Source organism: Phoxinus phoxinus, assembly GCF_949152265.1.
Source record: "Phoxinus phoxinus genome assembly, chromosome: 12".
NCBI classification, from domain to species: Eukaryota; Metazoa; Chordata; class Actinopteri; order Cypriniformes; family Leuciscidae; genus Phoxinus; species Phoxinus phoxinus.
In genome coordinates this window covers 26,836,309-26,899,386 of record NC_136887.1, presented here as the reverse complement: position 1 = coordinate 26,899,386, position 63,078 = coordinate 26,836,309, and the positions used below count along the sequence as shown (strand labels likewise).

General features: G+C 36.7%; 7 protein-coding genes and 1 long non-coding RNA gene across 14 annotated transcripts; 5 read left to right on the top strand and 3 right to left on the bottom strand.

Annotated features, from left to right (window-relative positions):
* Positions 1-3,871: 3,871 nt before the first annotated feature.
* Positions 3,872-13,699, top strand: bbs7 (Bardet-Biedl syndrome 7). Its single transcript, XM_079631862.1, has 19 exons — positions 3,872-4,396; positions 5,144-5,209; positions 5,549-5,611; positions 6,915-7,090; positions 7,206-7,392; positions 7,548-7,620; positions 7,714-7,830; positions 8,024-8,154; positions 8,294-8,378; positions 9,177-9,279; positions 9,393-9,585; positions 10,920-10,994; positions 11,101-11,166; positions 11,277-11,416; positions 11,511-11,675; positions 12,582-12,691; positions 12,813-12,916; positions 13,010-13,133; positions 13,331-13,699. The coding sequence occupies exons 1-19, from the start codon at positions 4,361-4,363 to the stop codon at positions 13,462-13,464; spliced, it is 2,148 nt and encodes a 715-aa protein (XP_079487988.1). The 5' UTR covers positions 3,872-4,360; the 3' UTR covers positions 13,465-13,699.
* A 536-nt stretch (positions 13,700-14,235) lies between these two features.
* ccna2 (cyclin A2) lies at positions 14,236-19,538 on the top strand. The gene is made up of 9 exons (XM_079629766.1): positions 14,236-14,535; positions 14,653-14,901; positions 17,324-17,564; positions 17,654-17,760; positions 17,879-18,102; positions 18,185-18,389; positions 18,466-18,579; positions 18,758-18,891; positions 18,980-19,538. The coding sequence occupies exons 2-9, from the start codon at positions 14,689-14,691 to the stop codon at positions 19,029-19,031; spliced, it is 1,290 nt and encodes a 429-aa protein (XP_079485892.1). The 5' UTR covers positions 14,236-14,535; positions 14,653-14,688; the 3' UTR covers positions 19,032-19,538.
* A 490-nt stretch (positions 19,539-20,028) lies between these two features.
* tmem33 (transmembrane protein 33) lies at positions 20,029-25,516 on the bottom strand. Its single transcript, XM_079630715.1, has 8 exons — positions 25,326-25,516; positions 24,564-24,643; positions 24,365-24,459; positions 23,127-23,314; positions 22,951-23,018; positions 22,724-22,857; positions 21,685-21,768; positions 20,029-21,531 (listed from the first exon to the last, which is right to left on the bottom strand). Exons 2-8 carry the CDS (start codon positions 24,615-24,617, stop codon positions 21,402-21,404), a joined length of 753 nt encoding a protein of 250 aa, XP_079486841.1. The 5' UTR covers positions 24,618-24,643; positions 25,326-25,516; the 3' UTR covers positions 20,029-21,401.
* A 451-nt stretch (positions 25,517-25,967) lies between these two features.
* Positions 25,968-32,589, top strand: LOC307008113 (uncharacterized protein). Of its 3 annotated transcripts, none has more exons than XM_079630712.1 (5): positions 25,968-26,148; positions 26,469-26,556; positions 26,650-27,182; positions 29,379-30,858; positions 31,699-32,589. In XM_079630712.1, exons 2-5 carry the CDS (start codon positions 26,469-26,471, stop codon positions 32,079-32,081), a joined length of 2,484 nt encoding a protein of 827 aa, XP_079486838.1. In that variant the 5' UTR covers positions 25,968-26,148; the 3' UTR covers positions 32,082-32,589. The 3 variants fall into 3 exon arrangements, with proteins under 3 accessions (XP_079486838.1, XP_079486839.1, XP_079486837.1); XM_079630713.1 differs by having other exon boundaries at positions 26,650-27,020; positions 31,699-32,534; XM_079630711.1 differs by having other exon boundaries at positions 26,650-27,809; positions 31,699-32,429.
* A 512-nt stretch (positions 32,590-33,101) lies between these two features.
* On the bottom strand, positions 33,102-35,415 carry cryba1l1 (crystallin, beta A1, like 1). Its single transcript, XM_079630714.1, has 6 exons — positions 35,344-35,415; positions 34,932-35,014; positions 34,658-34,776; positions 34,427-34,568; positions 33,471-33,613; positions 33,102-33,384 (listed from the first exon to the last, which is right to left on the bottom strand). Exons 2-6 carry the CDS (start codon positions 35,004-35,006, stop codon positions 33,237-33,239), a joined length of 627 nt encoding a protein of 208 aa, XP_079486840.1. The 5' UTR covers positions 35,007-35,014; positions 35,344-35,415; the 3' UTR covers positions 33,102-33,236.
* Positions 35,416-36,633: 1,218 nt separating this feature from the next.
* Positions 36,634-39,145, top strand: crybb1l1 (crystallin, beta B1, like 1). Its single transcript, XM_079631271.1, has 6 exons — positions 36,634-36,694; positions 37,063-37,160; positions 37,256-37,374; positions 37,466-37,598; positions 37,691-37,833; positions 38,456-39,145. Exons 2-6 carry the CDS (start codon positions 37,068-37,070, stop codon positions 38,625-38,627), a joined length of 660 nt encoding a protein of 219 aa, XP_079487397.1. The 5' UTR covers positions 36,634-36,694; positions 37,063-37,067; the 3' UTR covers positions 38,628-39,145.
* A 948-nt stretch (positions 39,146-40,093) lies between these two features.
* Positions 40,094-60,809, bottom strand: cabp2b (calcium binding protein 2b). 5 transcript variants are annotated; one of them, XM_079631224.1, is made up of 9 exons: positions 60,688-60,809; positions 59,778-59,941; positions 59,333-59,534; positions 47,349-47,591; positions 41,494-41,524; positions 41,270-41,401; positions 40,794-40,903; positions 40,519-40,666; positions 40,094-40,396 (listed from the first exon to the last, which is right to left on the bottom strand). In XM_079631224.1, exons 4-9 carry the CDS (start codon positions 47,538-47,540, stop codon positions 40,371-40,373), a joined length of 639 nt encoding a protein of 212 aa, XP_079487350.1. In that variant the 5' UTR covers positions 47,541-47,591; positions 59,333-59,534; positions 59,778-59,941; positions 60,688-60,809; the 3' UTR covers positions 40,094-40,370. The 5 variants fall into 5 exon arrangements, with proteins under 5 accessions (XP_079487350.1, XP_079487352.1, XP_079487351.1 ...); XM_079631226.1 differs by lacking the exons at positions 59,333-59,534; positions 59,778-59,941; positions 60,688-60,809 and adding an exon at positions 54,800-54,828; XM_079631225.1 differs by lacking the exons at positions 59,333-59,534; positions 59,778-59,941; positions 60,688-60,809 and adding an exon at positions 48,452-49,925.
* On the top strand, positions 55,154-58,134 carry LOC307008437. The gene is made up of 3 exons (XR_013799818.1): positions 55,154-55,376; positions 57,214-57,369; positions 57,490-58,134. It is a non-coding gene; the product is annotated as an uncharacterized lncRNA (long non-coding RNA).
* Positions 60,810-63,078: the final 2,269 nt, after the last annotated feature.

Sequence of the window (63,078 nt, the reverse complement as noted above, 5' to 3'; positions counted from 1 at the left end):
TTATGGCCATTTTCACAACAATGTAATTTCCATCACATCTTGAATTGTTTATTACATTTAATTGGAAATTACACTTTAAATTATTTTTTTTATAAAATAACTCTTGTCTCGGATAAGAGCTCTCAAAATGGTTATGTAATAAAATAATTATCAAAATAGTTATGCAATAATATGTAATAGCTATAAATAAATACTATTTTCAGGTTTTTGTGTTGCTACTTTGACAAAATTGTATAGCAACTTTTGACAACTTTATAAGCTGAAATTGTTGTTTGTGTGTGGATTAAAAATATTATCATTGTTTTCTTTAGATGAGGTTCAGATGATGTTTGTCTTTTCTTCGATATTTCTGTCTTTTCTTTGAATATTATTTATAGCATTTTCAGGCTGTGACAGATGTAATAACCAGAGCACTGAACAGCCCTCTCCGAACAGTGAATGATGGGCAATATAGTAGAATTATTGCCTGTGCCTTCCTTAAAGAATTATGCTTTTGCCAGTGACTTTTAATGAGATGCTTATTTTATTTATAGTACATCACTTCAACGCAGCAAAGTATTTTTGCTGTGTTGAGGTAATGTAATAAATCATGCTCATTGCTGCAAAATGGATTGTTGGTAGACTTGCCAAACAAGCACAATCATATTTATATAATTATTAGACAATTACAAATGCGTCAGTGGCAGAAGTGCACTTAAGTTCACCCATACCGTATGTAAATATCACTCATCAAATAGAAGAACCCTGCTGTTTGTGTTTGTTTAAACTGCTCAAGTACATATGCAGTGTGGTGTGAATTTAATTTTCTCACTTGCCTCACACACATAAACACGTGTCTTGCCCTGTGAACGGTGGAATAAAAGCAACAGAGTTGACTTCATGGATGAAGATGTTTTATAAACCACTGATTAGAACATTACAATTTCACTCTGAGTGGAGACTTATGATTGATCATGCATTGCACACATATGCAAATCAGTACTTAAATATTTCATCCGTGTGAAAGAACATTGTCAGATAGTTAAACTTGCTTAGCTTTTATTTTGTTTTACTGTAACAACATTTAACATTTTGAGAGATATTATTTTATCCGTCTCCATGTTTACAGTAATAACTTTATCCTCCTCACTCAGTCTGCCAAAGAAACAACAATAAAGGACCATTGAAAGATATGCAAGGACACAAGGGGGAAAGGATGTAAAAATGTGCCACTTTCTTTTACAAAGCTATCAGAATATTTTGTAACACAAACATTATGTTTGAAAGGTATTGAGTGCGACAGGTCCCTATTTGTAATTAGCAATTCCTAAAGGAATTTAGGGTTGCGTCATGGAAAGTCGTTTTTCATTCATGACATTTTCTTAATATGCAACATAATTGATTTCACTCTTTCGTTCATAAATTACCCTCTTCATGCCAAGGACAAACAGTAGGGGGAAAAAAAATCTATTCTTACCCTGAAAATATTAGCAGAAATATTGACTGACTTTTCAATTAATCTTTTTTTAAATGTGTGTGTGTGATTTTGTGAGTGAATAGTATTGGTGTTCTAATAAAAATGTAATTCATGTTATTAAAACTCAAAAAGTAAATACATTTTTGTGTATCTGTGTTACAAAGAATTGATGTCAGAATAACAATTTTATATTTTTGGATATGAATCCTTAGAGAAAATGTGCACAATTGTGTATGCTGGAACATATAAAGAATCTGCATATATGCAATAGATGAAAGTCAGTAAATACATCTCACATTTCCTTTGCAAAGCTTTAAAAGTCCTCAATACTGTTTTGCATTCTTTCATCACTCCCATGCCCTGTATTTTCAGTCACATCTTTAATTGTCCAGCTGTTTCAGAAATCAGAGCTGAATCTTTATCCGACGTTTCGACCCTCAGAACACTTGACGTCTGCAGGAACCCAGATGTGGCTGAAGGGTGCTTTTGCCTACAGAGTTCCCGAGCTGTTTCATCAGCATCCACAGAAGAAGTCCCATCAGAACCAGCAGGACTGTGAAGAGCCCCACATACACACTTAGGTTCCAGCCCCATCCCGCTATAAGAGGCAAGGATGTGGACGCCACCAGGAACCTCCTTGGGGAAGGCATCAGTTGCAATAAAACTGCATAAAACTACAGCAGCACTTCAGGGAATCCTCTGATGAAGCCAGGTGATATGTAACTTGGTTTGCAAGATTTATCCATGACAGGTTCTTGATGTCCCGCTGTCAAATCTTAATTTATAATCCACAAGGAAGCGTGCTTTGTCTCTTTGGTGTTGTGCAAAATGAGAATGATGCTTGAAGTCCTCTCGGCAGCTGCACCCCCTCCTGCTGTTGTTGAGTCACATCCACTCCCTTCAGAGTGTGTGTGTGTGTGTGTGTGTGTGTGTGTGTGTGTGTGTGTGTGTGTGTGTGTGTGTGTGTGTGTGTGTGTGTGTGTGTGTGTGTGTGTGTGTGTGTGTGTGTGTGTGTGTCTATATTGTGATGATCAAATGTTCCAAAAATCACCTGCACTATATGGTGTAACAATGGATGAAAATGTAAAAATGCAGAAAGATTTTGTTTGAGTTTAGAGGTCATAAATAAAACAAATATAATAACCAGCAGAAGTCAAAATCCCCATCATAGGAAAACAAATGTATGTGTTTTGCTTTGGAAAAAGCAAATGATGGATCAATATGATTAAACCAGCCTAAAATGGTTTGCTGGTCTTCACTGGTCTCCCAACCCACAGTCAGACTGGTTCTTCCTCCTAGTTTATTAGGCTGTATCCACAAAACATGCATAAGCTTCAATAACATACATCAAATTAAAACTAAAAACATTAATGAATTAGTTAATGAATATTCCTCAGGAATAAAATATCCTCCTGGAATTTAGGAAAAGACTTTTGTCCTCTGTAGTGGACATTATATTTTAGTGAATTTCTCTGACATACCGTTACAGAGATACCAAATGTTTGGAGGTTCCACAGTGACAACAACTTCTCATTGGTCCTTAAAATGACTGACATTAATATAATGATGCACTCTTATGGAAATATGATAATATTTTGTAATTATCATTTAAATCTGACTAGTTGTCAAATTGTTTGTCATACAACAACATCTCAGGGTTATGTGTTTTTTTAATCAAAATATGACTTTCTGTTACAAAACAACAGGGCATTGATTTCATTAGATGTCCACTTTAGAGGACACCATGTGTATCAGGCATTTTAGGAGAGACTGCAAGTGAATAGGGAAATACATTATATATCAATATTCCAATTAAATAGTAGATATTATTATGAAAATGTTGTCATTTATTAGCCTACTCCCTTTATAACACTTATTTTTTTTTTTCATTTCATGTTGCCCCAAGAACACATTAATATGCAAATTGGATAGAGTGTAGAAACAGTGTATTTAATGGCACTACCATTAAATCTGAATTAATGGTATTCATTTATGGCCATTTTACCCACATATTGCATAAAGTAAAATGGTAGCCTAAATCAATTCATTCCGTTATATCTTTCATAACACATGCAGTTTATAATAATCTTTAAACAAAAACCTAATAATGTATTGGTAAATGAAAAAAAAAAAATCCTATTATTTTTGCCTTTACATGTAATTTATTGTATTTTTGGTTTTTAAACAACTGCATCCTGGTGTCCACTACAGTGGACATTACATTATGTAAAAAAAACTCTTCACAAAAAAAATAACTTATTTCTTATGTTCAGTCTAAACAATGTACCAGTTTCCTTTATTCACATTTCAAGACTGTATTATCAGGTTTTTAGGGTATCAGGAAAATATAATGTTCAGATAAAAAAAATATTTCCAGTGTTTTGAACAAATCTCGTTGCTGTTACCATGGTAACCGGAGATAGTTTGGGTGGCTGACAAACATGGCGGCGGTACAGAAGAAACGTGTTAGCTGCAAACAAAAACACTTTTGCTGTTGTACTTAGTCGGATTATTATTTTTATCTGCGGATCAAAGCATATTGTTTGGATAAATGTCTACGAATAGGCGGAATGGGGGTTGCTATATATTAACGCGACATGAATCATCTTGTAAAGCGGACAAACTGGCACAGCTAACGTTAGCCAGTTCATCTGCAGCAGAATCAGCCACTAACTAACTAATCCGCAAGATAATCCAGTCGGTTGTGACTACTTCGGGACCACTGTGTTATATGTCTGTCGGAAAAGCTCGAAATATATATATTCCTGTTTCAAAGTAGCATCTTAGAGAATGAATTACAGGGAACTGCACTAGAACATCTTAAATTATCAACGCTAAGCATAAAAAACAGTTAAGGTGTCATAATTGAATAGGATCTGTGGAGTGATTATTCTATCAAACGAAATGGAATTAAACTTAAACCACGTTGATTATCTCCAGGTAAGGCCTCAACATTCATATATGCAAACATTTAACGTTAGTGGTAAAAAAAAAAAAGAAGTGATGTACGGATTGTACGTTTGTTTAAACCATCAAAACATGAGGGGATAACGTATATATATATATATATATATATATGGTAAGAATAAAACACTAAACTTGGTTAAGATCTGACTAAATTATTTGGCACAAAAAGGGCAAACTGCAGCCCAACTGTAAAGTTACAGGTTTTATTTTACTAAGCAAAAAAATGCATAGAAATTCAAAAAGCTTACAGGAGGAAAAAGCCTACACTGACTATATATAATATAATCAGTTATTAATATTTCGTTGGTCTTTCTTGTTTTTGCATGTTAGTTTCAGCCTGACCAAACATTATGTCTGCACGTTTCATTGCGTTATCATCACAAATAAAACAATTGACCCCAATCACAACTACGAAATATGCTTACAAAATATTTTTTAACACATTTTTAGTAATATTTAAATAAAGGTTTCAGATGTATTTTTTCCTAGGCCTGACAGCACTTTTGGGCACTACTGTACACTGGCCAGTGGCCACTGCTGTTATTTACAGTGATGGCAAATATGCATTTGGTCTTTGATTGGTTTACATAGAAAGCACACTTGTGAGCCTTGTGGCTGAGTGGATTATTGACATTTATAAAGTTGATATATGGGTGCAATTGTTAGTTTAATTATCAGAAGGAAAATGTATTAATGGTTATGCCGTCTTTGTTTTCTCAGGTTGGAGTGACATCTCAAAAAAACATGAAACTCCTCCCTTCTGTGGGGCGAAAAGCAACTCAGAAGGTATATCTACATCCCTTTTGAAATAGTTTTCCAGGTTTAGTGTAAATCAAACTCATGCATCATACTTCACTTTACCTACAGTACATTAAATTACATTGTCAGTAATTGAATTGAACAGGGAATATTCTTGTAATAGAAACTTCCATCTTAAAACTGACTGAAAGTATAGAACAAGGTAAGCTGGAGATTAGACCCCACTTGTGAAAGAGCATGCAACATGTCCTATTTATTTGAGCATGTACGTGACATTTCCCCCCTCATTTGTCTATGGGCATCCTGATGGCTTTATGAAGCTGTTGGTGTATCTTGTCATTCTAGTTTGACATTTTCTCATTTCAGGTGGCTGTTGCAGATCATGATGGTGTCGTGAGCTGTTTTGGAATGAAAAAAGGGGAGGCTGTGGTATGTATCAGAAGTGTTTCCTGTTTCAATGTACACTAGCGATCGAATGTTTGGGGTCAGTACGATTTTTTTTAAAGAAATTAATACTTCAATTCAACAAGGATGCATCAAAGTTATCAAAATTGACAGTAAAAGTTTTTTATTTCAAATTTGGTGTTCTTTAAAACTTTCTATTTAAAAGAATCCTGAAAAAAAATGTATGGTTTCCACAACAATATTAAAGGGGTGGTAAAGTATGATTTCACTTTTCTAACTTTAGGTAGTGTGAAATGTTGCGGTTTGAGCATAAACAACATCTGCAAAGTACAACGCTCAAAGTTCAAAGCAAAGGGAGATATTTGCTTTTAAAGAAATTGTTTTTAAGGACTACAACAAACGGCTGGTAGGGACTACACAACATTCCTCCAGGTTTAGTGACATCAGCAAGTCTAAAATGTACATAAACCCAGTCCCCAGGAACACGCAGTCCATGTTGAGAAGAGGAAAAGTTATAAGAGTACATTTGTGAGTCAGCTCAAACTTTAGCATCCATCTTTTCACATGCAATCGAAAGTCACTCTGTGCATCTCACAAAAGTTCCTATACGAGCGATTTATAGATTATCATGACAGAATATCCTAACTGAAGATACTCCACATCAGCAACATATATTCATCAACTAACCTTTCAGAGACGTCCTGTTGCTTCTACATGTTGTCACTTCTTCTTGAGTCTCTCCATCTTTGTCTGACTCCGTTGTAACATTAAAGGCAGAACAGTTTCTGTCATTTTAGTGTGTCTGCGTGAGGTAATCGCAGCTGCTAACACACATGAGCTCTTGAAACCCCGCCCTCTGCAGCAGCTCATTTGCATTTAAAGGGCCAGGCACAAAACGGTGCATTTTTGCAAATCCTCAAAAAGTGACAACTTTAACATGCTTTATAAAAATATCTGTGGGGTATTTTGTGCTAAAACTTTACACACACACTCTGGGGACATCAGAGATGTATTTTACATCTTGTGAAAATGGCATTTTTCCACGCAGCACAACTGTTTTCAAAATTGATAATAAATGTTTCTTGAGCACCAAATTTAGTATATTAGAATTATTTCTGAAGGCGCATGTGACACTGAATACTGGAGTAATGGCTGCTGACAATTCAGAATTGCATCACAGGAATAAATTACATTTACAAATATATTGAAATAGAACCTTAATGGAATTTAATCTTATTGTAAAGTGTTACCAATAAATATATATATTGATGTAAACGCACAAAATAACTTCTTCAAAGGAAGAATAAATGTCTGTCTCTTTTGTCAGCCTGTGTTCAAATCGCTCCCAGGACAGAAGATCTCCAGACTTGAGCTTGGAGGGGCGTTGGGCACCCCACAGGAAAAGATCTTTGTGAGCTCTGGCTCTGAAGTGAGGGGATACACTAAAAAGGGCAAACAGTTCCTTACATTTGAGGCCAACCTAACAGAGAGCATCAATGCCATGTGAGATCTTGCTTCTTGTTGTTCAGACTGTGTCTATCTCTATATAAATGATTAGCAGATTTGACAGTGTCTTTTTCGACGCATCTCTTCTTGTTTTACCTTTTTTTTTTCTCAGGCATGTCTCAGGGGCAGATCTGTTTGTGTGTGCCAGTTACATTTATAACCATTACTGTGACTGCAAGGATCAGGACTACTACCTCTCAGGAGACAAAATCAATGACGTCCTGTGTTTACCTGTTGAGACCGTGGGCCGCATTGTTCCCATCCTGGCCTGCCAGGACAGAGTACTTAGAGTATTGCAGGTAGTCAGATACAACCTCCAGTCCTCCTGTCCATATTTGCCACCCTTTGTCTGTACTTTGTTACCCAGTTATAATTTAGCAATCGCTTTCAGTCATAATATACATAATAGAACAGACTCAGGTCCACAGTCCTTCTACACTTTGTGCTCCATCAGGGATCTGACCTTCAGTACGATGTAGAAGTGCCCGGACCTCCAACTGTTCTAGAACTTCTTAACAGAGATGGAGGTATGTGCTAAAAATACGATCATTAATTTTATTGGGAAAGCGTGTATTGGTTGAGTGTGCGAATTTGATCATGCATAAAATCTTGGTCCACAGGAAAAGGTGGTGAAGAGGTTCTTTATGGAACAGCTGATGGGAAACTGGGCCTTGTGCGAATAACCAAATCTGGACCCATTACTAGTTGGGAACTGGATAATGAGAAGAAAAAAGGAGGTAGGAAATTAAAAAGTGTAGAAAACTGTTTGCTTATTGAAATACTTACTTTACCTGCACTGTTATTTGAGACATATTTATCTATTTGCACTGCATTCTCAAACCTTTATGCTGTTATTTTTTGGGTGAGCTATAATTCCTGTTTTATTGCCATATAATTGTACTCATCCTAGTTTGTGTTGGTCTTTTCAAGGTGTGCTTTGCATCGATTCATTTGACATTGCTGGTGATGGTGTAAAGGACATCCTGGTGGGAAGGGATGATGGGACTGTGGAGGTCTACAGTTTGGATGGTTCAAATGAACCAGCACTGCGATTTGAGAATGTGAGTGTCAAATAAATCATACGAGATATGAGATTAATGGAAAACCCTCGTTTTGCTTCTGAAAAAGCAGGTAAGACGTTGTCTCAAATTAAATTCTGCCACACTACAATTGTGATATTTGTCTTTTTGTGTTTTCAAGGTTTTGTCTGAGAGTGTCACATCAATCCAGGGTGGCTGCGTCGGAAAGGAAATGTACGATGAAGTTCTTACAACAACTTACACAGGTTAGCTGTGGCTCTTAGATAAAAGCATTTTACCATGTCTTTTATGACAACAATACTGTGTGGATGACCCTATTATGCTATTTTTAAGGTTCCTAAATTTGTTTTGAAAGTCTTCTTCTACAATAGTGTCACATGCATCCAAGATGAAAACAACATTTCTTATCATTTACATGCAATATCACCTCTTTTCTCAAGCCATCTAAAATGGTAAAGAATAAAATATAGTCTCTCTAAATCCCTCCTTTCCAAGAGCCTACTCTGCTCTGATTGGTCAGATGGCTCAGTCTGTTGTGAATGGTCTACACAGTGCGTGTCGTAAACAAAGCGCCTATATTAGCATATTTGTATTTTAGCTCCGGAGGCTTCATCAACACTTATATACACACTCATACGAACTGTAATGATGTCATTGGTTTAACCATATCAATTCATACTCTTCTAGGCCTCAGCTACAACTACAGTGTTTGAGGACAGGTCAGAGTAGACAGTAATATTGTTCACAGGCAGTTAATGAAGACCATAGGCTGGCATTATGCAAATTTGTTACAAACCTACGTAGTTCGTGCAGGAAATAAGACTGGTATTACTGACAACTCGTTTCTGAATAGGTTCTTTCTTGTGGGAGACAATAACTCCATTTATCATGCACTTTGCATTCACAAACAGCTATATTACTCACTACGTGAAAGGAAATATCTGAAAATCATTAGAGGGGCACTTTAAAACTCTACAGTTTATCATTCACCTGTGCTGTCTGAGAACTCATAAGCAATATGTGGTCATGTGGCTGGTTTCCAGGATGGGTGTCAGGTCTCACCACAGAGCCTCAGCAGATGGTAGCAGGCCCGGGGGATGAGATCAAGATGAGCCGGGAGACCCAGGGCAAGGTGTCCGCACTCCGGTACTACACATCCAGCTGTTTCTCGCTATGAAAACAGCAAATTTCTGCTAACTAAACTGGTATATATTTGAAAATGCCTTCTGACATGCCTAGTTTGCTTCTGCATGTTTTAGGGCTGAGTTGGAGCAGTTGCAGGTGAAAGTATTGCAGGGGAGAGAAAAATACCAGCAGAGCTCTCAGTCCAGCACGGCTGTGTCCGCTGTGCCAGTCTTTAGCATCAATGACAAGTTCACATTGTGCCAGGATGATGCCAGCTACAGCCTCACACTAGAGGTGCAGACCGCCATTGACAACCTGCTGCTACAGGTTAGAGAAATACACTGATTCATCCTGCTTATAGTTATGTACACTAGTGTTTTAAAGCTTGGGGTTGGTAAGAATTATTAATGTTTTTTTTTAAAGAAGTCTCTTATGTTCACCAAGGCTGCATTTATTTGATCAAAAACATAAAGCAGTAATATTGTGAAATAATATTATAATTCTAAAACACCTGATTTTAATATATTTTAACATTTAAAATTAATTTATTCCTGGGATGGCAAAGTTGGATTTTCAATAGCCATTACTCCGTTCTTTAGTGTTACATGATCCTTCAGAAATCATTCTAATATGCTGATTTGGTGTTTAAGAAATATTTCTTATTGTTATCGATGTTAAGAACGGTTGCACATTACAAGTGCCCAGCCATGTTGAGTGATTCCTTCAGAGTGAACACGAGTGAATCTGACTGCACTAGATGTGAAAGATATGAATAAAAATGATGTTATATCAGCCAGCGCACATACCTGTATTTAGTTCCTGTTTTCGGTCGAAGTCCAAAGTAGTCGATTGTCGAGTTCACGCGCATAGGTTTAGTTACTATGATCACGCGCGTGAACTCGACAATCGACTACTTTGGACTTCCACCGAAAACAGGAACTAAATACAGGTATTTGCGCTGGCTGAATTAACATCATTTTTATTCATATCTTTCACATCTACTGCAGTCAGATTCACTCGTGTTCACTCTGAAGGAATCACTCAACATGGCTGGGCACTTGTAATGACACATCAAGGATGATAAGACTAAGAACTGGTTAAGTTTAAAACTTGCCCCATTCAAGTCAATAGGGTGTAAATTTTAAAAATAGGATAACACAGTGTAGGCAACACCGATTTTTGTCGTTGTTCTCTGTATTGACAGCACTCCAAATTTACTAAAAATTGAGCTCAATGTTAAAATTGACCGGAGTTCTCCTTTAAAGAACAGCATTTTTATTAATAGTTTTTTGTCATTTTGATCAATTTACCTTTGATCAAATGCATCCTTGCTGAATAAAAGTATTAATTTCTTTCAAGATTTTTTTTTATTATTTGCCTAAAGGTGCACTTGATTGATTTACTAGTAGATAGTCTATGGCATGTAAATATGAACAGAATGTTATTCTATGGGTCCTGCTATATAGTATATTTTAGCATGCCTGGTATTACTGTATCAGCAGTCAGAACCAGCACTATCCATTTTTAATTAAAAATCTTCTCATCTTCATTAATTCAGCATTATTTTTACATATGTTGTGATTTCAGCATTGTGAGACTGAAGTTTCCTTACATTCATCCTTACATTCATTCACTTACATGTGTTTTTGTACTCTTGACAGAGTGATGTTCCAATTGACCTGCTGGATGTTGATAAGAATTCAGCAGTGGTCAGTTTCAGCGAGTGTGATTCAGAGGTAATGCACCTGTGTTCCATCCTATGTGCCACATCATTAAGCTAACCTAATGATCACATCACATGTGTTTGCCAAACTGTCTTTGTTTGTAAATCTAACCCCACAGTCAAATGGGAACTTCCTCCTCGCCACCTACAGGTGCCAAGCAAATACCACTAGGCTGGAACTGAAGGTTTCTATTTCATTGTAATTTTGTGTTTGGATTGTTTACCATTATAATAACATATATTGTATTTAGTTTAAATTGCTGCGTTTGAGCATTTGTCCTGATTTTTCACTAAGGTGAGGTCTATTGAGGGTCAGTATGGCACCCTTCAGGCTTACGTGACGCCAAGGCTTCAGCCCAAAACCTGCCAAGTGCGACAGTACCAGATCAAACCGCTTTCCCTCCACCAGAGGACACACTCAATCGACCAGGAGCGGTGAGCTTAGAAACACGGTCCTGTTTCTTCCTTGCATATCATGCATTTATCCTTCCAAATGAACATTAACATGATTCTCCCTCTTCATCGCTAGGCCTGCGAACACCTTGAGACTGACAGGACAGTTCAGTTTTGCAGAGATCCATTCCTGGGTTGTGTTCTGTCTGCCCGAGGTCCCAGAGAAAACCCCGGCAGGAGACAGCATCACCTTCTACTTTCAGAACACTTTCTTGGGAACACAGTTAGAAGCCACCTATTGGTGAGGCCAACCAGTTAAATATACAAATGCATCTTAATTAAATGTGTCCATTAATAAATACTATCTATCTTTGTTTGCACATGTTAAAGGGCTGATTATATTTTGTCATTAGCTATGTTTCCATCCAAAATTGTGAATTTAACTTTGGAATAAAATTGGAATATTGCTTAAAACACAGTTTTCATCCCATGCGTTCAAGAGAACAAGATTGTCGCTTTTTGTTAACTGGCGCAAATTTCTGTAATAAAAATAAAAGAAGCCACTGTGGTTCTTTTTAATACATCATAAATTACCAGTGTGCAGACAAAGCAACAACTGCCATGTTATCTTGCATTCAGAGGTGAATGCCTGGTGTTTGTGTACGCAATCGTGTGAGACAGTTCTGGGAGGTGGTTATACCCAATCATTTTGATGACAGACTTTGGCTCAGGCATTTCAGAACGACCAAACCAACATTTGAGATAGTGTGCAATGAAATTGTTCCGCTGGTTAGACCAGTTATCCAATCACATCCTCTGTTGAGGCAGTCGTGAGGTTTTTTTTTGTTTGTTTTTTGTGCGTCACAGAATTTATTTGGTAAATGTGTTTCCATCTTAGTTTATGCACTTTTTTTAATCAGCTTTACCCAAATATTATCCACCTTAATTGAGCTTAACATACATTATTTATGTGCATTTTTATTTATGCGTATGTTGGCATTTGCATTCCAGCATTTTTTGTTATGCGATATCCCAAAATTCGCATCAAAATAGGTGGAAGGAAACATAGCTGTTGTTGATTTCAAATTTATCTATTTTTTGCCAATAACAGCTGGACAAAGATTCTACTAGATGATTGCATTATTAGAGGAAGTGTTGTGATTAACCATTATAATAGTTTTTGGTTCCTTCTTTTAATGGATTCCAGTAAAGGTGAAGCAAACTTCAAATCAGACAACATTTCTACCATATCCATACTGAAGGATGTTTTGTCCAAAGAGGCCACTAAGCGAAAAATCAATCTGAATATATCCTACGGTGAGTTCACAAACTGTTCTTTTAACTGATGTAGTCAGACTACAGTGATCTTACAGTAATTATTCATGCAACAAATATGAGTGTTAAGTGCTTGCTGTGTTTGTTGTTATGTTGGTTTCAGAGGTGAATGAAGACTCTGTGAGCCATACTCTTCGAATGATTCATCCCAAGCTAGAGTATCAGCTCATTTTGGCCAAAAAAGTTCAGCTTATTGATGCTTTAAAGGTAAAACATTAAAAAGACAAACAAAAAAAAGTATGTTAAAAAAACAAGCCTACTAAGTGTGTGTGTGTGTGTGTGTGTATTTCTTGTATGTAGGAGCTGCAGGTGCATGAGGGGAATGCAGATTTTCTGATTCCGGAGTATCGCAGTATACTGGATGAATCTGCCCAGCTCTTAGAAGAATATAAGAAACAACCGGCTCACTTAGAACGATTGTATGGTAAGTGAACTCAGATGAGCACGGGAGACTATATTTTACAATATATATTATTTTAAATTTGTATTTTAAATTATTTACATGAACTGTTGAATTCCATAAGAAGTTTTTTACACACAACCCCTGTATATTCCAATGAGGTCTTTGCAAATTAAATAATAACACATCTATGAGTAAACAAACAATTTTTTTTTTTACAGGTATGATCACTGATCTTTTCATCGACAAGTTCAAATTTAAAGGACAGAATGTCAAAACAAAGGTTTCACAGCTGCTTGCAATTTTGAACAACTATGAACTTGATTCATTGATGGATTTTTTCAGTGAAGCTTAATGGAATGTAAAATTCAATCACTGTTAAGTAATGTGTTTGTGAATTTAGTTTTTACAATAAACATAATGGTGTACTGTATAGGGATAGAGATTGTACCTATACACATTTAAATTAAAATGTTCAATGTAATAATTATATATAAAAAACAATGTGTGACTACAGTTATTTACTATATTTTTAGAATACTCACCCATTGTCTAGATGCATTTCTACAGAAATAAAAAATAAATTCATGAAAAATTAATGTCTGTTTTTTCCTATTCAGTACTGTAGTTTCCTATTCAGTAGTTTGTCTTGTGTGTCTGTTTTAAGATTTGAGCTTTTAGTGAATTCTGATATAATGTATGATGTTGAGATTTTTGTTGTGTTTGATGGCAATGAATTAATTTGGGGGAAAAAACTTTGGAATAAGTCTTACACACGCAAGCAGACAATTAACTTTGCACAGAAATTACTGAATTAATTATAATTCTCAAATACTAGCCGATTGGGAAATGAGTAATGGTGGCCCATAATAACGTTACTTTAAGTACATGTACCTTTAAATATATATATAGATAGATAGACAAATTAAAGAATTGTCCCAATACTCTTATTGTAATTCCTGAGCTTGTATATTACGTATAAACGTGATATCATATTCATCTTTAGTTACATTGTCCTCAAACAGTTTCAAAATTCCTTTGAGCCAATGAAAGCAACTCTCAACGGCTCGCTTAGTAAAGGCGGAATCGCAATTTGAGCTTTACGGGCTCCCGTATAATCAATGACGTTTGGGTTTGCTGCATTGTGATTGGCCCGTTTCAATAGTCGCGGGCTACTTGAACTGGGACAGCCACAATATCAAACCAGGCAGCTGCTAAAAGCAACAAGGCGCCGTTTGAGTTCATAAAGCATCTTTTGTGAACTGTCCGAGGCGTGTTGCGGGGATTTACACACCGGCATGGCGCGGTTTCTGTAGGATAGTTGCATGATTTATTTTTGAATCTTGTTTTTGTAAGACGCCGCTGGTAACTGTTTATATTCTGTTTTTGTCCGGATTTCAACAGCTCACTTCTGCTTGTTCCCCTGGTTAGTGTGATTTATCCGTGTTTATTCGATGTCCACGTGCGTGTGTTTGGTTAAAACATGTTAAAACAACATCAGAATCTGCTTTTAAGTGCTTTCAACCATCGATCCTTTTTGCAGGGCGTCTTGAGCTGATCTAACGTTACCGCTGGAAGGATGTCATCTGTCGGCCAAACACAAGGAAGCGCGGTTCATGATTCAGGAGCAGATATTCACAATCAGGAAAACATGCTTACAAGACTACGCGGTGCAGCAAAGAATCGGATTGAAAACCGGGAAAATGTTAACCCGAAGCCAGGCAACAGGACTGTATTGGGCGCCCTGGAGAACAATCAGCGCAGACAGCCCGTGCTGCGCGCCGCTAAACAGGTTCGAGCATGCATGGCACACGAGTGTAAAGTGTGCTCTCTTAATACAGGCTGATTTCATGATATATAGTTTATGCATGATAGTTTATAATCCGTGTTATGCTTTAAGAATTGCCAACTGCATAATATTGATTAGATTAACTGAAAGTTGTTTTAGTTTAACCAGTTAAGTTATACTGATCGCAAGTTGTGTCCCTTTTGAATCGCGAATATATATCCAATCCCTTTTGTGTCAAACGGCATTCATGGCGCCACAGGTTAAAATGAAATTCAGTGTTAAATACCCGCAGCTTATTCCCTCCCAATGCGCTGTCCGCCATTTTACAAACCCGCTCACTGCAGCTATAGCAGGGTCCCCGCGGATCCTTAAAAAGTATTAAAAGGTCTTAAATTCGATATTTAAAATTTAAGGCCTTAAAAAGTCTTAAATTCTTATTTTTACTTATGAAAAGTCTTATTTTTACCTATGAAAGGTCTTAAATTTTAGATGACACTTTGACGACGTATCTAAATGCTTTCCAAATGAAAACTATCTAATTAGCGTACGTATTATTTTTATTCTATCTTTGTGGATTTGCTTGTTCACGTGACAATTCGCGTCATTTACGGCAGCGTGCGTATTAGCCTGCGTCTGTCTCCTGCACGCGAGAGAGGAGAGGATAAGAGAACGAGTAAATGTCAGTTCAATAGTAAGTTCATTCTTTGTGTTTAGGATTGTCTATGAACTATGATGATATTGTAATCATTGTTTAAACTACGTACGAGGCACCGCGAGTGCGAGCTGACATCGCGTTTGTCTCTCATGCTTGCTTTTACTGCGTGATGTGTCAGTGCAGTTATAGATATGTCCCCAAATAAGTTTTTGTCTTATATTTCTATCATATTAGGTTGTTATATTAGAATATCACGAGCAAGAGTGCCGTTTTCCTGTGCACAATTGCAAATGTGCTATTTATTTTATACAACAGTTAAATTAACAATAAAGTTAACATTGTGTGTTACTTTTTATATTGTCAATATTGTTTGTTTCCCCCTTTATTTCGCCGACGAGAATTTCATAATGAAACTAGTCCAACAGACAGCGATTCTTTTTTTAAAACTGAAATCCGCGTTTTGAACGAATCATTTGATTCAATGAATGAATCGGCCGTTTGAACAAATCGGTTGAATAAAACTCCAACAACTCGCTTATTAAGACTTACTGCCACCTACTGGCGGGTTTAGTTGCATATTTAAAGTACTCTTTAATTAAAATGTTAAAATTATGAATAATTTCATATTTAAATATTGAATAGCTTTATTTATGCAATTGCAAATTAAGTGTAAATATAGTAATGCCAGTCCGGATGCCGTTTCTGTGTCACCTCTGCACTGCAAGGATGGATTTTAATTTAATTATTTAATTTGACAGTGGTACGGTCTTATTCTAATAGAATTTAATTTGAATGTTAGAATTTGACATAAAAGGTGATGCATACCTCTAAATACGTTTAGAAATAATTTCCATATTTAGAAAATATCGAGATATATTTTTGTTAATATTGCACACCCCTAATGTACGGTATTAATTTTGATTTCTTCAGGTCTTAAAAAGGTCTTAAAAAGCCTTAAATTTTACTTTAAAAAATGTGCAGATACCCTGTATAGTAAACTGGGTCGTTTGAAGGCATCGTTCACCAAAATGACCTTTTTACGACTCCTGATCATATACAGCTTTATAACTATGCATGGTCGCTGAACCACAAAATATGTTTGTGACTGCCTGTCATTCTGCCTAACATCTCTCAAGAATTGATAGTTTGGGTGCACTTCAGCTTTTTGCGAGCTAACTCCTTAATATTGCAACAGGTGCATGTCCAACCCATTTATTAGGTTCTAAATATGTACAATATCTATGGAGTAGGGTTTAAACGACCCTATTTGTATTCCATACAAATCACACAAGGCAAAAATAACTAATCTTGAACTACTGGGTATTCTTGCATTTATTTGCAACACTAAGATCATGGGTGCAAATTCCCAGTGAAATTAATATGTATGAAGCAATTAATGTCTTCAGTGCTGTAAGTTTCTTCAGATAAAGCTTGTGCCAAATGCATAAATGTAAGTGCCCTCAAAAGATGGTAGAAACTAACAATAGTTTTTTGTTTGCTGTACTGCTGCCTTTTAATGATTAAATTATAATCGTAATTGAAATGTTGTACACGCTCTTGATCGTTCACAAAACCCTACATGACCCTGAAAGAGTTCAGAAAAACAACATGGGTTAACCAGCATTTTCATCAACTTGAATTGAAATGGGTCACATTGACCCCTCTACATATGAAAGGTTACTGCAAACAGTGCCTATAATTGCCTACTTGTGTATAACAACCCCCTTTTTTACCTGCCATCTAATCCAATTTTCTTTTCTTTTTTTTAAGGTCTCTGGGCCCCAAGTAGTTGCATGCAAATCTGAAGAACATGGCAGGAGCTTTGGAGAGAAGGCCTCCACCAGGCCTCCAGCTTTTCAGGTTCATGTAGATGAGCCTGATGGTGCTTGCGCTAAGAAACTGTCAACACAAAGAGCAGCCATGGATTGCTCCCCACTCACACTAAATCCCACCGTAACCCGCCTTAGGCAGCCCCTCGCCACTATAGATCTGCCAATGGAAGCTAGTTTTGGTAAGATTTGTATTTTTCTATTTCAGTGCCCATCTTGTATTTCTCTATATAAACCCTGTAAATAACTTACTTTTTTCTTCTTTTTAAAGATTCTCCTATGGATATGTCAGTTATTGAAGGTGAGGAGAGGCCCACAAATGTCAACGAAGTCTCGGATTATGCCGCAGAAATACACACGCACTTGCGGGAAATGGAGGTGAGGAAATGGATGCATTGAATATGATATGATATTACTTTCTGAATACTGAACTTCTGGACAATGCTTTAGAGAATATGCATCATTAAAGTGTTTGCTTGTGCTTCCTGTCATGCAGGTCAAGTCAAAACCAAAAGCAGGTTACATGAAGAAACAGCCCGACATCACAAACAGCATGCGTGCCATCCTAGTGGACTGGTTGGTGGAGGTGGGAGAGGAGTACAAGCTGCAGAACGAGACCCTCTACCTGGCTGTGAACTACATTGATCGCTTTCTGTCTTCCATGTCTGTACTGAGAGGGAAACTACAGCTGGTGGGCACAGCTGCTATGCTTTTGGCTTCGTAAGTATCTTTGCCGTAAAGCCTCGACTCCACACTCCTCGAACCCCCTTCTCCACGCTCACCTCTCCCTGTTTGACTGTAGGAAGTTTGAGGAGATCTACCCCCCAGAGGTGTCAGAATTTGTTTACATCACTGACGACACCTACACAAAGAAACAAGTGTTGAGAATGGAGCATCTGGTGTTGACCGTTCTCTCGTTTGATCTTGCTGCTCCAACAATCAATCAGTTCCTCACCCAGTATTTCTTACACCAGCCTGTGAGCAGCAAAGTGGAGAGCTTGTCAATGGTGAGACCATTTCCTTGTATGGAGTTTCCCCATTATAACCTAAAATTGTTTTAACACCTTTCTATTTCCCCTCCAGTTTCTAGGTGAGCTGAGTTTGATAGATTGTGAACCTTCGCTGAAGTACCTCCCATCTCAAACGGCTGCTGCGGCTTTTACTTTAGCTAACCACACGCTTGCAGGTGGATCATGGGTAAGGTTGCACAATTCTGAATGTTCATAAAGTATGAATATTCTTAAACTAGACAGTTGTATGAACAGCCATCATGTTAAGAACTAGTATGACCAACTAGCAGTTAGCCACTGGGTAGTCAAACTAGACCAATCTGCATTATAATGTTTTTTTTTTAACCGTCAACTTTCTATTTCAGTCAAAGGAACTTGTTGAGATGACCAGCTACACTCTGGAGGATCTTATGCCGTGCATTCAGGATCTACATCAGACCTACCTCAGTGCTGCTCAGCACGCACAGCAGGCTGTTAGGGAGAAATACAAGGGCTCGAAGTAAGTTCACTTAACCTACAACGGCCAATTGCTGTGTTAGCATAAGTCTTGAAAGATTGCAAAGAGTAATTTTTTTATTTATTTTTAGGTACCATGAAGTGTCTCTCATTGAGCCTCCAGAGAGGCTGATGCTGAACTAACCACCCCATCAACATTGTGTTCATTGGTTCCATGAGAATTGTGCACACTTTTGATGCTTTATTTCCATATCTCCAATAACTGAAGCCATAGCCTCAATTTTGGGGGAATGGTGAGATTTTAGTGATATGTACATTTTTATAGCAGTCCTTCAGGATTGTGCATTTTTTATGCTTGAAACAACCAGATACTTGTACATTAGGTAATCAAGCATTGTTCTTATATTTCAGTGTTTGTATTCTATTTTTATGAAAGACTCCAGCAGTGCACTTTATCCTCTTTTTTTACACTGTTAAAGTGACCTTCCCCTTTTACATCTTAATAAATGTGCTGCTGGCCTTTATTATGCTTTGTCTTGTTTGTGTTAATCACACTTGCACACATTGAGTAGGTCGCATGGGCTGTGTTTTGATAGACAACACTTAAAAGGATAGTTCACTTTAAAATGAAAATTCTGTCATATACTCACCCTCAAGTTGTTGCAAACCTGTATGAATTTCTTTCTTCTGAACACAAAGGAAGATATTTTAAAAAATGTCAGTACCAAGTTAACTGGTCCCATTGTCTTCCATAGTCAATGGGACCAGTTAACTGTTTTGTTAGACATTTTTCAAAATATCTTCCTTTGTGTTCAGCAGAAAGAAATTCATACAGGTTTGCAACAACTTGAGGGTGAGTATGACAGAATTTATTTTAAAGTGAACTATCCCTTCACCAACATTAAGTGTTTTATTGCTGCTTTAGGCCTTAATGTTAACAATCAGCAATGAATGTTGCTGTTTTTATTAACATTAGGTAAAAAAACAATTCTTCATTGTTGGTTGATGTTCAGTTCTATTAAATATGAAGATACAAACTTAGTATTAGTAAATGTTGAAATTAACATTAAGCTTAAAGAGTGCAATGCTATTATAGCAATTAAGCTTATAATAAGACCTTGTTATAAAGTGTTATATAAAAAAAGGTTTTGGTGGAAATGAATATGATAGTCTCTAGCATGACCACAAGACATTTTTTTTTATACATTAACAGCAAAATTCCACAAATTTAGTCCTTGAAAGCATGTTACAATAATTGAACATAGCTCAACTGTTACATCATGGACTGTATATATATTTATCATGGAATATAACAGCTCAGCATCCCAAACCAAAACTCATTTAAAAAAAATTCTGCATGTGCAAATTCTATAGACCTGCTTAATGGGCACTTAATCCTTTATCTCAGAGGAAATATCTTCCCCTAAAAACCTTTCAAGCATTGTAATCCCACTAATGAACTACATTAAATCTTAACATTAAAATAGAGCTCAATATAATATAGTGGCCAGTACTATCATAACCATAACATGTTTTATATACAACAGAAACTGTCACTGACAGATATCCTTGGCACCATCCAATAATTTTTATACTAGTCTTAGTATTTTAAATGATAATTGATATTTAAATAATTCAGGCATGCCATTACTTACGTTATCATGTTCAATAACTGTTTAACGGTTTTAAACTCTGAAATTAAACCATCACCAAATGTTAGTTACAATTTATTATTAGATCATAGATTTTATTCATCTACACAGACCATAGTTATAAACAGTGGCAATAAATACAGAGACAACATGCCTTGAACAAGCAAATAATTGACAAATTCTAAAATGCAAAAAAAAAAACTTGCCCTGACAATAAATAGCATTGAAGGCAAAGAACAGTTATGTATAGGGCTCTCTATGTGATAGATGAGAATCACAGGATATTTACACCTTAGTCATCTGTTCATATGAAGAAGGCATCCTGAAGTATCATTTAAAACTTCATGAACTCAAATGGCATTTAGATCATGGTCAAATATTGGGAAATGCTTGGGGGCAAGGTACATTAAGATTTTCAAGGTAATCCAGTACAATAATAAAATAAAAAAATTCTTAGCAAGAACATATAAAAATGGAATCAAACTGAAGAATAGACAAGTATAACGACAGCTGAAATTTGAGTTCCAAGAGTCGCAGGATCTCATTAGAAAGACAAGTTATTAAGGGCTATATCTATTTAACCTAGCATTTAAGACTTGATATCTCAAGGGATACTCTCTACCCCCCACAAATCAATTTCAATATAAAAGCTCTAATGAAAAAAAAAAAAAACTTGTACCCCCTTAACAGACAACTGTGCACAGAGACACATCTTCTGGCTGATTTGTGTTTTTTTTGGAAGCAGTCAGATTGATAGAGTCTCTCCAAACAGCAAATGCCTCAGTGCAGAGGAGGACATCCATCTCTGAGTGATCAGACTTGGCCATCTTGCTTGTAAGTCAATCTTGAAACTGTCCCAATCTGTGAACTGTAGTAATGTGTGAATGTTCAGAGCGAGCAGTTAGACGCCAGTGGGAGCAAGGCGGCTAATGAAGGCAATGCTGTTGAGGCACATCCTCCTGAAGAAGGCAGGGCAAATGGGCTTCATCACAAAATGCTCCAGTAAGATCCTCAGCTCGGTGAACAGAGTCCTGACAGGACACAAACAAAAATCAAACACTGATAGAGGGCTCATGTTTTTTTTTTTTCATTTTCTACAGAAATGAGAACAATATACATTTCCCCTTATTTTGGGTAAAGTGTGTATGTGTACAAATAACACTAGTCAGTGTTTACATTCTTACCGGCAGTATGGGTTGCGTCTTGATGTATAGCGCAGCGTGAGAAACCGATAGTAAATGAAGGGCTGAAGCAAACTGCCCTGGCCACTGTGAACCACAAACCAAAATTCATTCCATCTTATTACAAGAAACACAGTTTGGCTTTAATCAAGCTTTTTACCGGTACCAAACAACTTTTTTTTTTACCCTATAAAGCCCACTGTATTATATTTGATACATACCTTTCTTAGGCCTCTACATTTTCAACATGTTCAAAATTTTGCTTAAAAACTTGTACACAATCTACTACATGCCTTCTGTCATCTGATTGATAGTTTTTACTACTTTTTTTAGCAGGAAAAGTCTTTTTAGTATAATTCAAAAAATGTGTTGAGGTTTTCTTTTTGCTGTGAAATCTACTGGTTTTTAGAAAGTAAACATAAGAATATCTCATATATTGTTGGTAATACTTCAAGATGAACACTTGCAGGACTGAAGCAACTTAGGTTTATTTGATTATCCATACATAATGTTTTTTAGAAAAAACATTAAAAAGTGAGCATCAAATATGATCCTTAGGCTTTTGAGGAACATTTAATTGTACATCAACATCATTGTTTTGCATTACATGTCTTGCCCCCACTATAGTAACTACAGAGCTTTGATCATAAAATGTATATATCTTACTAAGACACATGCATTTCATGCAAGTAGTCTGAAAAACACTTTTATATCTTATTAATTTACAGTACAAGCTATCAGAATTTCATCTTATTTTTAGGGCCATTTAAATGCACCAGATTACATATTTTTTGCTCAGTTTGGGCATTAGAATAAAACTTCTTATTGTGTTTTTTCCCCCCACCTCTAGTATGAGCTTCATATTTTCAGTATATAATACTATCCGAGTCATAAAGGCCTGATGTATCAACTGTGATACTCAACAAAAAACTAAGTAAAAAAAATTGTTTAAAGGTTCAAGAAATGGCTTAATTTCTTCACATCTTTTTTTTTCTTCTGACTATTATTTCATGTCAGGCTTTACAGGGTTAATAATCCTTACCTGAAGAGCATGAAGACTGTGGCTGGCATCAAGAAGATCTCATTGCACGCAATAAACTTTAGGATGTTCTGCTGATTGGCTGTGAGCTTGTTCAGAAAGTTCCTCACAAACATAAGGCTGTTTGGGCCCATGGTCTGAGGACAGATGACAGACACACACAAAAAATCAGGCTGGAATTCCAACAAAAACACATCTCAGCTACGCAAATGAGAAGGGCAGAGACTTACATCAAGGACTTTTTTAGTATAGGTGGTGGCGTGGAGAAGTGAGAAGAGGAACACAGGAAATATGCTCACTGACAACAAGTCAAGGCTGCATAGAGACAAAATGATGCCATAACAAAGAACACCAGATATTTTCCTTTAAAATATATATTCTTCAACATATCTTCAAGAAAGGATACTTGTGATGGGGTAGGAGTTGACTAGGATGAGGGAGTAGAGGAGATAGTGGCAGCTGTCCTCCTGTAAGGCCTGAGCCAGGAAGGCTCTGCTTAGCTGAAAGTGAGGAAGTCTCTGGTGCAGACGCAGAGCGCTGGTCAAGGCATTTGCCAGCAATGCCCTCTGATAGAAGTTAGCAGCTGCTTGGGGCCTGGACAGAGCAAAAGCAATTATTCTTCTTCCAATCTTTCACTTCTTTTTAAATGTATGAGCGTGGATGTGTCCTTACCACCCTAAATAGTCCTCATCATAATAATGTGATCCACTATGTATAATTTGTGTAATCCCTTACCTGTTTTTTTTTCCCTTTCACATATTTTATTAATCATCATAAACTAGGTATTCAAAGCTTACACTCTCTGTATTTATCCTGTGAAAACCATTTTGAAATCGAACATTGTGTTTCCATGTACTTAAAGGGTTAGTTCACCCCAAAATGAAAATTCTGTCATTAATTACTCGCCCTCATGTCGTTCCAAAGCCGTAAAACCTTTGTTCATTTTCGGAAAACAAATGAAGATATTTTTGATGAAATCCGAGAGCTTTCTGACCCCTCCATAGACAGCAATGGAACGACCAATTTCCGTTTACCATGTAAACTAACTAACCGTTTAAATTAAAATTAGCAGGCTCCTCCCCTTAGTGGGCAGTGTCATGTTTCATATTACAAAATTTACTGCACTTTTTATAATCAAATCTTTTCTAATCTTGACAAAACACATATCGTCAGAAAGGTCTGAGACTCAAGGTCCATATTTGGTGATTGTTTTGTGATAGAAGTGATATTGTGACAAAATGTAGGCTATTCATTTGTGACAGGAGAACGCCGCATCAGAAAAAATTCAATAGAATGTGTGGGTGTCACCCAGTGGCTACAGTGCATAAAAATCTCATAGGGACTTCAATTTTTGAGATATCAACTTTAAATTTGGAACACAATTTGGTTAGACGTACGGCTTTGATATTAGAGCATTTTTAGATTAAAAATTATCTGTAAAATATATATTTTGTACAAAATAAAAAATGTTTAGAACAGTACATTGGCTTTACAGCAAATGTAACCAACTTTAGGTCTGTATTCCAAACCATTCATGAATTTAAACCATTTAAGTTTGGATAGTGCATATTCACATCTATGCTCAAACAGGGGGGTGACAGTTAAGAAGCTTGTGAAAATGCCTTGCAAAAGAACATGACTCACCCAAGCAGAGGCAGAATGAACATGATGGAACAGTAGACAGTGAACAGCCGTGACAGCCACATAGCCGTTTCCAGCTTATTACTCAAGAGGAATTGCTGTAACACATTGATATGATAATAAATCATAACATTCTCAAATGAAGCAATTAAAAAGACACGGAAATATTAATAAAATATATACATAAAAAAGTAGTACTTACCACAGGTCCAGCCTGAGGGGGAGGAGGTGGACTCCTTTGCTCGGTGTCTGCCATCTTTCAAATATTAGAAGGCTCGATTTCTTGAGAGAAATAACATTATAAGCTTGCATTGCATGCAATAGTTTACACAATCATGCACCCAGGTTTCTTATTAACTCTTGAATGAATGTGTGATGAATGAAGAGACTAAATGACTTTAGTTAATCTTTCTAAACACTGAAACAGTTTTTAAGCAGTTACTCTTTGTGTGGTTGTCAGGTGTGTGGGGGTGGGCAAAGACACAAGCACATTAGCTCTAACAAGCTCGATGTTTATTAATTAAGCTTTCTTACAACAAATGATTGGGGAGAAAATAATGTTTGTCTTGTTTATCACCGAGGGCTACCACAAAGCAATAAGAAATACTAACATATCGACCCAAACCAGAACTACACTTGTCAATGTAACTGCTGACTAGTCATCATGACAACAAACAAATTACAGATTTGTGAATAATACTGTGCACTTGTCAGTTTTATGAATACTTAAATTAAAAGTGTGGTCCATTAGGTAATTATAAAGCAGCCTATTCATTTCAGTTGAAATATGTTGGAAAAATCTAGAACACTCTTCATTACCCTGAGGAGCTAACAATGTAGCCGACAAGCTAACACTTCACACCGCCCGACTACAACCAATGACAGCCCTGAAATACCACCAACTTGTGCACGTATTAATACTGCCGAAAATAGATAGAAGATAGATAAAGATAAATATTTATACCTGTGATATATCGGTAATTATCAGTTTTTGTGATGAAAATCGGCTTTATTTCACCGCTCGGGGCGCACGCGCTTCACTCTGGAATAATGCACGAGAGGTTGGTCAGCTGAGGCGACCTCGCGACCTCTGCAGATTGCCGAAATCTCGCGATATTTCGGACCATAAAATTTGCTCAATTTTATTGGCGCACCACCGTTGTCAATCAACAGCTGTCAGTTTTGTGTTGTTTGCTTTTTAATTTCAAATATCTGCCTAAAATATTTCACATATACTCCATAATAATATAATATATAAATAACAAATATTTTACATAATAATAATGGTAATAAAAATGTATGTTTGTGACCACAAATAACATAAACAACTATAAATAACTACCTCTAAACCACCCCCAGAAACACGCTAAAACCCCTCAGAAGACATTAGCATCATGTCCAGTTTTGCACGATCTCCATTAACATTTTATTCGGAAAATGTAAAAAAAAAAAAAAAAAATCAATCTCACGCGGACGCATAAAATGTGCTTAATTTCTGCGGCCATCACTTGTACATCTATAATAATAATACAAAAATAATAAAATTGTTTGAAGAAAAAAAAATTCGTTGGAAAGCTACATCCTCAGAAAATCAGAGCCAGTGGAAATGCTTGAGTCAGTTCAGCGCGGCGGTGTGCGCAAGCCTGTAGAGCTCCACGAGTTTGTAGTGATGCACGCGCGACGTTTCTTAAAGTCCAGTGACCTCGACACACACAGGAGAGACAATTTTGGATAAAAGACAGGTTCTGATATTGCAGGTTCTGTTTCTCATGTCATAACGGCAGAAGGTCAGTAAATAGTTTTTATTCGCTGAGACTGTTTTGACTGTTGACGACTGGGTTAGTGTCTATATGTAGCATGGAACGATGCAAACATCGATTAAACACAATTCAATTAGTATCTATTTATAATTTCCATTGGAGTGCTTGAAAAGTAAATCATGTTAACAACTTTTTGCATGCCTCGCGACATCCCATGTGATCAGCGTGCACGGTTCCCACCATATATACATGTGTCTGTACTCCAGCAAAGATGTACGGAAAACGCCATTGCATATTTATAATGATCTGCATGTGTGTCTGTCTGTGTATGCCTGCGTTTGTCACAGATGTTGACGTTCGAGGCGCTTCTCGTGAAAGAGCTGCAAAAACAGCAGAGCAGGGCAGAGTTCTGTGATACTGTGCTGCAGACTCAAGGTTAGGTATCTCACAGAAGTCCATCCTCTGCTCATTAGTCGATCCTTTTCCATCTTCCATTATGTTTACTGTACTCTCTCCACCCCTGTCCAGGTGTTTCAGTGCCAGTGCACAGCTGTGTGTTGTCTGCCTTCAGCCCAAAGCTCTGTGGGACTCTGTCAGCCATGCCATCGCCCCAAAATGGACAGAGACGACTGATTGAAGTCCAAGCTGTGGAGGCCTGCACGTTGCTCAGTCTGGTCAGTCTGCTGTACTCCGGTCAGTTCAAGGAGGACAAAGAGGAAGTCCTTTTAGCAGCCTGCAAACTAGGCATCGACATACCTCAACGAGAAGCAAAGAGGTTGGCAACTGAGCAAAACACACAGACGGAGTCGCTGAAAGAGGTGGCGGAGAGAGAGTGCCAGACCGAGTCTGTTCCGACACTCCCCTCTGAATATCAAAACCCTAAAGAAACAATTGAAACGGTAATTGGTCCGTCGTCATGGAGGAGTGATCAGGGCCTCTGCACGTATACCGATGGCTCTGATATCACCCTAGCAACGCTTAAAAATGGCCAGAGTAATCAAGAGAACATCCCATCCTTTCATGTCATGGATGTGGTCCCTGAAACTCCTATGTATCCCACAGTGAGTGGACCTGCCGGTTTGCCCCAGGTCTACGTATGTCCCCCTGCAGCTTCATACCAGCAGCCTCCAACCCCACTGCCAACTCACCCTCACCCTTCTCATAGTACATATGCTGAGCAATTGGCTAATCAGGACAGAGTAACATTGGGGAGCATGTTAGAGGGCGAGGAGTGTGTTTTAGAAGCATTTGCACAGTTTGAGAACAATATCCCAGGTTTTATCAACTACTTCATTGACACTAACATCCCGCAGGGTGTAGGGCAAAGGGAGCAGAGTCAGAGAGGTACGAGAGGGAACATTAAAACTGAGGGAAGGCCAAGAAGGGGGCGAAGGGCGGGGTTAAACGAAGGATTCGCTCTGAAGGGAGAAGTATTGAAAATTTGTAAAAAAGAGCAAACTATGAATAGGTTCGGAAGGGTGGCAAGGGAAGCCTGGGTGGGCCAAGGTGGGGGTAGGGTTGGCAGGAGGCTAGATTTGAGACAAATGTTCAAAAATCAAGAGAGGAGGAGACGACAAGGCAGAGGAGTGATGAAAGAGGAAGGAGAGAAAGGCGAGTCTTCATCAAGGGCCAGACCCAGACAGAGAAAGACAGGGAGCAGAGGCAGATTGGTAGAACCAGTGTGTCAGGTAGGTGTCTCACGACATCTTCAAAAAAGAAGGTATAATAAGGAGGTATGACTAAAACATAACAAAATCCTTGATTTTTATTCACTTTAAAGTTTGAATAAATGATTTAAATGATTAATATCATGATCGATCAAAATTCCCTTGATCTTTTGTGGAAAAGGTGCTTAAAAAGTGTTACTTTGTAAAAGAGCATCTGCTTAATTAATACATGGACACATACTGTAACTTGGAGTGTTCAAAGCATCATCCCAGATCCGATAAGACTATTCATTGAGACTAAAACGTCTTGTTCCAATGTCCAATAAATGAATCTAATGACACATGATGCTTGTATGTCAAAAAAAAAATATATATATATAAAAGATATATATAGACTACCGTCTACTTTCGTCAAAGAATCCTGTAAAAATATGATTGATTAATTATATATATATATATATAATTAAGCAGCCCAACTGGTTTCAACATTGATAATAATAAGAATTGAATTAGAATCTCAGCATATTATCAGCTTATTAGAATGATTTCTAAAGGATCATGGGACATTGAAGACTGGAGTAATGATGCTGAAAATTCAGAATGCAGAATAAACTACATTTTAAAATAAAAATATATTCCAATAAAATAAAATAAAGTTATTTTAAATTGTAATATTATTTCATTGATTTGTGATCAAATAAATGCAGCCTTGGAGACTTCATAAGCGCATAAGATACTTCTTAAAAGCTACACTGTGTACTTTTTTAAGTTGATTCTTAGCAAAAAACAGTTTGTTCTTTCAAAATTATATGTGCTCATTAATGTATAATTACTTCTACCAACTAATCAAGTATTCTCGTAAGCGTAGAATCTGCCATTTATAATACATACGGGTGAGCTGCTCGAATGGCGGAAGCCATGTTGCGCCTCCATCTTGAAAATACATTAGCCAAAGAGGGACATACCGGGAAATTCAAGCTTCGCCTTTCGCGTTTTTACACTCAGTGGCACCGTGACAAATGCGCGGGGGAGATTACTCGCGACTGCCGGCAGATTTGAAATAATACGGCCACCGTAAGAGTTAAAACCATAGACAGTATAAAAACTGGACACAGCGTTTTTCAAATACAGCCTTTTTATACATTGTCGTGTTTCTTTAGAAATAAATAATGGACAAATGGAGTCTGTCAAAGTGACGCCAAAATGAATGGGAGTCAATGGAATGCTAACAGCAGGTGATGGCTTGATAGCCAATGGCGGCCCCCGGGGAAGCTTCGGTTTCCGGCAGATGGATTACCCCCTTGGTTAAAATGCCCTCGGAATGGGAGGGGCTAGAAAGTAATATTCAGTTGGTAGTCATATACAACTTCACCGCTAGATGGGAGTAATTCCTACACAGTGTAGCTTTAAGAAACATTTGAAAAAATCTTTCCAACACCAAACTTTTGATTTAAAAATCTATCACAAATTTTATTCATTTAAAATTATTACAAAATGCATGATATGACCCCTTCAAATTGTAAATACAAATGCAACAAAGCAGTCACTCAAATATTCTCTGAAATAAAACAGTTGTCACTTTTTCTGTAGGATGCCGCTCCACCCAAAAGACGAAGAGGTCGCCCCCGCATACGTCCCTTGCCCCAAGAAAATGTTTCCCGAAATGTCCGTGGAACATCAGCACCTAAGCAGAAAACCATGAACCCTCCAACTCCATCCCTGATGCACACCTCACCTCTCCCAGCCGCCAATCAGACCGGCCTGACTCAGCCAATGGACTGGCTGATAGATGACGTCATTGCACAGCTCCCTTTCATGCCCAGCAATCAGCACGGAATTACAAATACTGTCAATGTAGATTCCAACGTGGATCTTCCAAGAGCACAGTCTACGGTTAAGCTCACAGATCTTGGTATAGTCCAACCACAGTCTGAGGGTGAGCTGACTGACATACTAGATAGTTTTCTGAGAACGTTTGAGCAACACGTTGGTGTAAGCGATTCAGATGTTCGAGATGGGATGGTGCCCAACGTAACAGATGGTAGCCAGACCTGTGGACATACAAACACATCAAATGCACATGCCACTTCTATGAACACAACAACACATGGGGCAAATGCCTCATTTTCCAAGAACAGACCACAAGTCTCATTTGTTCATAAACCGAGGAAACCATCAGGTTATTGGCAGGTGTCAGATGTGACCATGGAGAAATCCCTAGCACAGCAAGGTGAAGAGAAGCCTGAAAATGGCAGGATGACCAGAAGCCAGAGTAGGAAGAGGAAGCTGGAAATTATTGAAGAACTGCCTAGGAGAAACGAGCTCCCCGCAAAACCGAAGAGAGAAAGGAAAAAAGAACGACTAGAGAAGCCAAAGGTGGAAGCTTCTCTACCGAGGGAGAAGAAGAGGCAAAATAGAAAGCTGCGTGGTGAGCAAAAAGACAGCAGCAGCAGCACAGTTGACTCAAGCTGCAGTGTTGCGAGCGCATTGAGGAGAGTCATAAACACAGCCAGTGCTCGCAATGTGAAGTGTACCACAAAACCAACGTTTCAAAAGTCTTTACAGAAGACTTTAGATGGGTCAAAATCCTCAGAGTTGCATGATCGTAAGGTGACCAGTCTTATAAAAAAGAAACAAGTGGATCATGCTAAAAGAGACGCGACCAAAACTCTTCGAGAAGGAAGAACGTTAAAGGTGCGGTGCAGTACAGGGACTTTACAACCCAAACGGCCAGTCACAAAGAGTAAAACCACTGGGTCCCGTCCAGCTCTGTCTGCTTTTGAATTAATGAAAAAGATCTTGGAAAATCAGCAGAACAGAGAGGAAGAGCAAAAGGGAGAAGATCACAGAATGCGGACTGTGATGAAACCGAAAAGAAAGAGGAGGCTGAAAAACACGCAAGTACATGGAGCTGAGGTACAAATGACTAACAACACAGAGATGGATGGTAGAATTATGGTCGAAGAGCACAATAATAGCAGAATAAACCAAAAAGATGAGGAAACAAAAGGGAGAGTGGAGGAGGTTGGCAGTCAGATGGCCATATGCATTCAGAAGACTCTGCCTAAAGGTAAGAGCTCACAACAGTTTGTCGATCTTAGAGATTTTTGTTATGATTTGGCCGATATTGGATGTGTAATTGGTCGTGCTCATTTCCCCTATTTTACATTTATATTACCTTTGTATCTATCCAGTGCTCACTTAAAATTAATCTGTTTAATTAAATACAATATTTAGCAAATCTCAAAATGATTTTTACTGTATATTGTTTTATTTACGAAAGCTTCTTTCCGCCGCTAAATAAAAATAAAAATTTTTTTTAATTTTGATTAATTGGTAATTATGACTTGTCATCTCACAATTGCGAGACTTTTTTTTCTCGCAATTGCAAGTTTACATCTCACAATTGTGACCTTTTTTTCCTCATGATTGATAGATATAGACTCGCAATTGTGTGTTATAAAGTCAGAGTTGTGAGATATAACCCTGATTTCCCAGACAAGGCTTAAGCCTAGTCCAGACTAACATGCATGTTTGAGCTGTTTTAACTGAAAGAACAATGATCTTAAGATTTATTTTCTCAAGATGCACACCAGTAATGTTTCTTTATCGAAGTCATGTTTATAAAAGCTACTTTAAATTCCCTTATTTAACAAAAGCCTAAGACCTAATCCTAGTTTAACCTAAGCCATGTCTGCGAAAGCGAGCCATAAAACCTTTTTTAATATGGACTTTATAGAATTGTGAGATGCAAACTCGCAATTGTGAGAGAAAAAATGATCAATTATCTTTTTAATTGTTTTATTCCGTGGCAGAAACAAGCTTCCATATTTATTGGTAATTACCAATAACATGAAAATAATGATCAGTTTTTTATTAGTACTTTTCTCTGGTAATTGTTTATTCACAGATTGCAGAATGTCAAAGGGAGAGAAACTGATGGAGAACCGCTACAACAAAGCAAGACTTGAGACTGCTGACTCTCCCAATGATTCTCCTTTTCAAAGATGCAGCACAGAAGGCGTCATGTTTAAAAACATGTCAGACGTGCCTTTTGTCTCACTTGCAATGGACCCCACCGTGCCTCTTGAGAAACTCCGAAATACACAGGGGACCACAGACAGTTTAGAGGAGGATGAGGATGTTGATGTCGTGGAGGTCTCTAGTTCTTTGTCCGAATCCTTCTCTGTGCCGCCGGTCACTGTGGACATTGTGCTCAGCACAGAGGAGGAGGAGGAGGAGGACGATGACGAAGACTACGAGATTGATGTGATAAATTTAGGATCCAATTAAACATGGACAAATTTCCGTTACTGTTTAATACCGTTTAGCTTTAGAGTACTAAATAAATGTCCATCGATGCATATTTGTAGTACATGGTACCTTTTCCCTGTATATAATTCAATACAGAGTTTACACAAATGTGACAGTTGGCAGTATTTGCTATTTTGACTTTGGTGGCTTCAGTTTCAGGCATCAGAAATGTTTTATAGTTTTAAGTTCTAAATGTTAAAGTTGTTTATTTGTGGGACAACCATGCGTTATAAATAATGAGACTGCTATTAATGTCCAGAGTTTTCTTGTCGTTTCCCATTTTCAGAATAAAAAGACATGGATCTGACCTTAGTTGTTCTTGTGTTCAAATACAAATCTACATGTTCGATAATACTAAATCATGTATAGTGAAATAATAAATTCATGTACTTGACAGTTTGATTTGTCTAGGACACCAGGCAAAAAGCTTTTAAAAATAGTTTACATGTGTTATGAATCAACACTGTTTCACAACTTATCCATTATTAACGACTGTCCAATAACCACACAAAAAGTGCAAAGATTTTGATAGGAGATATATATGAGAAACTCATCACATTTGCTTTAAAACGAAGCATCAGCAGTGATTTATTATAAATTGAATGTCTAATATATTCCCTAAACTTTACAAATAGCACCTTTCCGGATATCTATACTATTAGTGTTTATTTGAAAACTTAATGTTGTGTAAGGAACTGGATTTTGCATTTGTTATAAAGAAATTAATATACTTAATGTAACATCTTCTCACACAATAACTGCACAGAACTGAGTCACTAAAGTGAACACAGGTTTATTTATTAAGCATTTATTCGTGATGTTTTTGTCTACACATTACACCTGAGCTGCTCTCAGCCAGTCCCCATCCAGGGATATGGCCTCACTTAGCTTGGTTTGCATTGGTTGTGTTGAGCAGCTCGGGAAGGTGTTGTTTAGCACCTGACATTAGTATTTGTCAGTAACTGATTGGCACCCTCATGTAAGACACGATGGTATGTGTGCGGTGTGGATGTGTGTGTTCCTAGCAATAAAAAGACACTCGTTAGGAAATACAGTGCGAGTGTGTGTTTGTGTAAAGCGTGTTTGTCGGGCGGCAGGGTGATTGGTGTAGTGTCCCCTGGTGAGGCTGAACTCTTAGTGCTGGATTCTGCGGATGGACTGGATCTGAGGGGTCTGGCTGTGGGAACCCCAGTTTCTCCAGTGCTGATAGTCTCCGCTGTGCCTCTCACACTCCATGATGTACTGCCTTCCCTTGTATCCTGGGAACTCGTAACACACGAAACTGCACACATAGATGGAGAAATGAGGGTAAGGTATTTCTGTGCTGAAAGGAAATGAATACAGAGAAAATCTAAAGAAGAGACTCACGCGCCACACTGCACATGCATGGAGCCCACTTCAGGGCGACACCATCCCATGGCCTGCAGAGAGGGGTAGTCATCACACAGCTCCACATTGCGGCCCAAGAAATTTTCCCTCTCGAAGATCATCATGCGACTGCTTTGGTGAGACTGTGGGGAGAGCGAGAGAGCGTTTGACCCAATATATCCACATATTCAAGTGATTATATATCACATTCAAATATATAAAGATGCAGGCATTTTTTTACCTTATTTAAAAATTAAGAAATAGTTCTAGAATAGTGAATAGTTTGGATAAATATGGTGTACATTACATGAGACAAAGACAGTCATATCAGTAGTCTAATAAAACCTAAATGTATATCCAACTTTACCTTGATACATACAGTACTCTCGCGTAAAATTATTCTTATATTGTCACAGAATGTAAACTATATTATCAACCAGCAATATATAATTAAGGTTGGATATATAGTACATCCAATTTTACATACTGTACACTCACATAAAGCAGTTTATATTGCAAATAATGGCTTTGTGATTGTTTATGTTGTTGCAAAATGGTACATATACTATATTACAAATGTCAAATGTTTGATTCGTTACAAAATGTAAACTATATTATCGCTCGACTCTAATCTGCTAAATGTGACTATAGGGCTTGAAAATATTAAGATAGTATAAACATTAACATCATAATTTTCTGTAAAGCTGCTTTGAAGCAATGTGTACTTTGAAAAGTACTATACTATATAATTTGACTTGACTTTTTAATTCTTGATTTTTTGTTTTTACATGGGGCAGCTCGCCTCATTGGGGATGATATGTTGAGATCGCATGACCAGTCGAAGGCTACTCACTTTATCTGATATGGACATTAAACTTTAAATTAAATATCGGCCTGCACAAAAATACTGTGTACTATTAAGATTTCTAGTACAAGAAAGGAAATAAATAACTCACAGCGCAGTAGATGGGTCTAAAGGACATGAGTCTCTCCACATGGTAGGAAAGGTTTCCACTGTAGGCATCCCAGTGAGGATACTCTCCTCTCTCCAGGATAAACTGCTGTCCCTGGAAGTCATGGTGCTCATAACCCACCCAGCTATGGAAAAAGAACGTCCAGTCATACATGTGCACATTGGCTGAAAGGTCCCGTAGGCACACATTTATTTGACCAACACTACGACTCACGCGCCACTCTCCACACGAATAGAACGGATGTTGTCGAAACCACACTCCTGAATGTTGCAGCATTCTGAGGTGAATTCCTGACATTTTCCCTGGAAGTGTTCCTGCTCAAACACAGTCACCTAGGATAGCGGAAGCACAAATTTAAAGTTTGTGAAAATTTTGTTTTCCTATAATATATATGCAAAAGATGCATATATATGATCCAGATGCATCACTATTAATTGATAATTAATTGTTAATATATTGAATGCATGTGTGTTTAATGACAGTTTACCTTGAAGAAAGGAGCCATTCCCATGCCAGAGCTGATCATGGGCTGCATCATGGCGGATCGATTGAACCTATACATATTTATATCTGAAAACAAACAGGGGGGAAAAAACAGAAAAACATTAAATATCAATTTAAATAATTAGATATAAATTGTGAAATTAACTCGAATAAATTTAAGTAGTTAGTAGTAAACTGTTCTTTATCATTATTACATAGAGTTACTTAAAACACCCAATAATCGATGTTATAGATTAATTAGGTATTTTATTAATAATAAAATGTAAATAAATGAGTTAGATTTCAATCAAAACCATTCGCATAATGTGGCCATACTGAGAAGATGTTTGTAAAGTAGACCATAATAAGTTTATAATTGTGCCAGGAGATCGGTGAGATGTAATTTGGACTCTTACCGTTTTAGTCACTGAGCTACAGAGTGGCACGCGCCTTAACGCCTGATTCGCGTGGAGCTTTGAGAGAACCTGGCGCTTCAGTTTTATACCGACCGCCGCGTGCGCGCACACCTATGCGCGCTCCCGTCATTGTGCGCGCCGTGCGCGTGGACTACCTTCTGACAGCTCAGCACATACTATAGAAGTGCCACATGGGTGTTGTGAGCCCATTCACTGACAAGTGCAGTGCGTTGTGGGTGAAAGCAGGGGACACAAAGGGTTTGGCCCCAGTGTGTTCGTGCAGGTCAGCACTCCTGTTCACAATGAGACCAAAATGCTGGGATTATCTGAGTGAACTTGCTCCAACTGTGTGTGAATTTGAAACGATGTATCTGAGCTGCTGTGGGTGCAGTGAGGAAAGTTGAAGCTGATTTTCATGCAAGTACTCAAGATATGGGGGACCAAATGTATAAGTTACAATGTAGGCTATGGTTAAAAAACGATTTGGATCAATATATAAATATATGGTTGGATCAATATAAATACATTTATATAATTTATATCATGAAAGTTACACATTTTAAATGATCAGTAGGAAAGTGATTTTACTTTATCAATATAATCCATAATGGCCATTAAAGTGGGCATGTCCACCCAATATTCATATTAGATTAATGGTTAATTGTTGAATGTTTTCTGTGACACAATGTTTTATACATTTATATCGTTGCCATTTATTTATTTATTTATTTATTTCAGATTGTTGTTATTATTATGTATTTTTATTTATTTATAATTATTTGTAGGAGAGGAACCATATGTTGTGTGTGTGTAGCACTACAAGTCCAAGACAAATTTATTTTCAATGACAATAAAGTATTTTTCAATTTATTTGCAATCCTATTTAATTTTATTTTAATTTTTTTCCAATTTCGTTTTATTTTATTTTATTTACATTTTATTTTGGTCCCCCAATGCTGAATATGTATTTGAAATGAAAAACTGTGTAAAACACTGTTAAATCATGAGTAAAATAGCAAAACGTCAATTTCAGTCCTTATAAATAAACCTTTGCCCCCATATTACTTATGTTTTAGTCCTGAAAGTCCAATATTGTGTAGTGATTGGTTTGGTGTTTGACATTTTTCTGACTGTTTCATTCTCTCTGTCTCTTACACACATAAACTCTCTTTCTCACTCTGTGCTGATGATGTGGGGCTTCTTTTCTGTGAGTCTGCTGAACACGGCAAGTTTCATTGTGTCAGTGTAATCCTCACGGACTCAGCGCCAGCGTATAAAAGCTGTGGGCACGGCCAAACGCAAACACTCTCAGAGTGAACCCTGGGTACGGACACACACTCACTGAACACAGGTAAGACAGCAGAATATCCACTCACATGCACATAAAACTTTAACCTAACAGCTTGGAGAGTATAAGAGGGTTGGTTTTGATTTGCATCACCATAATGAACACCACCACCCCGCACATCCCCTTTGTCACTACTACTTTAATAATATTTGCCCCAAAGATCCCCTACATCCATTTCAAACATGTGTGTTTGACTTTTTCATCTCCTAAAAAACTTTATCCCTCTCTTCCAGCATAGATATGATAAAATGTTATGGAAACTAGTGGTTCCCCCTCCCATTTCTTTATTCTTTGGTCTCATCTTCTCAATTCTGGGCTATATTACAGTACATTTTCTTTTTATTAATTCTCTATTCTTAATTTTACCCCAGGCATCATGTCTTCCAGTGGAGAAAAAAAGACTGCCTCCCAGACCGACGGCAAGGCAGCCCAGAGCAAGAAGTCCGAGATGGGCATGATGTCCTACAGGGTAAAAATCGTTCAAATAAACATACTCATGTGCACATCTCCTACACTTAGATGTCGAATTAACATTACACTAACAGGTTTCTCTCTCTCCATTAGATGCACGTGTTCGACCAGGAGAACTTCCAGGGACGCATGATTGAGATTAACGCCGAGTGCATGAACGTTTGTGATATGGGCATGGACAGAGTTCGCTCACTACGTGTGGAGTGTGGACCGTAAGCATCACCGTAAAGTCTGCATCTATATAAAAGACACGTTTTAGGAAGAATAACCGATCTCACTCACCTCTTCATGTGCCCTCTGCAGTTTTGTGGGCTTCGAGCAGATGAACTTCTGCGGTGAGATGTACATCCTGGAGAAGGGCGAGTATCCTCGTTGGGATTCTTGGAGCAACTGTCAGAAGAACGACTACCTGCTTTCCTTCAGACCCGTCAGAATGGTGTGTAAACGCACACACACAATGCTCTAACACCTTCAGGCCCATTATTTGAATGCATTCGAATTGCATTGATCACTTTCTTGATCCTGCAGGACCCTGAGAAGCACAAGATCTGCCTGTATGAGGTTGGTCAGTACAAGGGCCGCAAGATGGAGATCATGGATGATGACGTTCCCAGCCTGTTCTCCTACGGATTCACAGACAGAGTTGGCAGCATCATGGTCAGCTGTGGAACGTAAGTGCAAAGTATACCTGTGACCCCTGAGGTTTCACTTGGACAAACCTCTGTGCACTTCCCAAATGCTTGGTAATATTGACGAATGTGGCTGTCAAAAACCAGGGGGAAAAAAAGTTTAGATAAGAATAACAATCTTGCACAACTAGATTTAATTACAATATTAAAGAGTTAATAGTTGAATTTGTTATTTTTAAGGACGTTTAAATCAGTGTTATTTTAGTACCATGTAGATAATTTTATTGTTAGTTTTTTTTAATTAGATTTTATTAGTTTTCATTTTTCATTTTTATATTTTCTGTTTTCATTTTATTTAAAGTTTTAGTAATTTTGTAGTGTCTTTGTAATTTGTATAAGTATTATTTTTTTTAAATATGTCTATATTTTTATCCCTTTTTATTCCGGTTTTAAGTTAAACTAAATGAAAATTAGAAACTTTAGCAACTAGCTGAAATCAGTTTTTTTTATTCTTTGATTCAATTTGGTTAACCTTTATTTTATTTAAAGTAAAAAAAAAAAAGGGTTTTAGTTAACTATAACAACCCTGGTTTACATATATAAATGAGTTTAAGTTGAATATCAAGGGTGCACAAACTGACCTGCAGTCTCTTTTTTCTCTCAGCTGGGTGGGCTATCAGTACCCCGGATACCGTGGCAGCCAGTACCTGCTGGAGAAGGGCGAATACAGACACTTTAACGAGTACGGCGCCCGTTGCCCTCAGTTTCAGTCTGTGAGGCGTATCCGTGACATGCAGTGGCACCCGCACGGCTGCTACACCATGGCCAGCAAGTGAGGGCCAGTCCAGGAGAGGAAGAGGAGAGGTGGAGTAGAGGGAGAAGGGCGCAAGAGGAAGGAGAGGAGGAGAGACGTCTGAGAGGCTGCATCTTCCCCCGTGCCGCCGTTATGAGGGGCGGATGTTTTCGGGGGTGACAGACACCCTGACTCACATTGCAGTCTGTGTCTGTCGAGCTGGTAAAGCCCAGCGGGGCAGTGATTCTCCCAGGCCTCTGAGTGTCTCTGTGCAGGATGGAGGCACCGATAAACACACTAACCTCTTCCTCCCTAGTTCCTCTCCTCTCTTTTTCTCCTGCATCATGGGTTCTTTTATTTCCTTCCATAATTTATTTACTTTTTTTTTGTCATCCGTTCTTTCCCCTGCCCACATCCCTCTTATCCCAGGAGCATGGAAAGGAAGAGGGAGAGATGAAGGGATGAGGAGAGTGAAGCTCCTGTGCCCTAGAAATCTCTCTTTGCTTGCTGTACAGAATCCTGGTCACCTTTTCAATAAAAACCTACAAGCTTGATAAGAAACTTTCGTCTTTGTCAATATGTTCATGCCATGCATATATAATTGCTGTTAATAATAATCATGAGGCCCGGAATGAAATTTGCACTAGTATGAAGTAAAACTGGTGTATTTTGTATTCAGGTTGAGATAATTCAATGAAATGTCTGGAACATAAAAAAAAAACTTTTGCACAATTTCAGGCCACAGTACCTCTTGTGGTATGGGTATGTAACACACTGGATTAGAACCCACTATGTAAAACGTCCAGGGCCTGTGGCATAACACATTGAGCTACTCACTGATGTACAAGCAAGAGGCTGCTGAGGAGAGCTTTCGGTGTGAGAATGAGCAAACAAAAGCATTACTTAAGATGTTAACCAGAGTAGCATACTAAAATAACTTAATGCTAATGTAGATTACGGTTAACCTGATAGCTGAAGAGCCACATTAGAAAGAATGGCAATTGGTAAGCATGCTAACCATTTTCATTACAATAACATAATAATAGATAGATACAATAAACTTATGGAAAGTAAAAATTACATATCATCAGAATCGGCATAAGCCAATGAATTTAAGGACACAGAGAAAACTAATTTTGAACAATGTTTTCAAATAGCGTTTTTGCAACAAATAAACGTAGGCTATACCTCTGGAACACTAGGTGTCACTGTGTTCAAACTTTTCATGTAGGCTACCTTCAAGGAATGCTGATGATGATCCAAAGATATTGCAATTTCTGACTAAATTCTGGCAAAATCCTCGGATTCGGCATGAGACAAGAAATCCATAGACACCAAGGTCACAATTTTCTGACAAACTGTTCAAAAGTTATGAGAAAATAAATAGCCTTAAAAAAAGCAACTTGATCTCATGAGGCTGTAGACGGCACTGTTCTCATTCTCTGGGTGAATGTGTTAAAATCACAGTCTGCTCGATAGCTAGCTAAGAGAAGAGACGTGAACAGGTAATTATCAAACCACTGTAATCAAATTATTTTATTTAAAAAAAATTAAGCACACTATACAAATTCAATACACTCGCAATCAGACAAATATATCTCCGTATACCAATTAAACAGTACAATTACAACATTAGGCTATACTGAAATGAGACACTGTTTAATTCAAATTAAAAAATATGTTTTACAAATTTTATCTCTTGAGGCCTATCGAAAAAACATTCAGATAGCTGCACCGCGTCCCGTGTGATGAAAATAAAGTCTGTAAAATTGCTGTGTGGCTTCCGTCAACGTGACATCATCCTCACAAACTCTGGAAGGTTGTGAGGAAAAACAAAAAGGAAAACAGAAATACAGTATATTCAGTGAGGTAAACTGAAAATGCTAAGAAATGCGAATATTAGTCAAACTAATTTGACCATCTTTCTCTTTTACCTTCAAAGTCAACCAGTCCGTCCCCGTTGAGGTCGGCATCACGAAGGATATCGTCAACATCACTGGGTTTCAGCTGTTGTCCCATCAGCTTTTTCATGGCTTCTCTCAGTTCTGTGACGCTGATATGCCCATCACCATTGGAGTCAAACTGCACACCGGTAAAATGCTGATAATAAGGCCTCTGATGGCTATAGTCAACACTGTGGTGTGTGTGTGTGTGTGTGTGTGTGTGTGTGTGTGTGTGTGTGTGTGTGTGAGTGAGTGAGTGTGTGTACCTCTTTAAAGGCATCTCTCAGCTCCTTGACTCCGATCATGTCTGCTGTCTCTGCCAGCATTTTGGGGCCCATGAGCTCCACAAAGTCCTCAAAGTCGATTTTACCCCCACCTTAAAAAAAACAGAGAATGTATGACTTTAAACAGCACTGATTTTTTTTCTACTTTTTATTCTTCTGTAAATTAATACAAAATGTTAAATAAATGAAAAAAAAAAAAAAGTTAATTACATTTTATTATTTTATCCTTAAAAATACAGACATTTTTATATAAAGATTGATTTTTTTCTATAAATTATTACAAAATGTTTACGTTTTATTATTACATTTAATAATCAACTAAACAACTTAAATCAGAAGACTGAAAAGTTTAATTTAATTAAAAATCCCAGATTTTTTTTTATGGTTTCAGACTTTTGGACTATAATACCATAATATCTGCATGCGCGTTTTGCCACAGATCATAACTGCTTTCTCACTTATTTGTTGACTCAGTTCAATGAGTTCCATCTCAGTCGGCATGTATCCCATCGTCCGCATGCATTCGCCCAGGTCCCTGCAGTTGATGTATCCTTTGTTCCTATCAAACTCTTTGAAGGCTTCTCTTAGCTCTGCATAAATACAAGGAAAGAGATGTTGAAATGCAGGAATAGGGTGTTTTCCAATCTGACTCTTGGGTGAGGCATGTGGTTTCTGTGAATACCTTCTATCTCTTCTGGCCGCAGTTCCCTGTCCTGTTAAATCAAGAGACATAAGAAAGACGTTAAACACTGATGCACTTGAAGACATGTTTCTGTTTGACATGATCTCTCTCTCTCTCTCTCTGAATCATAAAAACGTCTCAGACAAAACATGGGTTTATGGAAATGAGAAACTGGGATAAAATGTGAGTTTGAGGACTGGTTCCAATGTGTAATAATGTAGTGACATGGGTAGTCACTAGATTACACAGTGAAAGTTGCCCGGCAGCAGCTAAAAGATAAGGAGATTTGGGGGGTTTAACTTGAGGAGGGCCCAGAGAAACACGCAAAGCATAGAGAGTGGATGAGGTTAAACAGAGTGCATATGAGAAAATCCCATTGATGATTCTCTTTTCCATTTACAGCTTTATCTACAATACTCAATACCATATAGTACACACATGCATACACTTAAACCAGTGGATTGCATATGCCGCAAATACAGCGCAGAATCTTTTCTCGGTTAACTGAATATCATATCCTCACAGTGACTGTTTAATAAAAAAAGCATTGTTAATAAACCATTGTTATTCATCTCAACCAGAGACGATTTTTTTTTAACAATGTTAAATTTAAAGTCAAACACACTGTAAAAAATGTCTAACCTCCCCAACTCAAAATTGTCTAGTGACTGGCGGTCACATCTAAATGTTTCAATTGGCCCAAGTGATATTCTGCAAATGTAATTTTATCAATGTCAATCACTAGAAATGTTTGAGTTAGAATTTTTTACAGTGCATTATATAATACTTTTATTCAGCAATGCATTCATTGTTTAAAAGTTACAGTAAACATGTATATTGTAAAAAAAAATGTTATTTCAAATAAATGAATACTGTTCTTTTTAACTTTCTATTTAAAAAAAATGTTTTTTTTAACACAACTGCTGACACTGAAGACTAAGAGTAATGGCTGTTGAAAATACAGATTTTTCATCGCAGGAATTAACTATATTTCAAAATATATTAAAATAGAAATAATAGAGTAGAAAATATCATTTTAAATTGTAATAATATTTTACAATATTACTGTTTTTACTGAATCAAAATAATTGATCAAATAAATGTAGCCTTGCAGGGTGCAACAATTAAAAAGAAAAAAACTTATTTCAAAAACTTTTTTTTTAAACTTACTGATCTCAAACTAGTGAGCGATCGTTTTGGACAACTTTTGATGGCTGCTGAACAAATAAGCTTAAGCAGGAAAATGAAACAAACCTGCAAACATCACTGTATTTCCCACTTTAGGATGAATTATCTTTCCATTCCCTGCATGCTATTTTACAACAAGCCAGTGGACGGGAGTGAAATGTAGTAGATGATTCACAATGACGATGATGTGATCTTTTCTACTAATGCAAGTGGAGAATAATAGAATGACAATGAGACACTATGTTTTTAGTTTTTCATAGTACATACGAGCTGTGACTTTGCGAAGCCCTGTCTTAGGAAGATGCATGCGGGTCCGACGATATTATGTAGCATGGTGCAGTTTAGGACCAGTGCATTCAGAGGCTCCTTAAACTCAGAAGTTACTTCATTTTCTCCGTCAGCGTCTCCGGGTGGGCCGGGCCCTGGCGCCACTGGCCCAGCCACTTTACCCTCAGCCACACCCTTAGGGTGAGGCCAAATTTTACTTGAGACATCATCTAATTAAGCACAGTTTAGCCAATTTTGTTTGACATGTCTATAAACTAAAGTATTATATTAAAATACTGATAACAAAATATCTAGATTATAAAAGTCTCACTTCAATATTACATTCAACACAAAAACAGTTCCTCGACATACAGGCCCTGACCTTTCAATAGGTTTCTCTTACCTTCTTCATTTTGTTTTTCATGGATGGTTTGGTGCAGTTCCCCATGCCTTAATCCTCAGATGTTTCCAACCTCACTTCTTCTGTTCTTTTTATATAATTAATTTATAGAGTGTTATAACAATATAACACTCGCCTGCTTCCATATTAAGCTACTTAAAGTCCATGTTGTTTAGTTACTTAGTTAAAAATGTCTCGTTAAACCTTTGCATTCTTTCTCATCTCAGACCCTCTCGTATAACTATCAGTCAAAGCAAACCACAAACAACACCAATGTTTCATAGAACAATACTTCTCCCTATTCACATCTCGTTTAAAAAATCTCCCTGCCTTTTTCCTCTCTTCCCTATCCACTCACTTTCCTCACAGATTGCTGTCCAGTGCAAATGATTTCGTTTGCAAAATGAAAGCGAGAGAGAGAGAGGCCGAGCGGGACAGGGAGGTAAGGGGAGGGTGAGAAATGAGAAGCTTTTTTAATCCCTATTTCAGATTAAAAGACGGAGAGCCACGGGATGATGTACAGTGAGCACAAGGAGATTTGAGAAACAAATAAGTGCAAGGAAGAGCAGTGGTCGATTAACCAGGAGATATTCATATATTGTGCATATTTTTTATTTCCAATGACTAATTGGAAACTAATGTTTTTTCTTTTGAGTCCTACATCTTGTGCAAAATAAGTGCATTTATTTCACTCAATTTCTGCATTGTTCAACATTAAATGATAACATTTAAAATCCAATATGCTATGAAGTCTCACACCCCTGTGAAATCCTGGGATTCAAAATTGTATTTAAAAAAACCTTGTAGGATTATATAAAATAAAAAATAATATTCTGAAATATTAGAGAAAATGTATGGCATTGATCATGTGATCTCCTTTGTAAAGACAGATATCAGATGTTCTTCTTCCACTCAAGAACAGGATACTATTTTTGGATCATTTTCAAATTCAAAAACCACATGATCATCAGGTTTTGCAAAATTTGCATAAACCTGTGGAGTTCACATTTCTATGTAAAATTGCAGCATTTTCATTAGTGGTCTCAGATTGCACAGCTATTATATCAGCCAAATGGATAGATATCAGTATCAGACATATAAAAAACATATTGGTAGACCACTAAGAAAGAGTGCTTAGTTTGTAAAGTTACTATGAAGAGTCCAATGAAAAATACTGAATGATTGTCTTTTTAACAACGGGTGAAAGTATGCGTGTGTGTATGTGCATGTGCATGTGATAATCCCAGTCTAATCAAAGCACACCTTTGGGCAGATGAACAGAGAACCACTATTTAATCCGCACTCATATTTTAGTAAAATCCTGCGACATTGCCCTGTATCCTGCCAGAATGATAATCTACTCTAATCCACTCACATACACGTTGAAACTGTGAAAGCAGAAATTGTGTTTTTGTGCCAACATAGTTGTTTAAAAGAAAAGATCAGCAAATGTAGATAAATGCTACACGTTATTGTATAATAGTGTATAATAAAAACCATCATGACGCAGTTGTGGTGTGTATGAGGAAGAATTTGTTTGAGTCATGTTTGAGCCAACAGATTAGAGTCAAGTCAAACGAGGTCACTCTATGAGCAGCGGAGCATTGTGGGACTATTGAGTCCCAGATGTGTTTGACTTCACCAGCTGCTGTACACTGCATGAGTAATAGCAAACGCTAGTGTTCTCTGTGTGCATTGACAGGGAAACATGACAGGAAACCCATTTAGGTTATGCTGCTATAATCATAGACAGTATATAAACGGCTATAATCAGTGTTTTGTTTTATTTGCTATCAGAGTTGACCAAAAGCCATACACACAGATGCATATATACATGAAGTAGTTGTTTTAGAACAAGGATCTTAAAGTGGCCACAAGGAGGTGCTGGAGGTCTTTGAAAAATTAGCAAAAAAAGATTTTACAAAATGTTTTTGAGGGCTGTAAACTTAAAATAATGATAAAATATGTTTAAGGCAAATATTTTAAAACACTACTTTGGAACAATATGTATTGTAAAACAATCACTAAAAAAACAATTGCATTATCATTTTTTAAATAATTCCAAATAATTTTAATCTAAATTAAGCTGGAAATGTTTTTCTGCATCTAACATTAATCTAATAAAAGGTAGAATAGGCATATAGTCCACTTAATTCAAATAAATATGTTTACTATGTAAAATAAACGTTTAGTTAGGCTACTTGCTTCAGTACAGTAACAATATAAATGCCAATTAATTATTCTAGCAAAAATGATGTTGTCTTTATAACACCTTTACCCCTCACAGATTATAAATGGATCTTTACATGTATAACATGAAAATGTAAAAATGCTTTTATGTTTTAGAAACTAGGTCCCTCAAAATAATTTTTTTAATAATAGTAAATACTTACTTACTTTTTTAAGTAACAATTATTACTTATTTGGGGGTCTTTGGCATCAAAAAGTTTGAAAGCCCTTTTTTTTAAATCTTTAAAGCTGCACTAATATACAGAATTTATTCAAATCCATGGTTATTAAAACACTTTTATATGTCGAAACAGTTCAATTGGCCTGAGATGGAAAACAAAACCTAGCTATCATCCTCGAGTTCCTTGTTTTTGAAAAATGCCATATGTGTAGCAGGGGTTTAATTTATTATTAAAATCGATTTTCAGAAATAAAACACTCTTTTTCTTACCCTCCCATTTAAGTGGAGAGTTACTCGCGCATCCAGTTCAGATCCTCTGCTTTATTAATTGACTTAAAGATAATCAGATGTCAGACTGGTCAACCTATATGTGTTAACCCTTTTATCTAACAATACCCATTCTCAGGTGACTTAAACTATATGGATAGAGTTTCAGAGAATGCTCTAATGAAAATTACTTTGCAAATGTAGCTACAAAATGGTATATACCAACATAACCTGCAATTTCAGTACTTTTGACAAAAGATACGCAAGAAAAGATGTTTATTAAATTCAGCTTAGGCAATGACTCAGTAAATGCATCATCCTAAATGAGTTTGTAGCTATCTATGTCTCCAAGCCAATTAAATAATTATGACAATAACAAACAATGATCCCTCTTCCAGAAAGGTGAGTGGGCAAGATTGGGTTTCTAGTGTGCTCACCGCTGGTGATTCAAGCTCGATATCAAGTGATTACCACTGGACGCAAGGTTATCCTATTATGTGGGAATGCAACACTACAAGGCTAAGACTATAGATCGTGAGCGGATGAACCACGAGGGGACAGACGTGCTTGTTAGGACAGCTCCTTAACCTGTCGTCTCATGCCTGACAGTCACCTAACCACCTATCTGCTATAATGAAGTATTACCTTCCCAGAATATAAACATGCATCTGAAAACTAAAACTAAATGTTTCATGTGGTAGCATCTAAATTAAATTAAGTCAAGTAACAAATATTGTTTAAGATTGAACAGGGTTATTATCGTTAAAATGTAAACTAAAAATGTAAATAAAATGAAAACTGAAATAAATACATAAAAGATTATTCAAAATATTACTAAAACCTATAATAGTATATAAATAATACTAAAATAACACTAAATTAACCTGACTGAAAGTGAACCTCAAGTAAATTTTCCAATGAAAGTCCATTTTGAGGGTCAGGTCAGGTGGATAAAGGTGAATAGAACATAATGGATAATGAATTCTAGATTTACCAAGAAAACCATTAAACTGATGTTTTGGCGTGCATTTTATTTCTTATGAATCACTATATAAACCCTATTTTTACCATTAAATCTACTAACCTGTAGTCAGTTAATCAGGATGAATCATTTATTTTAAATAACATGCTTACTAAAATAAAATCAGGTAAACTACTTAGATTACAGGATGTAATTTATACTTCACAAAAAATGTACATTAATTTATTTAGCAGAATTTAAGGTAGTAGTGGGCCACTTCGACTGCTGTAGTAGTATGAAAAGGCGATATGTGTATGGGAAATGAATGGTGGCCTGCAGGGGGTGCTATTGTGCAGTCTTACTTGGCCAAACACAGACTCGACGATAGGTACGAGGTCGAGTTCCACCTTCTCCTTCGATTCCCCAGTCTCAGCGGGATCCTCTTCAAAGTCCTCCTCACCATCTCCACCTCTGCTGGGAGGAAGGATGGGCTGATTCTTTCGCTGTCCCGTTTTAGGTTTTGCATTGCTGTTGAATACCTCCACCACACCCATTTCAACTTGCTTCCTCTGTTTCTCCACCTTCTTCTTGATTGCGGCTTGGACCTGTCAGAAGGCACCAGAGGTCAGACATCCTAAACTAAGCTGATGATTAATCAGCAACTGGGGACTGATTATAAAAAATAATTGCAATTATAAGCAACATAGACCTTAGTCAGGGTAGCACCATATTTAATTTTAGGGATGAAAACAAGGCTGTGAAGTGTGTTGAATAGACTGTAGTCACTGTACTGGTGCTGTTTACCAACATACTGATCGTTCCAAAAGACTTTAAGTAGACAAAAACTCCATAAAATCATTTTGAAACTTCTGAGTTGTAAAAATTACCATAATAGAACCAAATGCCTCACAGCCTCATTTTCATCCTTGTAAAATTCAATATGGCGCCACGCCGCCACCCTTACTAAACATTTTGATTACAGGTTATTTTTAAGAGAAAAAAAATAAAAGTCACAGTGGGTGGAGTCAGAGCACTGGCTGGTAATTGTGAGTAGAGCAAAAACTGTCATCAAGATTTGACTGATAGCTTCTAACTTAAATGAACCAATCAAAGTTGACTGTATTGTTTGTACTGTAATATAGACGAGGTGTGTTCGACTTGACGCGGCGCTGCACAGACCGATCGGTGTATGACATCAAAGTACCGCGATTCGAAAGCATGCTAATCGCTCTCGCTTTACTTTGATGTCATACACCGTTCGGTCTGTGCAGCGCCGCTTCAAGTCGAACACACAAGTAAACAAAGGTAAACATAATTTTACTTAAATTAAACTATTCATCCAGCATAATTACAGTGGCCGTGCTGGCGTGCTCATTTAAACTTTAATGTTAACAGTGACGTGTAATGCCGGGGACAAACTTAACGACTAGCTGAAACATTCTAAGACTGAACTGAACACACTTACAGACTTTCCAACGACTGTAGCAGATTTTGAACACCAACTGTGAACACCGACTAGACGCAACTGTCTCTGACTCAGCACACTTGTGATCAGTCTTAAGTATCAAATAACATTCATATAGGCCTTACAATCGTTAAGTGTGTCCCCGGCTTAAGTTCTATCTTAAAATACAGCAAACAGAATGGCAGGGACATTTTATTTATTTATTTTTTACAGGTTTTGGTCGGTCAAGTAAGATGGCCTCCCCCCACAAATGTCATTATGTCATTGGCAGGCTGAGCTCAAACAAACAGAGACATGTTTTTATAGTGCCGAAGAGTTACGCTTTACATGGAAATCAATCTATGTTTAGTTGTCTGTGCATACTAAGCTGGGGAAAAAACAAGGTATTTTAACATAGCAAAAATCACAATTTCCCTTTAAGCTGATTTTATTCAGAGCAGAATATTTTAAAGACAAAAAACACTCTCTGGGAATCCAAAAAAATGTATAGTTCATATAATACAAGCACACACATATATGACTTTACCTGTTTCGCCGTTCTCACCGGTGGAGCGCTCATGCCGCCGGTACTACCTGCCCCTCCTGCTGATCCCTCTCGAATAATCATGAACATCCTTGCAACAATGGCACGCTCTCTCTTTCTCTTTCTCTTCTTTCTTTCTCTCTCTCTCGCTCTCCCCCTCTCTCTCTCTCTCAGTAAGACAACACCTGTTTTACCCCTCCCAATATGAGCCTGTCAGAGGTTCCTCCATGCAATTGCAATTGTTACTCTCCTGTGAATTTCTCAGAACTTTATTTAGTAACTCAAGCTGAATTAGGAAGGCTAGATAAATGTGGTAATTTAAATAAAATAAAATAAAAGAAATCAATTTAAACCTCTCTGCTTTGCCACATCTTTCATTCTAATGATGCCTATAAGTCTCTCTCCATCCGACTCGGTCATCTGCTCCTCTGTAGAAGTCCACAGTTTGTCATCCTTCTCTCTGCCCAGGTGTGTTTTGTCCAACAGGGCAAAGAAAGACTGAAGGATACCGTGTCTGCTTTTTGGCTTTCTAACATTCCGAAGGTGACACTCTATCCATCCGATACCTCTATCTCCTTATCTTTCATTTGCCCTTTTCGGTCTGAGTTCTAGGCTGCATTCTAAAGTGCATTGGATTGGTAAGATAAGGGGTTTCTGTGTTAGTAGATAAATAAATAAAAACAAAGGTTTATATGAAATCTCACACGCATATCCTCGCTTTACACACTGTTTTTTGCTTGTTTTTATTTATTCATTCATTTATTCATTTGAAATTTGCTTCTGTATTTTATAGCGCTTTCTGCCAGTTTTTGTTTTATAATGTTTATTTTTTTTTTACATTAAATTATTTTATATTATTTGAATACTATTAATGTAGAACAAACATCAACTATAAACCATGATCGTTTGTCATCCTGTTCTCTAAATCTGGATATGTTCTTCTGATGCCACAGCAATCAACCTCCATTTCTTATGATTCTCTTATGGATTCTGTTACTGGATAGATTTAAGGACTTTTAAGTAACTTATACAGAACGTACATTAATTCTTATTGTTAGGTTATTATTTTGCAGCCATAAAAATAACCCATAACCTACACTCTAAAAAATGCTGGGTTGTTTCAACCCAATTTTGGGTAAAATATGGACAAACCCAAACGTTGGGTTAAAAATGTAATGTAAAAATTTAACCCAACGGCTGGGTTTGTCCATATTTTACCCAAAATTGGGTTGAAACAACCCAGCATTTTTTTAGAGTGTATACTGAGCTCTGAAATTAGTTTAATACAGCATTTGAAATTAGATCAATATACGAAAATGATCCATGATTTATTAGGCTATAGTAAAAGTGTAGTCTTTAGCAGATTGATTACCATTTGTATAACCACATTTTAGCCGACTTGTAACGAAATGCTCCGAGACACGAAGGTTGAGAATCCAATGCAGTTTTAAAAAAAATCCAAGATCATAAACCGTATAACAGACAGTGGTCAAAAGCAATGGGTAATCAGTACAAACAATGACGAACAAATCCAGAGGTTGAGAACAACATGGAGAACATGGAGAACATGGAGAACATGGAGAACATGGAGAACATGGAGAACATGGAGAACATGGAGAACATGGAGAACATGGAGAACATGGAGAACATGGAGAACATGGAGAACCGCTCAGAAATGCAGTGAAACGCATACAAGACTTTGCAGGGAACGACAGAAAGAACCAGGCTTATATAGGGTGAGCAAACAAGAAGATGAGACACAGGTGAAAACAATGAGTGCTAATTATGAATTATGGGAGATGTAGTTTGTGAGGGAATGACAATAGTCTGTTGTTGTGGAGTGCCCTCTGGTGGCTCTCAAGGGCACTCCTGGTGACCATTACACAAAAAAATAGCCTACCTGAAACTAGCAAAACCATTGCTAAATTGTGGTTACCATGGTTAACTACAATAACCTTTTTTTTTTTTTTAACCATTATGGTTCATTTTGTAAGGGTAATACTTTGGTTATTTGATGACTGAACATGTTAGGCTAACTGTAACGTCATTATCAAATTATAATTCTTTTTGTGTTCTGATGACCAGAATTTGCATAAAAAGTGTAATTAAAACGTCAGTCTGAAATTTTCTTTAAGATAAATTTAGTTAAGTCAAAAGATATATTGATTGGACGATAGCTAATACAACTATAAAAAGCATATCGTTTATGTCAGTGAAGTGCATTTGCAGGTGAGAGAAATTTTCTATTTCTTAATTTATGAAAATAAGATAAACTAAGCAGCGCATATTTACATATTCATCTTTGCTCTCAGCAGCGTGGACCGTCAGGATGTTCCAACTGTTTACTTCTAGGCCCTTTCAGACAGAACAACCTATCCTGAGCCCTTTTCTGAGATTTACTTGATTCCTGAATTGCAATTTATTTTAGATTATTTATTTTTATATAATTAATAATTTTATTCAGCAAGGATGCATTAAATTGATCAAAAGTGACAATAGACATTTATTATGTTGCAAAGCTTTCTATTTCAGATAAATGCTGTTCTTTTGAAATGTATAAAGAATACCGAAAAGAAATTGCACCACTTTCAACATTGATAATAATAATAAATGTTTCTTGAGCAGCAAATCGGCATATTTGAATGAAGGTTCTGAAGGATCATGTGACACTGAAGACTGGAGTAATGATGCTGGAAATTCAGCTTTGATCACAGGAATAAATTACATTTTAAAATATAGCCTATTCAAATTGAAAAATATTTCACAATATTACTGGTTTTGCTGTATTTTGGATTAAATAAATGAAGCATTGGTGAGCAGAAGAGACTTCTTTTAAAACATTTTAAAAATGTTACCGTTCTAATAATTTTGGCCACCACTGTGTGTATATATATTATATATATATATATTAAAAGGTTCAATATTTTGAGATCCAATCTCACAGATATCTATAGGATATAAATGATGGTGACCTCATTATAGACAGCTTATATGCCCACATTTGTGTTTAGCTTGGTAATCTTTTCAGATATGATCAGTGCATTTAAATGTATCTCCTAACACCTCTACTCATGCTCAGCTTATCTAACCCTTCATATTTAAGTAGATTTAATGATCATAGCATGAAATCTTCTCTCTGTCTGTCACCTTCACCTGATGTATAATTTATGGTTAAAGAGCTACACAGTCAGAGAAGAAGAGAAAGCTCAGTAACGGAAAATGAAAGAGGAGATAAAACAGGGGAGTATTTGTGCGTCAGACGCAGTGAACTCAGGGTGAGGGGAGAAGAGGGGACGCCATTGACTGACGACTAAACCGAAATGTAAACTGCAGGATTGAGTAACGACTCCTGCTGATTTTACAAGGATATCTAATTGCAATCTATCAAATGTTAGGGAAAAGGTAGGAGGAGAGAGGGATGTAGGGAGGTTAAGGGAGAAAGAGAGACGGAAAGGGTAAGGAAAGGGGCAAGTGGGTATGAATAAGAAAAGAGAGAAATTAGATCTTGTAATGTATAAGGATATATTGCTTATTGATCAGTCATACATATTAAATGCCACATGTACTGATAAATATTATAAGGCCTTATATCTGTTTGATCAGGTTCAGATCACATTCACCATTAAGTATAATCATCTAATTCCTTTTCCACATACCATTTGTCTTTTAAAAAACAACCGTGCACTTTTCACAAATAGTGTACAAAAATATCACTGCATCCCCCTAGAAAACAAAGATTTCGTCCCGTCTCACTGCCTGACCTTTCTTGACTTTACTCAGAACAAAAAGGCACAAAAGCTGTCACTGTCACTTTTTAAAAGGTACACTTGGGTGCATGTTGGCATACCGTAAAGGTACATGATATTAGTAAGTAAAGTGTACATATTAGTCCCTAAAAGGGCTAATAACAAATATGTACCTTTTGAAAAGGTACCACCCTAGTGACAGCTTTTGTACCTTTTTTTCTGAGTGAACAAATAAAATGATACAACAATTTTATCACTTTAAAATAGTCTGTTGCACTGATATTGCATCATTTATATTTGTATAATTATTATAGTTTTAATTTCTAAAAAATAATTTACTGCAGTGTCTGACAGATTGCATGCATCCAAAGGAGTTTGCGTGCTACAAAGAAAAATATTAATATTTTAAATATTAAAATTAAGACACTTATTCACTATTTTTCTAGAATGTATGGAAACTGTATTTCTATATTCTCACTCTTAAAAATGCTGGGTTGTCAACAGTGTGGGTCAAATATGGACAAACCCAACCATTGGTTTAAAAGTTTTAAACCAATTTCTATGTATTTTTTATTGATAAATCTCATCGTTTAAGGTCTAATTGTGTTCTATTTGTGGAAAGCACCATACGCAGTTTCTTGAAGATATGAAATACTAATAATGACAAATGATTGGATTATTCTCCTTTGTGTTATGTTCAGGCCAGAGATTATATCTTGACCCAGACATGCTTGACAGGTGAACTGTCTCGTCTAGATGAATTAAACATCACAGTGCAGTCTGACTCTCTCAAGATCACTTGTCCTGATGATTCACTGAGAGCAGTAAATGTGCTCAGATGCTTTCTTGTTTTTTGAATTAATAATCTCTCTTGTTATAGTTCAGATAATCCCACACTAAAACGGGAAAAACAGATTTTACACAACAGAACTAGACATCAGTTAGAAGTGCAAATATGTGATACATTGAGACTGAATCTCTGATGCAGAGTATTTGACTGTCATCTTTCCCTTTTACATTACCACCAATCCTAAAAGGTAAAAGTATATAGGCTATATATATATATATATATATATATATATATATATATATATATATATATACACACACACACACACACTGAGGTCCAAATGTCTGAGAGCACTAGTGAAAATGTTTGTATTTTTTTATTTAATGAAAAATGTTTCAATTACAAGTTTTTTTTATCAGAATAACCAAAAAGTCAGAAGTTGAGTTGCAAACATTACACTAATGTCAGACTTTCTTAATATTCAGATTGTTTTAAAGGAAGCATGGACTGCATGAGCTCCACAAGTTTGAGCAAAACCTGAACAATTGTTTGTTTATCTCCCCCTATTGGAGGACCAAAATAATTAGCTTATTTCACTCCAGGATTACAACACCAAGACTTCTCCGGAGGACTGCGCACTTTCCTTGATTTCACAAGACAAGCCAATGGAAACAATAAACGCAAGATGTCCACATAGCTGATGACGTACTTTTATTATACAATTGTGCTGTCTTTTGTTAAAGGTAAAAGGTTTAAAACTTAAAAATGCAAATTCTGTCATCATTTACTCGCCCTCAAGTTATTTTAAGCCTGTATGAATTTCAGAATTTAAATTTTTAAGTGAACTATTGCCATGTAGAGGCTTGAACTGCAATGATTCCTCTTTGATCATTAAGTTAGACAAATAGCATAGCTCTCTTTATCTCCAATCCATTTATTAACAAACAAAAAGGTTTAGTCTATAATATCCCTTTAGTATTTATTCTACTTCACACAAATGTATTGTGTGATAATTTGTCTGCCTCTTGCTTAATTTGTAAAATGCAATTGCAAATAATAAAACACTTTGAACCATTAAGAAAGTACTGGTTGAGACCGTGATAAAGTGTTGAGAAACAGTGATGCAAACAAACCGTTTCAGAAAAATTAGGAAATCTCAGAAAGTCCATGTTGACTATTAAATACCTAAAGGAAATATGTTTGCACATCTAGGAAACAATTAATTGTTAAATTGTTAAAAGTAAAAGGTTTAAAACTTAAAAATGAAAATTCTGTCATCATTTACTCACCCTCAAGTTGATTCAACCCTGTATGAATTTATTTCTTCTGCTGAACACAAAGGAAAATATTTTGAAGAATGTCAGAAACCAGACAGTTGATGGCCCCCATTGACTTTCATAGGAAAAAGAAATGGTGGGGCCCATCAACTGTTTGGTTACCGATATTCTTCAAAATATCTTCTTTTGTGTTCAGCCAATTAAGTTACAACAATACAAAGCATACATAAGATAAAGAAAGTGATGTAAGTGAGTGCAATTTTTTTTTATGTCGTTACAGTATGCCTCACTTCCTGTCACAGACTCCCTCATTTCGAAGGAACAATATACAGTACTTAGCAATAATTTACAGCTTGACCAAGCAGCCTAACAATCACTTCATATTGTGCAAGCTCATGTTCCACTGACCGGCTGATGATATAATGGGTCATGTTGACATGCCTGGGTGTGTTTGAGTGTGAAGGAAATCTTACTAACACATGTCTCCAACGTAATTTGGAAAAAGAGAAGGACCTAAACTGAGGCGCAGAATCTTACTACCAGAGATTTCTCTACATTTATCATTACTGAGATTTTATCGCTTATAACGGTAAGTAAGTATTTCCATATTAAACAACGTTGAGTGGCTTTTTATTGCTGGAACAACATGTAATATGTTTTCATGCCTATAAATGATTGTTGTTAACTTTTATAAACCTTTATAAAGTTACAGATTCAGATTGTTTTATTTAGGTCCATGTCAGCATTCAAGGCTATTTTCATGGCAAAAATTAAATTACAAAAATACAAATATCATATAAATACAATAAAAACCAAACAAACAAAACCAGCAAGTCTTATTATAGAAGATTTTTTAAATTAACATATGATAAAAAAATCAAAAACCTTTTCAGTAAATCTTACTAAATAAGTCTTTAAGTGAGGTAACTTCATAAAAGATGGTGTAGACCACTTGATCAAGTCTAGTTTTAAGAGTGATAAAAATTCTGTTTGTAATTACCAGATGAGTTTCATAGCTTATTTTAGAAAGTTACAAGTCTCTTTTCAAAGACATTTATTATAGCCTACCTGTTATTGAAGACTAACATAATGCATGACGAAGTGGGAAACGGTATGGTAGTTGAGTAATACTCTTGCTGCCTGCATTATTTTTTTAGCTTCTCCAGTTCTTTCGCGTGAGAAAGATTACGTAGCCTAGTTACCAAAATTACCCCAACAAGATGCGTGTGCTTTCAGGAAGTGATTACTACTGGAAAGAACTTAATGGGAAATCTGTTATGATGAAAGTTCTTGAGCTTGCTGTAAAAATTGTGTTGTGAGATTATACACTGGAAAATCTTAATCAGTACTCTCATAATTTTAATCAAAATTGCATCGTTTTTAAAAACTTGCACTTTGAAACCCGTTTTCAAAATGTTGAAAATTCCCCCCAAAAACGCCAGTGACGTGTAAATGAACGGCCAAAACGAAGGTGGAGCTTTTTGAAAGCGCTCTCCCAAGTTGATAAATTTGTTTTCGCTTTGTAGCTATGGTGTGGAATTCGATGATAACGCATGTTTAGTCATTTGACGCATATTGTGCCCTTAGAAATCAATGGTTATAGCGGTATTGTTGTACTGCTAAATACATGTTGCTAAAGAGAGATGTTCCTTTGTAGAATCTTCATATTGCATTTCTGCGAAGATGACAGTCGCTGTCCTGCGGCAAAATCCAATTTTTAGAATCAATTGCGTTTTAGTCCATGATTTTGAGTGCAACCTGGACGCAATGGTGGGATTATATTTTACTAATAAAATAATCGTGTCTGCTCTGCTCTCTCTGTATCATCTCATGAGCTTTAATTATGTTTTGTGCGTGTGCAGTACAGTGATTTAAGGATTTTCAGACGTATTGAAAATGTTGAAAGTGTGAATGAACGTTTTGAAAGGAAAACACCGTTTTCAAATGTATCTGGATTAATGTAGACATCGGGGCCGTTTACATGACACCGTTTTTCAAATAAAAATGTTAAACTTTTTATGCGTTTTGGCCTGAAAACTGAAGCTTTTGAGAGCGGGTTTTAAAGTGCAAGTTTTGTAACTTTAAACGGTATCGTTTTCGAAAAGTATCGAAAACGATACCGTTGTCGTCTCTGTGTAAACAACAAAAAGCGTGAATTTGTGGAAACGGTAACGTCATGTGCATGCGTATTACGTGTTCCTTTACAAAGTGGCATCGCCAACAACTGGCCTGGCAGGCATAACACAGCCTTTTTAGTCGTTTTTGTGGATACTTCTGAACAGAGATCGTTTCGACACCGTTGTCGCCTGTACGTGAAAAACACAAGGAGAAACCTTAGAATGGCTTCACGGAAATGAATACTCCTGCCAGTATCATTGTTTATAACCATAAACTTTCATCTAAATCTATTCTTAAAATCTCTTCAGTTGATCAGAATGGTTCAGATTGCAAAGTCGCTAGTCTTTCTCTGCATGCTGATTGGATGGTCACAGGCCTTTCCATACCATGATGTCACCACTGAGGATAAAGCAATGAAAGATGTTGACAAGGTAGAGAAAGAAAGACAAGATGCTATACTGCGTGTAAGTGCCTCATTTCATCTGTACTGATGTATGCTGATTCCCTACTCAATAATTACTACATTAAACACAAATGGCGTTTAATGGAAAGAAATATCATGCATATATTCATTTTCTCTTTAGGTCACAGACTTGATTCCACCAGTGTGCCGTGTGGTAAATGAGAGTTTGGATTGTCCTTTGTCATGTCAAAATGCAAGCTGGGAAGTGACTTACATCATGTCAGATGGTGCTGGTTCAGGAATTGATCGCCCCTCTTTATCTGCCACTGACTCTAGTGAATTCAACACTACCTTTTTAATCTACATTGATACAACTGTAGATGAAAATGGCTACAATGCAACCATAGTGAAATACATTGGTTCCTGTTGCTTCAAAGATGTGGAGATTAGTGTGACGGACAAGGCAGGAAACAAGGCAAAGTGCCCTTTTAATATAAGACGCCCTGTGACCACAATCAGTCCAATGACTGTCAAACCCACATCCAGTAGCTCTACCACAACCATCTCTCTTTGGTCAAGTTTAATACTGATGGCACTAAAATCGTTACTGTTTTAACATGGATGTGCATTGTATGTAAATGTGACAGTGACTTGCTGTATGGTATAGTAACATTTATTTTTATTCCTTATCTTACTGAAATCATGTAGTTCCACCACTTATGTTGCTGTAGCTTTCGAGAATAAACTCAAACTTGTGGAAGTAGTGGTATGTACAGTATTTCTATTCATTCTAATTTTTGTTGTACTTTATGAAGTGCTTTACAAAGTTGTATTTTAAGCACATACTGGTCACAAATTTAGTCCTTTATTTCAATCAATTAAAGGCATCATTTACAGTGCTCACTGGGGGGGAACTTATTCAAAAGACCAACTTATGTGTGAGAGAAAGGCATGGGGTCTGACTGAATGATAGCCATCACAGTTAGGAATAATACAGGACCACAACGCAATGTAAAACCCATAGCAACCTAGAAACAACAGCAAGGTTAGGCTGTAACGTGTTATATCACATAGATTATAAGTTTAAGATACAGCTAAATGAGGTACCACATGATAAAACACTGTAGAAATGTATAATCATTAAAATAATCGTTGGTTTATAAGGTGTCCTAGTTCTCCCTGCTCTGATAAAGGTCCAAAAATATAATAAAATCAGGATCACACACCTTAGACTTACAAGCAATTGCTGTGAACTTTAAAATGCTCAGTCAAGACTCAAGCCTTCCTTTGCCATGTTTTTGTTTTGTTTTGTTTTTTGTCAAAATTGAACAATCTATCTGTCCTTTTTGACATGATCGGTCTGAAGAACTAGAGATTTTGGTAAAGAATGAACCAAAAAAAGTACTGCAATAGCATCGCACTAAAGTGGTAACCTACAGCTAATTTTACCAAATATAACCCTTAAAATGTTGTAACGGAACCTAAACACCAGCAAAACTGTTATTATATAAAACTGGGTTATTATTTATTAGGTCATAATGTATTTAGTTTAGTTATGTGATATAAAATAATATTTCTTAAATAATATGCATTTCTTAGGAACAACTCATATTTACTTCCACTAATAATCCTACACAGCTTGGCATAACAAAAGCACCAGGGAAAGTGCTATCTATTGGAGTCTCAACAGGTAAAACATTCACAGAATATTGTGCAAATTCTTAAATATGTTCCACTGGTTATGAATATGTAAACCTGTGTGAGAGGGCTTAGGTGTGTCTGAGGGTTTAGTAGCCCATAAAGGATTGGCACATCTCAGCAAACAAATTCAGAAAGGATGGGCACCTAAACTGAGGTGAATAATCATACTTTTCATTGATCATCACTTAAAACAGTAAGTAGAAAACAGGTGCTTTACATTGAGTGGTTTTAGTCAGATATTTTCAGCGAAATATTGCAATTTATGGCACGTAAATTTTAATGAACATATTATAGCCTATGTGGAATGTGGAATGCAATCTAACCTGTAATCACATTAAAAAGAAACCTCTCCAAAGTTGTTTAGAGTGGATCAGATGGCAAAGTCGCTAGTCTTTCTCCTAAAGCTGATTGGATGGTCACAAGCTTTTCCACGCCATGGTGTCATCAGTCAGAAGAGAAAGAAGAGATGTTGTAAGTGCCTCATTTGATCTGTGCTGATGCATGCTGATTACCTTCTCCATACATCTGAAAAATATGAATCATATTCAAGGCTACTGTGAACTGCAGTAAAATGTGCATCTCAACTCTTTCTAGTTACTTCTGATAAATTATATAGTTTTGCTTTTTTTAATTACACATAAAGTTGCCATTTAAAAACATTTCTTTCCTTTTTAGTTAACCAATTTTACTCCACCAGTGTGCCGTGTGGTAAATGAGAGTTCAGACTGTCTTTTAACATGTGGAAATACAATCATGGAAGTGACTTACATCATGTCAGATGGAGCTGGTTCATGGAATCGATCATGTCCACATTGTTAGCTTTGGTTCGAGTTTTAGCAAGGTTACTCAATATGCTGGTCTGGATGAAAATGGCTACAATGCAACCCTTTTGCATTATTCTGGGATATGCTGCCTTGAAGATGTGGAGGTTTCTGTGGAGGACAAAGCAGGAAACAGGGGAACGTGTCCTGCATATAAAACGTGTTACACCTACAGTCAATCCAATGACTGTCCATCCCACATCCAGTTGCTCCACCACAACCATCTGTCTTTGGTCAAGTTTATTACTGATGGCACTTAAATCAATGCTGCTCTATGGATGTGCACTTTACTCACTTCATTTTGTACACATGCCATTTAAATAATATAGCACAGAAAAAAAAACATGAAAATGTAGGCTACATGAACAATAATGACTTGCTTTATGATGTAGCCTACATAAAAATGTTATTGCTTGTCAGAGAACGTTTTTATTTAGGCCTATTATGTTTTTCTGCATTCATGTAGTTTCACTATTTACATTGCTGCTGCATTAGAGAATAAAGGCTTGTGGAAGTAGCATATTTCTATTGATTCAAACAGTATTCTACTTCATAAAGTATGGTGCCAAATAACCAAAAGTATATTTTACCTTAGAGAACTTATAGGCCTGCAGAGGCCTGTTTCATAAAAGACGATAAGAAAAGCGGGGATTAATCTCTAACACCTGACTAGAATGAACCCAACAAATAAATCAGGGCTAAAGCGGTTTCTTGATAAATTGTTCACTCAATCCCACTAATTTGATCCAAGTTTATCTTAACAGCCCTAGAAGTCGACCCACCACAGCAAACATAGGCTATTTTGTGTTTTATGCGTTTGGTTTGAGACATGTTTTTTTCCTCAGTGAAAAACTTACATTTCACAGGTATATTCTCCATCTGTAAATGTGGGAAAGTCGTTCAAATGTTTCCATTTTGCTGCTAAATTTCACGTACCCAAATTGAACGAGCGCTGCTGTGCGCATGCGCGCTATGAAAAATTAATATGCGATTTTTTTAACACCAGAAATATCTTCTAACTATAATAATTTATCTTTAGGGTGTTGGATACGTTGCGGTGAACTTAGGCTATAGCTAATTAAAAAAACAATTATAGAAGTAGTCTAATTCAGGGAATATAATGCAACATATAGTTTTGGGTGTAGGACATAAGCTCCTTAATAAAGATGAGTAGCCTAATACTTATTTAGAATACAGAGAATTACCGTTTTTAAAGCAATATATTGCCCTATATTACATGAGACTGCCCGCTTGGATTAAGATAGGCCTACTGCATGCAACTTTTCGTATTTAGAGTAAATGTTTATGTTTTGTTGGGTTATAGCGCCTCCAAGTGGCCAAGCCCGGCTAAGTTTTTATGTGTCCTCTCATTGAATGAGTTTCACATAGATAAAGTAAACTAAAGAACAAAAAAATAAATGTGCAATTAAATGAAAAACATAACTTATCGCAGTTTGGCTTTAAACAATTTGGGAACTTACTGTGCCCGTAACTCAGGCAACATTTGCCTGAAATTAAAAAATATATATATTTCCTGCATAATCATATAAACATTTTAAGAAAAACTTTCAAAGAACAATTTTGATTTATTAATTATAAATAGAGTTTTCAAAAAATAATATTAATAAAAATAACGAGCTATCTTGAAATAGCAGAATAAAGTCAAACATAATTTAATTTAGCAACCTTGACTTGATCCCAACCAATTGTTAATGATTTATATTTCTATGGTCCTGGCAAGGTTTATACAAAAGCAAGTGCATGGTCGCTTAGTTTATTTATACAAAGATCTTTTATTGACTTTTGTGATAAGGATGTGACCATTTCCTGTTCTATGGCCTATAAAAAAAAATTTAGATAAAAAAATTAACTATTTAATAAACATCATCAAAACTAAACCTTGTGTTATTATTTAATATCAATAAAGCTAATTTAGGTCCTAATACATTATTTAATTAGGCAAAGTAATGTTTAATGCTCTAGTGGACCAGCAGTTAAAAACAAAACTCATTCATGCATTTTGTGGAAGAACATTGTTTTGATTGTGTTTCGGCTCATGACTATGACTGCAGATGAATATGGTTATCCTGCTGTTTATAAATTAAGCCAGGAGTGGGCTAGAATAGTTAATCGTGTGTTAAAAAATGGCTTTGATTGTTGCAAAAGACTGTTGAAATTCACAAATTAGAAAGTCAAGAAACAGCACAAAATATAATGTCCAATATAGCACACATCACAACAAGTTGTTTGGGAGTGTTTCAAGAAAAAAATCCTCTGTCATACCCATGGCCATCCCAGTCCCTGACCTGAAACCTATTGAAAAAACTTAAGCGGAAAGCGTATCAACCTGGACTTGGGAAAAATAGTTCATGTTAATTTCTAGGAGCAACTCATAGATTTACTTAGCAGCATCCACTGACTCTAGTAATAGGTTTACTATACACTCGGGGAGGCATTTATTGACAAAAACACCACAGAAAGTGTCGTACTACGCAGAGTCTGAACGTGTTAAACATTGACACCAGGTTTAGTATTGATTTGAAGTTTCAGTGTTGTGCAATTATGTTCCACTGATATAGTGTGTCTGAACAGGACTGAAACATCTCAACAAAATAATTCAGAAAGGACACGGATCTGCTACCTGAGATTTCACTATTTTCCATTGGAGGTTTCATCATTTATAACAGTAAGTAAAAAATAACAGACTGGTGCTCTATGTTAAGTCAATTACTTTTTTCTTAAGTACTATAATGCAACTGGATGGAATAAACATTATAGGCAACTGATGCCTTTTTATTAGGTTACTAGAATATAGTGTGCAATTCTATTTTTGTTTTAATATTTTATTGATAACCCTACTTAAGGCCTAAAAATGACAAATTAAATAGAAAATCACTCAAATATCTCTTATGAAAAGTGATTTAGGCTATTACCTGTTATTGTTGCAGACCAACAAGCTTTACCTAACACCCTATAATACGATGAAGCTGGAAATGGCATTCAAGTGTATAATTCAGAATGTCCTAAATACATTTTAATTATAATATTTGTAGGGCCTATCAGTCTCAAGCTATTTTTCAGTAAATATATGAATGGATTTGTAGTGTACTTAGTATGTAATAAACATAATTTGAATACATTTTGTATACGTTTTTTTTAGGGACTTCTGCTCTCTTGCACACCAAGACCAAAAGACACAGATAACGATCCACAACACCCCTAATCAGGCATAATAAGTCAAAGTCATT

Coding starts and splice junctions, on each gene's coding strand:
- LOC307008113 (XM_079630711.1), top strand. CDS start 26,469: ATGTTGACGTTCGAGGCGCTTCTCGTGAAAGAGCTGCAAAAACAGCAG. Junction 26,557..26,649: donor TACTGTGCTGCAGACTCAAG/GTTAGGTATCTC, acceptor ACCCCTGTCCAG/GTGTTTCAGTGCCAGTGCAC. Junction 30,859..31,698: donor TCAGAAGACTCTGCCTAAAG/GTAAGAGCTCAC, acceptor GTTTATTCACAG/ATTGCAGAATGTCAAAGGGA.
- cryba1l1 (XM_079630714.1), bottom strand. CDS start 35,006: ATGTATAGGTTCAATCGATCCGCCATGATGCAGCCCATGATCAGCTCT. Junction 33,614..34,426: donor TTAGACCCATCTACTGCGCT/GTGAGTTATTTA, acceptor CTCTCCCCACAG/TCTCACCAAAGCAGTCGCAT. Junction 33,385..33,470: donor ATGCATGTGCAGTGTGGCGC/GTGAGTCTCTTC, acceptor CTATGTGTGCAG/TTTCGTGTGTTACGAGTTCC.
- crybb1l1 (XM_079631271.1), top strand. CDS start 37,068: ATGTCTTCCAGTGGAGAAAAAAAGACTGCCTCCCAGACCGACGGCAAG. Junction 37,375..37,465: donor CTACGTGTGGAGTGTGGACC/GTAAGCATCACC, acceptor TGCCCTCTGCAG/TTTTGTGGGCTTCGAGCAGA. Junction 37,834..38,455: donor ATCATGGTCAGCTGTGGAAC/GTAAGTGCAAAG, acceptor TTTTTCTCTCAG/CTGGGTGGGCTATCAGTACC.
- bbs7 (XM_079631862.1), top strand. CDS start 4,361: ATGGAATTAAACTTAAACCACGTTGATTATCTCCAG. Junction 7,091..7,205: donor ACAGAGAGCATCAATGCCAT/GTGAGATCTTGC, acceptor TTTTTTTCTCAG/GCATGTCTCAGGGGCAGATC. Junction 8,155..8,293: donor CAGCACTGCGATTTGAGAAT/GTGAGTGTCAAA, acceptor TGTGTTTTCAAG/GTTTTGTCTGAGAGTGTCAC.
- cabp2b (XM_079631222.1), bottom strand. CDS start 49,064: ATGTTCATGATTATTCGAGAGGGATCAGCAGGAGGGGCAGGTAGTACC. Junction 41,402..41,493: donor GCGGCCAGAAGAGATAGAAG/GTATTCACAGAA, acceptor GTATTTATGCAG/AGCTAAGAGAAGCCTTCAAA. Junction 40,904..41,269: donor TGAACTGAGTCAACAAATAA/GTGAGAAAGCAG, acceptor GTTTTTTTTAAG/GTGGGGGTAAAATCGACTTT.
- tmem33 (XM_079630715.1), bottom strand. CDS start 24,617: ATGGCAGACACCGAGCAAAGGAGTCCACCTCCTCCCCCTCAGGCTGGA. Junction 24,460..24,563: donor CCCCTCAGGCTGGACCTGTG/GTAAGTACTACT, acceptor AATGTGTTACAG/CAATTCCTCTTGAGTAATAA. Junction 21,532..21,684: donor AGACGCAACCCATACTGCCG/GTAAGAATGTAA, acceptor GTGTCCTGTCAG/GACTCTGTTCACCGAGCTGA.
- ccna2 (XM_079629766.1), top strand. CDS start 14,689: ATGTCATCTGTCGGCCAAACACAAGGAAGCGCGGTTCATGATTCAGGA. Junction 18,580..18,757: donor CGCTTGCAGGTGGATCATGG/GTAAGGTTGCAC, acceptor TTTCTATTTCAG/TCAAAGGAACTTGTTGAGAT. Junction 18,892..18,979: donor GAGAAATACAAGGGCTCGAA/GTAAGTTCACTT, acceptor ATTTATTTTTAG/GTACCATGAAGTGTCTCTCA.